Source organism: Urocitellus parryii, chromosome 5 (assembly GCF_045843805.1).
Source record: "Urocitellus parryii isolate mUroPar1 chromosome 5, mUroPar1.hap1, whole genome shotgun sequence".
Classification (NCBI taxonomy): Eukaryota; Metazoa; Chordata; class Mammalia; order Rodentia; family Sciuridae; genus Urocitellus; species Urocitellus parryii.
In genome coordinates, this window is record NC_135535.1 from 202888391 (window position 1) to 202958738 (window position 70348).

Sequence of the window (70348 nt, forward strand, 5' to 3'; positions counted from 1 at the left end):
CGCAGCCGGGAGACCTGCGGGAACTTTTCCAGGCGCCCGCGCGCGAGGCCCCGGGAGGTTCGACAGACTGTCGTTCTGGTTTGGTTTTAAGATCGCGAATCGCGGCGAAAACCCGCGGAAGGAGAACACAGGGACGCGTAGAAGGGGAAACTGAGCCCCGCGGGCGGGAGGACCGCGCGCCGCCCGGACCCGCCCTGTCCCGGCGCGCCCGCCCTTTCCCCGACGTGGGCGGTCCCGGGCCAGCTGCCCGCCCTCCCTGCGGCCAACCCCCCTCCCGGGCGCCGAGCCCGTTCCTAAGGCGGCTCGTCACCGCCGGGAGGCCAATAGGCTGGGCCGAGCGGCCACGCGCACTCGCACCCGCTGCCTCCGAGGCCCTCCCGCGCTCTCTCCGGCGCTCCTCTCCGGCCCTGGTCCAGCCCGCCGCCGTCGGATCCGCCATGCAGTCCCTGCGCGCCGTGCTCCTCCCGCTGCTGCTGCTGCTGCTGCTGGCGGCGCCTGCCTGGGCGCTGCCTCCCCGGGCCGGCCGCTCCGCGCCTGCTGCCACCGGGCCAGCTGCTGGCTGTCCCGAGCGCTGCGAGCCCGCGCGCTGCGCCCCGCCGCCCGACAACTGCGAAGGTGGTCGTGTCCGAGACGCGTGCGGCTGCTGCGAGGTGTGTGGCGCCCCCGAGGGCGCCGCGTGCGGCTTGCAGGAGGGCCCTTGCGGCGAGGGGCTGCAGTGTGTGGTGTCCTTCGGGGTGCCCGCCTCGGCCACCGTGCGCCGGCGGTCGCAGGCCGGGCTCTGTGTGTGTGCCAGCAGCGAGCCGGTGTGCGGCAGCGACGCCAAAACCTACGCCAACCTGTGCCAGCTGCGCGCTGCCAGCCGTCGCTCCGAGAGGCTGCACCAGCCGCCGGTCATCGTCCTACAGCGAGGCGCCTGCGGACAAGGTACCCCTCCCGCCCTGCGCTACCGGGCAGCTCCCCCGTCCCTCCATTCCACCCTGGCCTTCCCCGCGGGATAAATGGGCCAGCTGAGGGGCAACGGAGCGTTGTAGGGTGTTCAGGGCGCCCGCTCGTCAGGAGAGGTGGGTAGGGCTCTGGGATGGCAGCATTCCACGGGCTCCCTCGGAAGCGAGCGCTGCGCCCGGCCCGGGGTTGGTCGGCGCCTGGCGTGTTCTCGGCGCGCTCTGCCCGGCAGCCCCGGGCCAGGGTGACAAGGCATCCCGCCCGGTGGCCTGCCTCTGGATGCCCTGCGCGGAACCACAGCACCCGGGACCCCTGGAAAAAATACAGGAGTGTAAACATAAGGAGGGAAAGTTGAGGACTGAGCGGCTTTGGGACCACAAACTTATTTCGGTTGCTTCCCTCCTTCTATTCTCTGCTCCCCTCCTAGCTTTGAAATTACCCATGCAGCAATTTTTTCATGGCTCCTCTCAGTAAAAAGTTTTAACTTTTTTTTGGAAAGAAACAGCGTTGCCCGTAGTTTCCCCAAATGATCTCCCCGGGAAGGACTGTGTTAGTCCCACTGACGTTTCAGCACTGTCGCTGCCTGTCTCGCTTGTTTTGAGCCAAAAAAAAAAAAAAAAAAAAAGTGAAAGCGGCTTCCTTTGAATAAACTAAACTCCAGCGCTGGATCAGAAATCTGCAGAGCCAGAGGCAGGATGGGCTAGGGATGAGGAGGAAAATGACCGGCTCTCCCTCATTCAGCTTGTCTGTATCCAGACCCCTTCTGACCCAGGAGGTGTGTGTGTGTGGGGGGGCAGGGAGGACAGTGGAGAAATGCCTGTCCTAACTTTAGGGAGAGATGCTGTGTCTCCATGAAGAGATGCCATGTGGAAAAACAATACAGAGTTCAGCCCCAGCCAGTACAGTGGTGTGGGGACTGGCCAGCTGGGCTTGGCAGTGCACTTGGCCACAGCCACCGGGTTGCTGCCCAGACCTGGTGTCACCTTCTCAGTGCATGCATGTGGAGAGAGGGATGGGAGCATGCAGGACTGAGGGTCTAGACTGTTCTTTATAGGAGCATGACCACCTGGCACAGCATGGCTCACATGGAGAGGAGGGTGCCAGAGTGGTACAGGGAGTGGCCAGAGGATGTGCATCCACTGACACGGGAGCACAGAGCCCAACCTCAGCCCTCAGGAAACTCAGCTTCTTTAAGGAGAGGAGAATTATTTCAGAGACAAGTGATCTGAGGGCCAGGGAGGGGTGTGGAGAAGGTACACCTTCGGAGTGCAAGTCCATTGCCAGGTGAGTCGCCCCAGACGCTTTCAGTCTTGATAGCCTCTCCCCAGGAAGCTTCTGCCTCCCCTTCCTGTTTTACACAAGTGAGGCTGAGGTTGAATCACTTCTCCAAGGGCACTCAGCTGAAATGTGAACCCAGATAGCCTTATTCAGAGCCAGCCTTAGGGCCACATCAAAGCCCTGGGAGGGGGCTTTCCAGGAGGAAGGGATCCAGGGGTGCTCCCTATATCTGGGGCGTGGAGCAGCCTGAGTAGAGCCATAGTTTTGTTTGGGAAGTGGGGAATGGATCGGGGTTGTGGACATTTGGGGAGGGCCAGGAATGATCCGGGCTGGGTGATCAGAGTCCCTGGATGGAGGAAGAGGGACTGTGTCATGTACAATGACGTTCTTGGCAGCTCAGAGAAAGCCTGGCGGGGGACTAGCCTAGTGGAGGAGTGAGAATACCAGAGGTTGAGGAGTTTGGGCTCCTGCCAGAACCTGAGTGTGTAGTGACAACGTTAGGAAAGCGTATTTTGGTCAAAACAAGGCAGCTGTGACTGTTTGTAGTCTGGCTGCACGGGGTCCTGAGTTACTTTCACCATGTGAACCGCCTAATTTATGGCCACTGAAGCCGAGTCACTTAAGGAGCTCTGGAGTTGGCAGAGTCCAAATACTTGTTTGGTTGAGTTGCCTCTGGAGAGAAACAGGTCCCTCCTTGGCCCTCTGTCTACCAGCGGTTCTCCAATGCACTAGGGTGGGGACAGACACAGAAGAATGAGCTTGGAGGGAGACAGAAGGGGTGCAACACTGGCCTCATCCATCCCTCCTACTTTTGCAAATATTTATTGAGTTTGTAACATGTCCGACACTGTTTGTGTGTCTGTCTGCCTGGCACATAGAAAGCACCCAATCGATACGTGGGTGGATGAATGAGTGGATGGATGAATGAATGAGTGCGTAAATAGGAGGTGCTGGAGACCCGTCGCCATCCTATTGCTAGTGGAAGGCGTTGCTTTGCTCTGCCCCTTGCTCCCCATCTGACACTCTGCCCTAACTTCCCAGAGTTATTTCCAGGACGGGAGCCTGGGTGCCAATGACCTTTGTTCAGCCCAAGCCCCGCTCCAGCTCTCTGCATCTGGTGCCCAGGGTAGGTCAGTTGACATCGTAGTGAATGAGGAGAGTTGGCCGCCTGTTCTGGTGCAAGGGTGGCCAGAGTGCAGCTCTAGATGGGTGGACACAGAGGCCTTTAGGGAGGTGCTGTTTGGGTAGAAGATGGGGCAGGGTGGGGAGCACTCTGCCATAAGGGTGGTCCAGGATCACAGGAATTCAAAGGAGGGTTTGTCTGGGCAGTGTGTGGGGGAAGAGAGGGGGGATGCTGTCAGAGGAGAGGTCCTTGGGCAGGGGAGCCATCCATGTCCTGGTGGCCCTTTGGGTGGAGGAAGTGTCACCATTCAAAATAAAGCACTTTTGTCTGTGAATTATTTAATAAAGACCTCAGAGAACATCTCTAATTATGGAATTGGAAATGAAGGCAAACCATCAATTTCAGAGCTCATCGCTGCTGGCAGGGTCTCCTTGGAAAACTATAGTTATAGCAGAGAACAGGCATTTGTCATGTGCTATGGTGGTTAGGAAAGTACGGGGAAAAGGTAGAATTGCAATTAAGAATAGGATAATAATAATAAGGGCTCATGTACAGCTCGTGCTTCTTTTGCTCTGGGCATTTTTAATCGACTCTTCATCCTCCTAACAGTGGTTTTGCTATACTCTCCCCTGTCACAGCTGGGTGACAATCACATAGCAGTGCCTTTTCTTGCACTTGGACCCATGCTTCTGGTTCCAGAGCTCTGTTCATAACCCCCACTCTGTGCTGTCGACAGAGCAGCAGCGATTATAAGCCAACTGCAGCTAAGCCACAGCTAAGAGCTGAGATAAACAGTGTTCCAGATGGCTGTGGCCTTAAGCAGGACAGATCCCAGCTCTCCCTCTGCAGGCGCAGGATTTTGAGGACAAGGTTTTCTTCAGTTGCCATTCTTGTAGCCCTGCCAAGGAGAAGCAAACTAGAAGGGGCTGTAGTTAAATCATTTCCAAACTAGAGTCCCAGACCCCAAGCTGCTCTTGAGAGAAAAAGGCCCTTCTGGATCCCTGGAGATTCCAAAAGATGAGCCAGGACTGTGTGGCACAGCATGTCTCTGCTAAGTGGACGAGAAGCCAGGAAGGAGCTCCGAAAAAGACTCCCCAGACCGTAGAAGCCCAGTTCATTTCTCCTCTTAGTACACAGTCCAGACAAGCCCATTATCCCCAATGGTGGCCCCGATGAGCCTAGAGTCTCCAAGCCTCAGGCAGGAGGAGGATGCCCAGGGGACCCCTGCACTGGAGGTTCTCAGGGGTTGCCGGGTCCTGGACTCGCCCCAGAGCCTCTGAAGATGGGGGTCACAGAATAGACAGTTGCTTTATTTCTCCAAGGCTCGCACCATTTGTAGACTCTATTTAAGTGGTTCTTTTATGGGTTCCTTGAACCTTAATCATTGTTATTTGAGGACCAGACACTTTGCTGAACATGGGGGAGACATCGTGGAATAAAACAAAGCCCCTGCCCTGGAGGCTTAGGCTTGACACGGTCGGGGAGGTACCAGCCTCCATCACCACAAGTGCAGCATCTGCTAGAGGGTCATTTCCACCATCTGCACTTCAAACACATCTTTTGCCGTTTAAGAAATAAGCATGCAAGGGCCAAGGTTTCATTTTAGGGCAGGGTTGGTAGAAAGCTTTGAGTTTCCAGGTTTCAGTCATTTGAAACTTGAAAATTTTAATATAAAAGACTTTGCTCACTGTGGATGCTTATCTACTTTTATTGCTCTGATGGTTTTACTAAAGAGTTAAAAACTATTAAGTGTTCATAAAATTAGTAAGCTAACAGGATCAAAAGCCAAGCATTTGATTTACTTCATTCTGTCCAGGAGAGCTGTCAATAGTTGCATTGGAGCTTAAAATAACTGCAGTCTGTAGGTGATTATGGCCGGACCATGAGCTCACGGTGGCCAGACAGCCTCAGCACAGCGGGGCTGGATTCTGAGTAGGGTTGGAGTTTCGTGATCCTGGACAAGTTTTGTGCCTTGGATTCAGAAATCAGACTTTCCATGAGCTTATATTTCTAGTGAATAAATAGCTCTGGTTAAGCTTAATAAGAAGGAGAAATCAAGCTTGGCAGGGGTTGAGGTTCCTTGGAAGACCAGCTGGGATGGCAGGGCCCGAGGGCTGACACCTGGCCCTGGTCTCTGTGGGTGGTTACCTGACCGATGACCAGCTCCTCCTTCTGAGCTCTCAGCAAGGAGAGGACTGGACCAGCTGATCTCTGAGGTCCCTTCTAGCTAGAATGGCCTGTGCTTCTTGTAAGAAAATCAGTCTCAGAGGAGATCCAAGCCCCGGCCTTTTTATTTTGAAGGCTGAGTGCGTTGCCCAAAGAGTTACTCCGTTTTTGAAAATTACAACTGTCAAAGCCAAGGTTGGCACTGAATGGATGTGACCCATCTAGAGCCTGGTTGTCCTGAACTTTGGTTCTGTGCTGGCTGCTGGAAGTCCCTGGGAGACTGTGGGTCACATGTCTACCCCCAAGAACCTGAGGCTCTGGGGCCTGGTGTCCTTCCCTGGGGCCTGGGGCTGGACTGCCTCTGGTCCTCTGGAGTGAGTCTCCTACTGAGCCAGCATGGCTTGTCTTTTTCCACCTTCTCTGCCACTAAAAGAGAAAAGAGAAAATGCCATTCTGAGTACTTTTTCAAAAGACTCCCAGAAGTGGTGGGGAAGTTGGTGTGATTCAGCTCTGCTCAGTGATGTGTGTTTAAAACCACAGGAGGACATTAGCCAGGACAACATACCTCAGGACAGAAAGGAGTGGCAAGGAAGAGGCCTGTCTGTCACTGATGGATGGGTGCAGAGTTCACCTTTCAGGCTCAGTGACGTGAGGTCCATTTCTAAATTCTTTCAGAACATCTGTTGAATAATTACTGTGCCTTGAAATGTACCCAGTAGAGGCAGTGAGGGTAAGACCCGGTGTCCCTGATCTCATGGTGCTCATCACAGGTTGTGTGGTGCCCAGCTTGAGGGCTGGGCTTTGGGAGTCTGGGCACCACTTGGAGGATGTGTGACTTCTTGGATGTCAACTGTAAAGCACTCATCAGCACTAACGAAATCCAGTGAGCCTGTGCGCGCTTCGTGAAGTGCTTTGTGCCTGGTGCTTTTCTAGAGCTCCATCAGCAGCTGTATGAGCTGTAACAGCCACTGTGACCGTCACCCAGGACTGCCAGGGCAGCCAGCCCAGGGCAGAAGTGGGAGAACGGCTCTTCTCCCCGGGGTGAGTGGGTGGGCTGGTGAGGAAGGCTTCATCGAGAAGGGGAGCCGGGGCAGGTGTCCTGGAGGCTGGCCTGGAATTTCCAGTTCCTACCTCGGAAGGTCCCCGGGCAGAGCGAGTCAGATTCCACTGTCTGTCTTACTCTGATGGAGATCCAAGAAGTATGTGGCTTCCCTTGAATCAAGAGCCCAGTGTCTGGGACACCTGGGGTTTTACAGCTGTCATCTTGTTAACCCTTTCTGGAGTTTGTAACTCCCCGGGGATGGCAGTTTGGAGAAGCCCTGGGGTCTTCTGGGACAACAAGTGGCTTGGTTTCCCGTGCTCTGGGAATTCCTTACAGGGAAAAATTCGTCACAACTTAAGGAAAAGTTGGGCCGGGAGCCCACGAGTACCCTGCAATTTTAAATTCCTAGGACAAATTGTCATGTAAGCACATTTCATAAGCACTGCCCTCCACAGCCTGGAAGGGCTGTAGCTGGTGCCTCCACGTGGGAGAACCACGTCTCCCTGCACATGAACGTCTCCGAGGGCCTAGGATTGTGGCTGGAATTTCTGATCATTTCCAAATTTGAATAACCTCGTCTTAATGAGTCAGAGCCTTGTGCAATAGTTGAAGTTTAAGGAGCATCTTCTTCAGTAGTTGTGCAATAGCCAGGGGAGCTGGTGGGCCTGCCTGCACGAGGAGCCGTGTTCTCCTCCCCTGCACACCAGCGGGGCAAGACTTTGCCCACTTGTCCAGCACTCGCGTCATCTCACACCCCGTGATTGAGATGAGCTCTGGTGCCAGCATTGTAAGTGGCAGTCACTGCACTGGGACAGACACAGAGTTCTGCCACTTGGACTTGCCAGGCAGATGGCTGCCCACCGGATGTGGGCCATGGCAGGCTCTGCGGTCACTCTGCTTTTCCCTGGCGTGGAAGGTGCTACGTGGGGAAGGGAGTGTTACATTCCCAGGACAGGCTGGATGGGGGAGGTGCCACCATGCAGGACAGTGACCAAAGAGCTGTCATCTCCATGTGCTTTCTTGAGCTGGACACTGACCGTCAGGTTCCAGATCTTGCCTGGTTCTTCCCTCAGCTGCCCAGGGAGGGAGAGGTGCCATCTGGGCTACCCAGCCCCAGGGTGGATGAAGCTCTGGGAGGTTCACCTAACTCAGCCAGTAGGCGGAGGGAGGCAGACCAGGGTTTGACCCCAAGTCCTCTCACTTGGGAACTGTCCCTGAGACTTCTTTGCCTCAGTGCTGCTTGGAAGTGTTGATTCACCTCTGGATAGTTTTCCATCATCAATTCTGTTATTCATTTCTACTTTAATTCTGCTGTGGTCTGAGAATGTACTTTACATGATTTCTCTTCCTTTAAGCTTGTCGGAGAGCTCAGTCTTGGTGACTGCTCCCTGCTAGATGGAGGACAGGTGTCCACTGGCCATTGTGTAGATGTAGGGGAATGATTGCGCTGTTCAGATGGACCGGATCCTCACTGATTTTTCTGCCTGCCCAAGAGGGACGTTGAGGTCTCCTGAGTAGTGCAAGGGAGAGGGACTTCTAGTTGGCTAGACTCTTCCAGGACTCCAGGTAGAACCAGGACCAAGAATGGAGCTGGAAGGATGGAAAATGATATGCTTCTTAGGTGTCCAGGCATAGGTCTCCTTTGGGCACTGTCGTAGTCAGTTTCCTGTTACTATCATGAAATATCTGAGGTTGAGTACTTTAAAAAGAAAAGATGTTTATTTAGCTCACAGTTCCCAAGGTTCAAGGGCATAGTGCCAGCCAGAGTATGCTTGGCTTTGGTGAAGAACTCATGGTGGGTGGTGGCATAATGGTAGGAGTGCATATAAAAGGAAGAGGTCACATGACCACACAGGAAGCCAGAGACACACACACACACACACACACACACACACACACACACCAGGAGGGGCCAAGGCCTGCTTTTTTATTTTTTTATTTTTTTTGGATTTTTAATATTTATTTTTTAGTTCTCGGCGGACACAACATCTTTGTTGGTATGTGGTGCTGAGGATGAGGATCGAACCCGGGCCGCACGCTTGCCAGGTGAGCGCGCTACCGCTGAGCCACATCCCCAGCCCAAGGCCTGCTTTTTTATAACAAGCCTCTTGCAAGAGCTGACCAGGATCCCAGGGCAGCACCCCATCATCCAGTTGTATCCCACTAGGCCTTGCCACTTAAGGGTTCCACACAACCTCCCAACATCGCCACCCTGTGGCCCAGGTTTACAACACACCAACCCTTGGGGACACGCTCAGAGTGTAGCAGGTGTGTTCTCTTGTCCTACTGAGATGTGGTAGCTCAGGAAGGTCAAAGGCAGGGTTCACTACCATCATCTCCAAGGGCAAAATACTAAAACACTTTGTTCCAAAACACAGCATCCCAGTCACTATACGGAGCACATAACTGTCTTGAGCCAGCGTCACAGAGGGCACGCTCCCCATCAGGAGGCTGTGTCTGCATAGTGTCCTCTCAGGCTGAGTTTCTTCTTTTTCTGTTTTTGTGGTACTGGTATTGAACCCAGCAGTACTCTGCCACTGAGCTACATTCTCAGTCCTTTTTATTTTGAGACAGGGTCTTGCTAAGTTGCCCAGGCTGGCCTTGGATTTGTGATCCTCCTGGGTTCTTGGGATTACAGTTGTGTGCCACCACTCCCAGCTTCAGGCCAAGTTTCTGTTTAACATTTGCTGGTCAGGAAATGGCCTGAGCTGACATGCCTCAGATCCTAGCCGGACATTTCTCCACCAGTCTGAGATTTTTGGCTCTGAAAAGTATAACTCAATATGGTTCAGCTCCCCTTGGCCAAAACTCAGCAGGAAAACCCAGGTAATTGTCCGGGAGATGCGGGAGGAAGGGTGGAGACTTGAGACAACCCCAAGGGCCCTGTGCACTGAGGTTTTGCTCTCCCTAAGCATCTGCAGTCTGTCCCCTTGGAACAGTCATCGTCGGCCACCACAGAACCCCTTCATCCTCTGAAAAAACACCACAGCTCTCACTTTCCACGTCTCCCATATCAACTCCTCGTTTTCCTGCTTTCCTGGACCTTGTGGACGAGGATGCTGCCTTCCCTGCACCGACAGAAGTGGTAGCTAGCCAAAGCCACCACCTGCCTGTAGGGCAGATGTGCCTAAAACTGGAGTGTAGACAGTCTTGCAGGTCCTAGAGCCCAAACTCACTTCAAAGATGGGAAACTGAGGCACCCAATGGGAACGAGAGGCACAGCTCATCCATGGGCGCCTGGGGCACCTGACCCGGGGCCCCTCCCACAGCCCCTCCCAGCTGCCTCTTCCTGCAGGAGCAGTGGGTGTTTGGGAGAGGACGCTCCCCAAGGCGTGATGGACAGCGGGAATCTTCACTTACTCTCCCTTTTCAAGATGGTGCTGAGGATAGCTTTTTTCCCCCCAAAATAACTTTTTGTTCTCTGGGTTGAAAGATGAATGTAAAGCAATTCTATGATTGGCTTCTCCCCTGGGGGGTTGGAAGCACCCGTGTAGGCTGGGATGGTAATTATAGTGCTCTTGCTGCAGGCAAAACAACCTGCAGAAATATCATGGTGGACACAAGGTTAATCCAACGAGGTGAGGCACAGTGCTTTCAGCCTGTGGTTGGTTAGGTTTCTTTTGGGATAAATCTGCCAGGTTTTTCCTCTTAGCCTAAAGGCTCTTTTGTTTTCCCCACACTGTTGAGCCATCCTGGGAAGCGCGTTCCTGCACCTGACAGCATGTTGTACTGTGTCCGTTTTTTAAAAGTCAGAAATATCATCTAAACACATCAAAGATAAAAGAAGGGAAAAGATTTGTGAATTTTCCACCACTAGTGTTCCAGCAGCATCCTCATTTCTGTCCCAAGCTTTGCCACCGTTTGGGTAGTGATCCCTGCTGATGTCCCTTTGGGCCGGGGCAACAGTGCAGAGGCACGCACAGTCATGTTCATGGCTACTTAAGTTTCTTGGGTCGTTCTCTTAGGGTGGACACCGAGAAGTGCAGTAACTGGATGGAAGGACGTTACTTGTGAATTGCCAAATTATTTTCCAGAAGGTTGTGGCAATATTTGTTGCCATCAGTTATAGAATTTCAACCTCTTAAGTCACTGAAGGTCAATAAGAAAAATCCTTGAGGGAAACCCTCTGGGATAGATGGAAAATGATGGTCCAAACCAGGCATTCACTTAGTTACTTTCTTGGTCTTCAAAGTTACCTTTATTCTGAGGTTCATCTTCTGTAAGGGATAAGCGATGTTTGGGCAGAATGAGCACTTTGGACATTCACTTTTACCTGGGTTTAGGGAGAACTGTGATCACAGACTGTCTGACCCGGGAGGGTTCGTGTGGCTGTCAGGTCCAGTGTGCCTGGGCTCAGTAGGGGAGATACAGGCCCCAGGTCATGAGGCAGGACATGTCAGAGCTGGAGTTCCTGGATGCCCAGCTCAGGGACTCTCGCAAGGAATCTCCAGGATGCCATCGCTGTCCAGGATGCAGGAGGAGGCCAGACGGTTTTGTTTATTTTGAAGAATATGTTCATTCAAATGTTTTGCTTGTTTGTTTTGTGGTGCTGGGGACTGAACCCAGGTCCTTGCACATGCAAGGCAGGGACTCTACCAACTGAACTGTATCCCCAGCCCCATTCAAATGTTTTGTACACTTAGAAGTAGAATGGGAGCCACACATAAGAAACTCAATTTTCTAGTAATTACACTAAGAAAGTAAAACAAAACTAACATTAATTTCATAGTAACTTCATTGAGATGTAAGTCACCGGTTGTGATGATGTGCACCTCTAATCCCAGACTCTGGAGGCTGAGGCAGGAGGATCTCAAACTCTTAGCCAGCCTCAGCAACTTAGCGAGACCCTAAGCGTCTTAAAATAAGAAAAAGGGGCTGGGGATGTGGCTCAGTGGTAACCACCTCTGGGTTCAATCCCTGGTGCCACAAACACACTAAATAAAGAAACCAACAAGCAGATAAATAAGACATTCTTCCCCTCTGCCTGGCCCTAGCCAGCCTCCTGTCTCTGAGTTTGTGTTTTCTAGATGTTTCCTGTCATTGGCCTCATTTAGCGGCTGGTCCTCTGGGACTGGCTCCCGTCACTGAGCCTGTTCTCAAGGCTCACTGTGGCTTTAGGAGGGCTGCGTCTCCCTGCTGTGGAGCCTCACACCAGCCCTGGACGCCTAAACTGCCGAGGCAGTGCTGAGGGTCCTGTCAGAAGACAGCGGAGCCCGGCCAGGACGGCCATTGAATATGCCATTGAATATCAGGGCATTCTGTGCGGGGGTGGGGGGGGAACCTTGTATTGGGAGAGCAAAAACATGAGGAAATGCCGTTTTGGGATTCATTAGCTCATATGCTTTTCTTGGCTCTGGAAAGGATGTGGGAAGTGGTCTGGCCTTCCCCCTCATCTGACAGACCAGGTAACTGAGGCCCAGAGCAGGGAACTGGCTTGTCTTGGGTCCCGGGTCCACTCTTCTTGCTTGAGGCGGAATTTCCTTCTGGTGTCTGCTGAGGCTTCTGTGATCCCTCATGGGCCTCCTGGGGCAGCTCATGGGCAAGTGGGCCTGGGGCACTGCTCTGGCCTCTTCCTGGAGGCCGAGGCTTGCTCTCATCTCCTCTCCCCTGGGGCTAGCCTGACCCTCCCTCTGCCCCCAGGCGAGCAGCCTCTACTGGCCCTGCCTCCTAGGCCCGCAGTGCCTGGGCAGCCCCAGACAAAACAACCCGAGGAGTCCTGGCAGGAAGAGAGGCCAGTGGAGAAATCTGTGAAGGTCAGGACCGGAGCCAGATGCTTATCAAGAGGAACTGTTGATGGCGTTGCAGACTGGGCAGTCAGCTGTTTCCCCAAAGATAATAGATGCACCATGTGGGGCCTTCGCACACCGCTCGGGGAACATGATGGGAAACTTTCTTCTACTACATAAAAGAGGCCAGAAAAGTCAGTCAAATGCAAGGATCTGGACCCAAGCCAAGCATTCCACACAGGCTGCAAGCAAGGGTCACTGTCACAATGCTTTTCTCCTTGCCACTGAAACTGAGGAGCAGCTTTTCAATGGCAGGCACCTCTGAGCAGAGACTCGGTCTGGAAAAGGCACCCTTTCCCAGTAAAGCCAAAGCTGCGGAACGGGGCTGAGCTTGTGAGTCACAGCAGAGTGAGGGGCTGGCAGCCAGCTGGCCAGGTGCCCCCAAAGCTGGTTCCTGATGCGCCTATTTGAGGGAGACTGTCCTAGACTTGTTTGGGTGATCCTTCTGCTTCCCTTCACCTGCCGCCATCGACTGCAGCCTTGGCCCAGGCCCTGTAAACAGGCCCTGCTCAGCGCGCCACCCGGGGCAGCGCGGCCTGAGGTCTGCTGTCGGCTGAGCCTTCCCCCTCGGAGCCGGAGCCGCCTGGGAGACTGCCCCGGAAAGAGAGGTGCCGCCAGCTCTTGGAAGTGCCAGTGTGGGCTGGAGACGGAGGCCAGGCTCCCGCTCCACCCCTCTTCCTCCTTTATTCATTAAAAGGAAAGAAAGAGGTCACTTGAGTTCTGTTTCTTTCTATGCAAAGGACAGGGCGGGTCTCTGCCCATTATTCAATTTTTAATCTTAGGGAAAAGGACTGTTACTACCTGGGAATTCACTGTATTTTAGCAAGAGCGGCTCTAAGGGCCACTGGCTGTGGGAAGATTGACAGGACACCAAAGGGACACTGGGGGCCACATCTTTCTGTCATGTTCTTCCTTGGACTTGGGGATGATGATGATGGCGCCTGGGCTTTTCACGTTGATTTTAGACCTCAGCTGGCCACTGTGGCCACAGCTCGGTGATGCCTGTGTCCTTCCTGGGCACAGTCTCCGTAGGGCTCTAGGAGACCGCTCTGCCTGGGCTCCTCTGTGCCCCCGGGGCCCCTCGCCCTGGAATCTACAGCCCCGGCACGGATTAGGATGGGGGTCTGGTTTCCTGGAATGTGCAAGGTGTCACTTCTGCTTCAGCGTCTCCACGCCTCAGACCATCCCTGAGCCCGACTCTGGCTGCTGCTGACGGGTTTCCTTGGAATTTAATGGAGTGGCGTAGACAGAGCCCCGCCACCCAAACCCAACACATGCAGCCAGCGGTCTTGTGGGGCATCTCCGGCACTCGCCGGGTTCTGCTTTTCCTCCCCCAGGCAAACTCTCTCGCAAGCAGGAGGCCCCATCCATCCCTTTGCGCTTCGCGACTGGTTCAGATAGATGTCCCCTGGACCTGCAGGGAGAAGGTGGCCAGCCCCATTGGAGGAGAAGGAGGAGGAGAAGTCCTGCTCTGCTCCCTGCCCATCTCTCCCTCCCTGCTCATCCGGCTCCCCCCCCCCCCCGCCCCTGTCTTCTCAGGCCATTCTCAGATTCAGCAAGAAACCTCACAAAGGGAGCATTTTTTAGGGGAAGACTCATCCCCCTTTCCCTCCCTGGATGCACCCAGCACCCCACCCCAGCTGCAGGCAGCACAGTAGTTAACTGCCTGTCTCCTGGTCCTGTCTCGGCTTGCCACCCATTCCTGGGACAGGTGTGCTGGTTGGCCCTCAGGTGCCTATGCTCAGCCAGAGAGATGAGGCGAATTCCATCTTGACACGAAAAGTCCTGAGGGGAGACCCAGTGTTGAGTAAAGATCTGTGTTCCAGGTCCTGTCTTCCTCACCCCAGTGACTGGCCAGTTTGGGCACTTGGTGTCGGTTACCCTGGCCTGCAGCCTGCTTGTTCCCACCTCTCTGTAGCTCTGTTTCTGCTAGTGCACCCCCCATCCGACGTGCTGGTGGTGGTGGGCTTTGGTGCAGGGGGTGCTGGGAAGCAGGAGGAGTGGTGGGGGTCGGCTGACCTGTGGATCCCCCAGCTGCTCTCTTGTGTCCCGGCCCTTGTAAAGGTGCTGGACTATGAGTAGAGCAGGTGGGTGAGGACTTGTCCGTGGGTCCCAGGAGTGTCATTTCCTCCTGGGGGTCCCCTGTGGATTGGGGCCTGAATTTGCTTAGTAGCGTCTTTGTGGTCTCCTCTGGCAATGCTAGGGATTGATGGGAGGACCAAAGGAATGTGAGAGTGTCCCTCAGACTGCGCAGGAATGAGAGGACGCCTCGGGCAACAGATTCTGGGTGTCACTGCAGGAGGCTGGACCTCTGGGGCGGGGCTGCAGGAAGGTGCCCCTGACAGTGTGGAATGGGCCCCACCCCTTCATACACTGCACTGGTCCCACAGATCTTTCCCAGTTTGCTCAACATCCTGCTGGGGGCTGCTGTGTTTGCCTTCTTTGTTTACAGTTTCCTTTCCAGGGAGACCCAGAGCAGTGACTACAGGAGGCCAGGGAGACTTTCCTGGGCAGCTGGGCGGAGCTTTGAGCCCACAGCAGTGGAGGCCGCAGCACAGGCTCTCCTGGTCCCCAGATGGTCAGAGTGGCTTCCTGGCCCTCCCAGTGTGCAAACGCCTCCTGTTGCCCTCATTTCCAACCTCTGCACGATGGATTCGAAAAAACTTGCATGCTTCTGTCTCTGGCCAGGTCCAAGTGGCAGAAGAAAGGAGACGTCCAGCCGTCCTCACCCACCTGGTGCTTAGCTTGTCCCTCGTCCTAAAGAGCAGTCCCCGTGCCCATTCTGCTGTATTTTTGACTGGCCGTTTTCTTCACATCTTTCCTGTCCCCGGAATCCGGGCGGTTGTTGGAACTGGGCTGTGCCCTTGCTTGTGGTCTGGAAAGCCTGTGCTGGTGTTCAAAGTCGAAGAAATTAGGTCAAAAATCACAAGTGATTTAAAAACAGGAAGGGACCTGAGAGGTCACCAAGTTAAGTCTCCTCATTTAAAAGTTGAGGAGTCCCCCACCTGGTGGGCCTGCCTGAACTCCTGCGGCTGTCCTTGGCTGGGCATGGGCTGTCCAGCATTGCAGGTCCCTGAGGTTGGCCGCCTCATCTCCTGTTTTTAGCAGCGGGGTGCTGTGTCAGCCCCTGCAGAGGGCCACAGGCACCTGGGCTCCACAGACTGAGGCCACAGTTCCCGTAGCTCCTGATCTGCGTGTGGCACCTTTTGCTACTTTATCTGGATTTTGGATTTAAATGAAATGAACTTGCAGTGCAGGCCAGGCAGGCTTCCTGGACATGGGCCTGCGCAGTCACACGGGCCCCATGTTCAGCAGGGTCCCACCTGTCTTAATGCTCTGGGGTTGCTGTTTTGAGATCCCTAATAGTTTTTGAACAAAAATTTCATTTTCATTTTGCCCTGGGCTCTGCAAATTATGTAGCCCGTCCTGAATGTAGGACAGTGCATTAAAATGCCAGGGATTTGATCAATCTGTTCTTGCAACTGATTTGAATTTTGGGAACATGCTGTTCCCTGTGAATAAAGGGGGATTCATTTCTTTTCCCTCGAATACACTGTGTTCTGTTTTCCAAATTAGCTCTACTTATCAACTCTGCTGAGAAATTGGATGGTGGGATTGTTCTCCCTGGAAAGGAAGGTTATGCATCCTGGCCCTTATTTCTTGGGCTGGAAGTGCAAAGCACATCCCACAGTGATGGAGCACGGGAATCTCCAGCTCAGGAGCTCCAGATGGATGGGGCTGGCCTCCGGCCTCTGCTACTTGCCAGGGCTGAGGCTCTGAGCATGGTGCTTTCCTTCCTTGACACTCTGATTTTTCCATCTTTCTGTAGACTGGACATAAGTTCCACCTCTGAGGCTTGCAGGAAAAATTAGAGAGCACATCTGTGTCTAGCATTGTGCTTGACATCTAGTAAGTGCTTAATAAATAACTAATGTTACTCTTACTGGTGTATTATTTTGTTGCCAATATGGAAGGTTGGGTGGGATTTGACTAGCTGTAGAGGGGCAGAATGAAGTGTCCCAGGCAGGAAGGAGAATAAGTGTGAATGCCGGGGATTAGGACGGAGCACAGCATCTGGGGAGGCTCAGGGAGAAATGAGATGCTTAGAAGTTTTGGAAGTATGAGTTCTTGGAGGTGTTGAAATGCATTGACGTGGTGCTGGGCTAAGAGCTAGGACATGGTAACCCCGAGACCATGACCTTGAGTGTGGGCCATGAGATGAGTGTTTTATATGCATTCTGTCACTTAGGCCCCCCCACCTGCCCTACATGTCACAGGGTTCCATGTTCCAGGAAGGGAGATGGAGGTGTGGACAAAGACAGCTGCTGCCTGGAGTGTCCCAGCTGCAAGGGGCAGAGGAGGAGTTTGATGCTAGTTCTGCCTCCGAAGCCAAAGTGGCTTTCACTGGGGGCTTGTGAGTTTTCATAGCCTCGCTAACCTTGCTGGGACTGTGGGGGGCTGGAGTTCAGCTCGGCCTTCCTGCCCACCCTGGACGCTCCTGAGTTTGTGAGCCACAGTTGCCATGCCAGGTTGGGAGAGGGCAGGCAGCTTGCAGGGAGAAGGACAAGGGACAAAGGACTGCACTGAGAACAGAGCTGAGCTAGTTCTAGTGCTGGACTGGCCAGGGGCCAGGGCTGGGAGAGTTGCTGGCTGTCGTAGTGCAAGGGTTGGCCTGGGGTTCCAGAGCTTTTTATATTTTATTTAGAGATAGTTTTACTAAGTTGGTAAGGCTGGCATTTGAACTGGTAGTCCTCTTCCCAAGTTGCTGGATTATAGGTGTGTGCCACATGCCCGATTACCCCTGCACTTTTTTTGGTACCAGGAATTGAACTCAGGGGCACTTGACCACTGAGCCACATCCCCAGCCTTATTTTGTATTTTGTTTAGAGACAGGGTCTCACTGAGTTGCTCAGTGCTTCACTTTTGCTGAGGCTGGCTTTGAACTCGTGATCCCCCTGCCTCAGCCTCCCAAGCCTCTGGGATTACAGGCATGGGCCACCGTGCCCAGTTTACACCTGCACTTGTCTTCTTTTTTTTTTTAATATTTATTTTTCAGGTGTAGTTGGACACAATGCCTTTATTTTATTCATTTACTTTTATGTGGTGCTGAGGATCGAACCCAGGGTCTCCCATGTGCTAGGCCAGTGCTCTACTGCTGAGCCACAACCCCAGCCCCTACACCTGCACTTTTCAGGTAGCCCCTTCCCCTTTATTTATGGCTCGTTGATCACCTTTCCAAGTGACCGTGATTTCATAAATTTCCTACAGAGAAGAAGCAGTTATTTTTATATGCATTATTACTTATGTTGCTAGGAGTAATTCGGTCTATCCTCTGACGTATTTCCCTACTACCCACATACAGTCCTCTGGACCCCCGCATCACTTCTGGTCTGCTACATGGGGCTGGCCGCATCTGTACCAGGACAGCCAGGATCATCTAAGTAGACCCAGAAGTGACTGCAGCATATGCAAACACATCTCACTTAACCCGAATAAAATGATTCTCCAGTTTTACTTTCCCTGATAGGGAATTGCTCTGTGATGGAGGAAGGGACTTGTGGCCTCTGCCACCTGCAGCTTAACTATTCCCCTCCAAGATGCATGATGACTCTGCTTTCCCAGGGCAAGGGGGTGCGCTAAGCTGGAGCTCTCTTGACCTTCACTATCCAGTCACCTCTGCTCTGAAACACTGAGCCCAGAGACACCAGGCAGAGGTTCCTAAATGTGCACAATTTATATCACCTTTAGCGTCCCAGTAATTTTTTCATGACTTTCAGGCCCAATGGACTACTCAAGGGTTCTGCTGATCTAGTAGTTAGGTCCCAAAGAACCTACCAAGTATTTGTGTCCTTACAACATGGTAGACATTTGAAAAAGAATAAAGTAATACTTCACTTTATTTTTCAAGAACTATAAGTCCCCGTGAATAGAATTTATGCACCTGTTAGGTGCCACATGACCTTTCACATCTCAAATTCGGACTGCCCTGCCAGCCCTGTCTCCAGTTCAACATTGAGTTTCATGTGCTTTGTTTCTTTTATCACAGCAACCACCAGAAACTCAACTTTGCAAAGGTGTGAATCACAAAGAGGAAGGTAGTGCCATCTGATTTGAAACTGAACTGCTGGAGCTAGTTCCCAAGGTGTCCAGGGTATATCCAGCCTCGTGTTTCCCCGGAGAACGTGCAATATCTTTTGAGCTTGCTGTGATGTTCTGGGAACCTTGGGGCAGACATTGAGGAACGTGGCATTAGGACCATAAGCATGTACTTCTTTTCCTCCTGCCTCAGCTCTAATCTTTATCTGATGTGTTGGCTTTAAAGATGAAACACATATTGATGTATTTAAAACACATCCAATGCATGCCCATTCTCCTGAGAGAAGCAAAGAGAAAAGTCTGTTCTTGGGCTAGGGAACAGTTGGTAGAGTGCTTACCTTGCATGCACAAGGCCCTGGGTTCATCCCCAGCACCACACACACAAAAGGTCTGTTCTCGGGTTCACACTTCCTGTGTGTGACTTCCATTTTCACTGCAACAAATGTTCTTAAATGTGATAATGGATGTCAAATACAGTCAGCCTTCTGTATCTGCAGGATCCTCTGGCATGGATTCAACAAACTGCAGGTAAAAAAAAAAAAAAGAAATATACATCAACAAAAGCAAACTGCATCTGTCTGCACACGTACAGATGTTCTCCTTCCACTCTTCCCTAAACGATTCAGTACAACTATTTAGACAGCATTTACATTGTATTAAGCCACTTAGTGTACATGGGAGGCCGTGAATAGCTTGTGTCAAGTACTCTGCCCCATTTTTCTGTAAGGGACTTGAACACGCAGGGATTTGGGTGTCTGAGGAGGGTCCTGGATCTAATTCCCGTGGACACTGAGGGTTGCTGTACTTACCCCCTGGCACTCTTAAGGAAACACTCTTCAAGGGAATGTGATTTTTGGAACTTCTCCACACTGAGCAGTCTCTTCCTAGCAGTTGTTGATGGTCGTTAAGATGTGTTTGTATTTGTAAACCACCGAGGAGGGTGGGCCCCAAGGAAGCCACATTTATGAAGTTGTGTTTTTGACTAGTAGTTTTTAAGGAGGAGAGAGGAATCTGTTATTATCTTGGGATAAAATCCTGGCAACGTGAAACTCATAAAGTTAGAGGAAATGCCAGCCACTCTGAATGGGTCCTTCATTGTGTTAAATATCCAGCACAGTGAGCCACGGTGGTGGCTTGCGCTTCCAATCCCAGCACTTGGGAAGCTAAGGTAGGAGGATTGCAAATTCAAAGCCAGCCTCAGTAATTTAGTGAGGCCCCGAGCAACATAGTGAGAATCTGTCTCAACACAAAAAATAAAAAGAGGTAGGGATGTGGCTCAGTGATTAAGTGCCCCATAGTACCCCCAAAAAAAGAACAAAAAGAAAAGAAGTATTGGTAGTGATAAACATGTATTAGGTAAGTGGAAAGATCTGTCTCTGTAAAGTACTGTGACTCATCCTTCTGCTAATCCTAGTTATTTACCATTTTTTTTTTCTGTTTAAAAACGAAGTCCTATAGTATAAATCATTCAGTTTTTGTTTTTGAGAATGTTTTGCATACTTGAGATTCTTTGCTTTCCACATAAATTTGAGAAATTGGTTTCAAATTTCAAAAAAAAATATCTGCTGAGATTATTCATGGGGAGTGTGTTTAATCTGCAGATCTCTTTAGGGAGAACTGATAGCTTAAAGATAATGAATCTTCAAGCCACAAGTATGGTATCTGATTTATTTTGACAGTGTTTGGGAACTTTCTTTTTTTTTTTTTTTTGAGGATTTTTTTAATATTTATTTTTTTTTTTTTAGTTTTTGGTGGACACAACATCTTTGTTTGTATGTGGTGCTGAGGATCGAACCCAGGCCGCACGCATGCCAGGCGAGCGCGCTACCGCTTGAGCCACATCCCCAGCCCATGATTGGGAACTTTTGGTGCACAGTTTCTCATGTATTTCATGAAACATTTCCCTGAGTATTTAATGTTTTTGATGCTCATCATTGATGTTCTTAAAAATTTTGATGCCAACTTTTTATAGACAAATACCTAGAAGTACAACTGGTTACAGTCTGTACTTCTGGGACATTGGTCAGCACACCGACTCGAGCAGTCTGTAGAGCTGAAGCATTTTCCAGAAAGACTCTCACTGGCAGTTTCCTCTCTCCTTTCCAATCTCCGTGCCTTTCCCCTTCCTTGCCTGTTACACACCAATCACTGTATGGCAGCCAGAGCCAGGTTCCCTTCAGGACAGTGACCCAGCAGTTAGAAGGGCCAGGCCTTGACTTTGCAGGGTCTCCTGTCCTCGCCACTGGCTGTGGCCTCAGTTCTAGCCTAAGGGGATGAAGCAGGGGGAGGCACGATCTGTCTTCCCCGGGGGCCAGAGTGGCCTTCCTCTGGGTTGTGCCCATCTGGGTGCCTGGATTTCCTGCTGACTCAGCCCCTGCCCCTTCCACAGTGGCTGTGGGGTGAGTTACAGCCTCCCCTGGATCAGGCCTCCACAGGGGTGGCCATGAAGACACTGCTGGGAGGAGCCTGGGGACCCATGTGCGTTGCCAGGGTGGCACCTACACCTCTCCCTCTCCTTCTCTGCTGTCCTGCTGACCACCCTGTGCCAGTTCCTTTCTTTCTTTCTTGAACTTGATGCATGGCTTGGTCAAGGGCTTCCTGTGCATTGCTCAGGAAGGAGCACAGCAGGCACTGAGGTGCGTGCTGCTCTGGTGGCCTGCAGGACAAGGGGTGGGTTTGAGAGTTTGTGATACAGCGGGACCACACGGCTAGTGGGCACCATGCCCAGGGCCATATTCTGCTCCACCTAAGGCCAGAGCCAGGCCCAGCATGCCCCCCTTGCCAAGTGGCTGGGATGCCCCAGCCTCCCCAGCCCCCCCAGCCTCCCCAGCCTCCGACTCTCATCATCCCTTGCACCGCAGCTCATGGCAGAGCTGCCTGGCCTGGCCTCACCCATGAGCTGTCCCCACCTGGACTGACCCTGCTGCAAGGAGGACAGTTGACTGGCAGCTGAGGTCAGAGCCAGCCAGGGTGTGGCAAGGCAGCAGCGGCTCCGGTTCCAAGTGGATCAGGAATTAACACCCAGCCAGTGCTCCTTTAATCCTTCAGTCCTCGTTCTGGTTGGAGAAGCCAAACATTTCTTCTCGGGTTGGCTTTTTGGCCATCTTTGAACAATTCATTGATGTTCCTTGGGTTCAGTTGTTTCTGTTTAGTTTCCTGTGGATGCTGTCCACCAAAAGATGGTCTCGAAAGGTCAGAGGTCATCTGACCCACACAATTCAGACCTCTCAAGGGCTTTTTGTCACCATCTGTCTTCCTGCTGCCCCTCCCTCTGCTGCCCCTCCCTCCATTTATTCATCTGCCAAGTTGAAGAGCCCTGCGCTCACTCTGAGTCTAGGGCAGCTCATTCTAGAGACAGTGGCCCTATTTTGCAGATGGGGACATGGAGGCGGAGGTCATTCTGTGGAATGAAGATGGACCTCAGGCCTTCTAGTGTCCAGGTCAGATTCCTGGTCACTTTTTCTAGACTAGTGAGAAAACACCGGCTTCTCCTCTGAGCCGGGAACCCCTGTGTTCATCTTGCCCTGCTGCAGGCAGGTTCTCCCAGGCCTGCCCAATGTGGGACCTCAGAAAGAGGAAGTGAGTCAATGATCCACAGCGGGCAGATCTAGTAGTTGTGCTTCTGGAGAGATCCTCAAGAATGCGTTAGCTCTTTGGAGTTGCCGGCTTTGCCTGAGTCACACTCTGCCCTCTGCCCAGCCTTTGCTCAGGAAGCCTGTCCCAGGAAGCCCAGATGCTTTATTTACAGCCACCTCTGGGTGATGTTCACCAGGCTTCGTGTTTGAAAGGAGCATTTCCATCCCCTCATTTCTATCTTGCACACCTAGGAGGGCAGCAGATATGTCTGGGGAGAGTTCCGAAGTGGGGAAGTTGTGGATTTGGAGAAACCGTGAAGTCAAGGGGCCTTGCTCAGATTTTCCTGTCATATATGCATGCTATTGATCTATGGAGAAGTCCCTCAAAAACCTGTAAGCCTCAGTTTCTCCAAATATACTATGGGAGCAGTATCTGATTTTTTCTTCTTCCAGAAGAAGGTAGAAAAAACTAAACTGAGGTAGCACACGATAAAGCAAATATAATAAAAGCAGCAATAATAAAATGATGCTATTGTGAATTTATCAGATTAGTTGATTTCCCCTAGTAGTAGCAGGGCTTTTTCTGATCCTTCTATGTAAAAGGATCAGATTTCAACCCTGAAAAGCTTGTTAGAACCAGGAAGCCAGGCAGACAGGGCCTTTGTCTATAGATGCTCCCTCACTTCCAATAGGAGACGCTCCAGAGAGGCAGGCTGGCCCTGGAGTGTCCCTCTGTGCAGTGGTATGGAGTTGGGTTGCTGTGGTCCCTGGTGGCACAGCTGGGGAGGAACTGAGACACCATCTTCAGATGCTCAGGTGCTGCTGGGGGAGGCTACAGAAGGGGAACTGTGACCAGTCACAAGAGGGCCTGGAAGTGTCCCAGTTTTCACTCAATCTAGAGCCTGGGGAATGGCTGCTTTCCTCGAGTCAAGGGAGACATGCATATGTGTGTGCAAGCATTCATGTGAGACTAGGTGTGCATGTATGTAAGCACCTGTGTGTGCATGCATGTGAGCATGTGAGCGTCTGCATGTATATGCATGCATGTGTACGAATATATGTGTGTGTGCACGTGCATGTGTGAGTGTGTATGCGTTTGAGTGTGTATGTGCGTGACTGTGAGTGTGCAGGCTTGTGTGTGTGTGTGTGCTTGTGAGTGTGCACGGTGGTGCTGTGATGCACTTGGGCTCCCTCTAACCCATCTCCCTCCAGGCCCCGAGGCACAAAGCACAGTATGGTTAAGTGCCTGGTCTTTTCTTTGTTCTCAGGGCAGGAAGATCCGAACAGTTTGCGCCATAAATATAACTTCATCGCTGATGTGGTGGAGAAGATCGCTCCTGCGGTGGTTCACATCGAGTTATTTCGCAAGTAAAGAGGCCTCCTTGTTTGCTCTAACCTCTGAAGCTTTCGATGACAAATGCTGCCTTTAGCAAAACACCAGTGCTATTTCTGAGACGCATTCAAGTGTCAGAGTGTCACTGAGTAGATTCTTGCCTTATGATAAATGCTTCTCCCTTAGGACATTTTTCCATTTGACTATTTAAATCTACATTCTTGACCCTTCAGATGCTTTAAGAACGTCTGGCTCTGCAGAGATTCCCCAAGAATATTTTCTAAGTGGAATTTTTCGATGTGTTGCAAAAACTGGCACGACATTTCATCTTGGGCTGTTAAACCTGGTGTGTGAAGCAGGGATCCCCTCCTGCGAGCCACACAGAGCCAGTCCCCCAGAGCCTCGGTGGGCAAGGTGCACAGATCTGGGATTGGGGGCTTACCTTCTGTCCTTTGGTTCCAGGCTCCCTTTCTCCAAGAGGGAGGTGCCAGTGGCCAGCGGGTCTGGGTTCATTGTGTCAGAAGACGGACTGATCGTGACCAATGCCCACGTGGTGACCAACAAGCACCGGGTCAAAGTCGAGCTGAAAAGTGGAGCCACCTATGAAGCCAAAATCAAGGACGTAGACGAAAAGGCGGACATTGCTCTTATCAAGATTGACCACCAGGTGAGCGGCTTCTGTGTCCCTGACAGTGCTCTACCTGCGGAGCCCAGATCTCAGACGTCCCAGCCAAGATCTTGGCCAAACCCAGACCTGGTAAAGGCACCTGGGATCTGACTTCCTGGGATCCCAGGGAGAGGCCTTGGGGAGTATAGCCTAGGGGAAGGGGGTCAGAAAAGCTGTGGGAAAAAGCGGTCTCCTTCCAGGTCAGAGAGTTTCACAACAGATATTTAAACTGTTTATAAAATAAAGCAATAGGTTGGTAAAGAAATAAGTAGGTGGAGCTGGGTATGGTGGCGCATGCCTGTAATCCCAGCTGCTTGGGAGGCCGAGGCAGGAATATCACAAGTTCAAGGCCAGCCAAAGCAACTTAGCCAGACCCTGTCTTCAGACCCTGGAGAGAGATATAACTCAGTGGTAGAACATCCTTGGGTTCCACCCAGAGTACCAAGGGGAAAAAAAAAAAAAAAGAAATTAGTAGATAAACAGTGGTAATTGAGTCTCCTTCCCATTTCTGATCCTGAGGCATCTGTTAAAAGTTTTTTGTCTGTCTCCACGGGTATCTTATACGTTCACCATGTAGCATGGAATGTACCCGGTTTTAGGATGAGCCATCTTTGACACCAAACAACTACTTTGAGAACAAAACAGGTCTCCCCAGTTGGGGACTTTGCAGGGTAACTAGATAGGCTTCAATCCATCTTCACACTCAAACAGTTTGGGGGGGTGGTATACAGCTCAGGGATAAAGCACTTGCCTGGCTTGTGCTAGGCCCTGGGCTTCACTCTCAGTACCTCAAAAGGAAAAGGGCCAAGGGGCCTTGGAAACCAATTAGAATTAGAACAAAGCCAATGGATTTCTTCTTTACAGAACTTCTCAGAGCCTTTAATATGCTAATGTACACCTGCCAACCCGGGGTGGGGGTGGGGGACAGGGACTGCAATGTTTGCTCAAATTAGAATTCTCTGAGTGTTCAGGTTTTTTTTTGGCAGGGATAGGAAGTGGGATTCAAAGCTGAGACAGAGTGAGCTCAAGTTGGGGAATGTTGTATTTGAAAATGTGTTTGGTGTTGGGAACACGGCTTAGTGGTAGGGTTTCCCTGGCATTCATGCAGCCCTGGGTTTGGTCCCCAGCACCACAAACAAAACAAAAACAAAAAAAGAAGATGTTTTCTGTTTGGCTAGTCTCCTTGCAGTCATTTTTGCTTTGCAGATTTCTTAGCAAAGTCTTCATGCCTGGAACGAAATCCAGTTCTTGTTGGATCATCAAAAATTCCCACTCATCGTCATGTTGATTACAGAGCATTAGTTTGCCAGGTGCCAAGTGCAGTGAAATTGCGTTTTCTGGTTTTTCACATCCTTACAGTTTTCTAGACTTCAGATGGAAGGAGGAAGAGGGGTCAGCTGGACTCCTGTGGCTGGTCTAGGAAGAGACCCTAGACTGGGGGGGGGGCAGTCGTGTAACTTCCCCTGGGTGTTGCCTGTGAGGTCAGACAGGTGTGGCTGCTTGGTGGAGCTAGTTCTGTGCTCAGTTTGGGCACAGGATTCTGGATCTTTCATTTTATTTATTTATTTTTTAACAGCACCAGGCTGCTGTTCCTTCCCAGGCTCCTTCCCAGACAGCTTTTCAGAAAACACAAGCTTTCAGACATCTATGCATGTTCCCTCACTCGCTCGGTTGTGCACCTCGGCCCAGGCCAGAGAAGCTCAGGGTAGATCCAGGCTCTGTGCTCATGCACAGAGCAAGTGGCCTTCAGTGAGACCACGACTGTGTGTTATTCTGGTAGGTTACTGTGGAATTTCTAGCAACAGCTCATCTTTGAAAATTGTTTCTTCGTCACAAGATAATTGGGCCAGGCCTCACCTTCATTTACTTGTATGCGAGATAACTGTATCATCCCTATTTTATAGAGGGAGAAACAGGGCTCAGAGAGTGTAAGTGATCGATCTGAAGCCACACAGCTGCACCTAGTTACCCCAGCCTCCTGGTCAGTCAGGCTGCTGCTCTCCAAGTGCCCAAGCCCATGGCCAGGAGCTCAGGGATGGAGCCTGTCCTCTTTGTGATGGGACAGCTCACTCTAAATAGCCTGTAGGAAGGCTGGCACATCCCCATTTAGAACTCTGCTAGAAAGGTGTGCAGGACGTGGTTTTCTCACCGGAAGGAGGGCAGCCAGAATAGCACGGGCTGTGGCCACATCTGTGACTTTCAGCTCCTCCGAGCCCTTGGAGGGTGGCCAGCGTGGGGCCGAGCTGTCTACAGGCGGGTGCTGGCCTTCACCGTGCCTGCACTGTCCCCGCAGAGTAATTCTGTGTTTGGAATGTGTGGTGCATTCCGTGCGATTGCTCCTGGCCCAGGGATCTTCTCAGATTTTGAGCCAAAGTGGAGCCTGGAGCCTCATGTCATCGCTGGCTCTCCAGGCAAGACGTGGGCGCTCCAGCAGGCGAGCCGTGCAGAGTGCTTCGGACGCGGCTGTGCTGTCCCTGGGAGTCCAGCTGTGTAGCCAGCAGCCTGTTGCGTGACATGTGTTGCCAGCCCCCAAAAAAGGGTGTTGGAAAATTTAAAATTGAACTGATGTGGCTTTTCAGAATGGAATCGGAAATGAAAGGATATTAAATTGCAGACACCCACACAAAAGCCGCTTTCCACTGACTAACTGCTGTTTTTTTTTTCTTTCTTCTTTTTTGCTGATTAGCTGGAAGTAGGGGGAGAAAAGACACCTCTTCCAGGCTTTTCCCTTTTGTCCCTTGTTTTGATGAGAGCTAGGTGGGGGTGGGGCAGCAGTCTGGCTGGTCATGAGGCTCGGTTTGGAAGGAGCCCCCCACTGGGTGAGTGAATCCCTGCACAGCTTCACCCATCTGCACGTGATGTGTTAGGTGGGAGGTGGGCAGCAGATGGGGCTTGAGCTTGCCTGGTATTGTGCCATCTCAGGGACAGTGACAACACAATAACAGACCAGGGGAACTCGGGGAAGGCAGGCAGAGCCGCAGAATCGGGCCCTAGGAAGGAACTTGGTTACGGTGGCAGCTGGTCGTGAAAGACTATGGCCCAGTCTCCCCAGGGCCATCTATGAAGAGCCCCATGAAGAGAGTGTGGCCACCTGCCACATCCATGGGCCCAGTGACTTGGTGGCTCACGGTTGGGGTTCCTCTGCAGCGTCATGAGTTACTCAGAGGGTTCTCGACCACTCACACTGCTGCTGCTGCCCTTGGAAGGTGGCATTCCCGACATCTGTCCTGTGCCCCAACCCCCACGGCCCAGGGATGGACATGTGACCCAGTTAGGCCAGCAGACGTTCCCTTGGAATTGCCGACCCCATGGGGTGCTGCCCACAAGGAGGGTGGAGGAGCCACTGTGGCCCCGCCCCACGGGGAGCCCAGCTCTGGGCTTCTGCACCTCCTCCCGCCCTTGGCCGCCCCTCCCATCTCCAGGGGCTTGCAGTTGCCAGAGCTGTTTCTGGGATCGCGACCAAAGAATTCTTTTTTGCCTCTCTGCTGAGAAGACATTGTGCACCCACCATGCCGGGTGTGTTGAGACCCTGCAGAACTTTGGGGAACAGCCCACCGAGCAGCCCTCTCGCCCTGCATGCTGGAGGAGAGGGGGTGTCCCCTGGAGGCCCAGCCCTCCAACTTGACCAGACCGCCCTTTCTACAGTGTTGTCCGAGGGTTGAAAGTCCCCTTTCCTTAGGACCCTCCATGGGGCCAGCGGGAGCCTGGAGGAGGACAGTCCCAGGAAGTAGGGACAGTGTGTCTGTAAACACTTTAATGGAAAGCAGCTTCCAGGGCAAACCAGTTCAGCTTGGGATACAAACTGTTTCCAAATGTGCTTGACATGAGCCACTGGCGTGTGCGCAGAGTATTTTTAACCTCATCCAGCGGCAGCGTTTTGTCTGCGGGGTTCCTTTTCTCCTGAGCAGTTTAGAGAGAGAGACAGATGTGGGGGTGGGTGGAGAGAAGGGGGAAAGGGGGCTATTGGGTTTCTTTAAGCCAGGAGCATAGGGTAGAAATACCGGGAGGTATGGAGGGAGGCGGGGGGAGTTACTTTGTTACAGCTGTTTTTCCAGCTGTGCTGGTTCTCTCAGAGGGTGCTCTGCCTGTCCTGTGTAAAAGCTTTATGGACTTCCCACTGTTGCTACAAAGAGGTCACAATGTCTTACCTGGGCTGTTCCTACTGATCTGAAGCCCTCTGTAAGTTCCCTCCTCACTTCTGCCCAGCCACCCCCGGCCTTGGGCATCTCCTTTCCCTGAGGCCTCCCCATCCTTCAGGTCTGTGATCACATCCTTCCTCAGACCCCAGGGACATCCCTTCCTGACCCCCTGTGTGGCATAGCTCCCCATCCCTCAACCTCGACCCCTCATGTGGGAACAAAGTCTAGACATGATCCCGATCTCATGCCTCCTCACCTCTTTATCACAACTTATGATCAGCTTGCTTGTTAATTTATTTAGAGATGGGAGTCCTACTCTGTGGCCCAGATGGCCTTGAGTGATGTCCCTGGGTCAGCCTTCCCAGTAGCTGGGACTGCAGGTGCGGGCTGCATCGGCTGGCTTCATTTATTTCCTGTGTGTATTTGGTGCTGCGGTTTGAACGCAGGGCCTTGCACACGCGAAGACCATGCTCGACCACTGAGCTCCGCCCCGAGTCCTGGCCTCACTGATTTTTGATTCGACTTCACGTCTGCTGAAGGAGTGGGACACATTCATCTCGTCCACCCATCAGAGTGTGGGTGTTGCACGACAGCGTCTTGAGTGCACGTGGAGCCCTCTGTCCGGGGAGAAGCTGGGCCTGCTGCTACACAGGGGACCCCTGCCTCCGCCGGCTGCCCAGGACTTTGTGGTGCTGGGGGAGGTCTGTGGTCTCAGGTAACTCAAAGTACCGAGGCAGTCAGATTTCCTGTGGCCGCTTTTCCCTGACGCTGGCCACCGGGTAAATATTTGCCAGCAGCTGTGGCGACTCTTGTGAGCTGGTCTTCTTTTCCCCCTCAGACCTGTGCCACCCTCAGGCTGGTGACTCCCACAGACCTGTTTAGAGTGGCCAGAGCACAGCGTGAGGGCTGGGGGGCTCTGTTTGCAGAGGGTCTTTTTCCCTGGAGCTTGCTGACGGGGCAGGATGGCTGTCACTTGATCATCAGGTTCAGAACAGGGTCACTTTGGGGTGGGGGGTGGTGAGGACACTGGGCCTTTCACATCCAGGACTCTCCAGGCCCAGCTATCAGAACTTGGCCTGGCGTGGGGTGACTCTGCCCTGAGTTATCTGAGTGAGGAGGGTCCAGGCAGACTCTGGGGACAAGGCAGTGGCCAAGGTGGGGGTGGCGTGCCTCAGTCTGACTCATGCTGGCTCTCTCCAGGCAAACTGATTGTCAGAGGGCGCTGACTAAGACGCCCCAAGCGAGTCGGAGAGCAGGGCCTGCGTGTCCTCCGGAGCCCGTGGCGGGTGTCCCTGGAGCAGCTGGCCGGGAATGCACACTCTGCAGTTGCCCTGGGATTTGTCTCTGTGTTTTTCCATTCTGGATTCTCCCCCACTCCCTCTGCACCACTGTCTTGTGGTGTTCTTTTCCTTCCAGAACTCCGAGGGCTCCCGTCCCGTTTGCTGCAGTCGCCAGGGACCTGCTGACGTCATGGGGCTTCCGTTACCAAATTGATCTTGACCGTCTTTGGGGAGGTGGGGATGAATATTTCATGAGGGATGGAAACCCAGACAGCGAGTGGGAGCTGGCTTTCGTCCCCTGAGCCGGCCTTCGTCCAGAGGTGAATGGGGACGGGGTTCCTTCATTCCCTCCTGCTCTCTTTGGCATGGGAAGACATTTCAGCTCCCCAACCTCTGAACTGGGGCCCTGTGTGTTTTCTGGCCCTGTTTCAGGAACTTCTTTGATTGTTGAGGAAATTCTTTGGCTCTTGTTTTTCTCTTAATATGGCAGTGACTTTGTCCTGCTGGCACGCTTTTCAGGGAATGAGATGAAGACTGTTCCTCAGGGTCCTGACGGAGCAGGTCCCAGGTCCCAGGTTATGGGGACTGAGTCTGCAGGTGCCCCCATGGGAATGTCTCCTGCTCTCTTCACTTTGAGGAGACAAAATTGGTTCCATTTGGCAGTTCAGTGAGTTTGGCAGTGTGATGACAGTGTATTAGAGTCCAGGGTCCCAATAGAGCCTGCAGTCCAGATCCGGCCCTCCACCTGATTTTGTAAGTAAAGTTTTATTGGAACAGTGGTGCTCCTTCATTCATGAAGAGCCTATGACTGCTCTTGTCCTGTACCAGCAGGGTTGGACAGTTGGAATGGAGACCATACGACCTGTGAAGCCAAACATATTTGCTTTTTCTGGCACTACATAAAAAAGGCTTGCCAACCCCACTAGTAGATGGTGACCTTATCCTGGAGTTGCTGACAGTGGCTGAGAAGTAATGCCCCTAAGAACCAAGTGAGGAGAAATGCTAAATGGCCAGGGGAAGGAGGCAGAGAAGCCGGTTTGTTTGCTCTTCCTCTTGGGAGGAATCGTGCTTCTTTGCTGAAGATGACACTTTGGTCTTGCCAGATACAGTAGAAGCCTGGTATTTGCCCATTGCTTTGTGATTTTGGTAGGAAGGAGTTTGCTCCAATCCCACAGTTTTTTACGGATCATTATCTGACTTTAAGATCCTACCGGATCTTTTAAAGTCAGTTGTTCCTAATTCATTTGCTGATTTCATAAATGCCCGGTGAGCGTCTGTCTTGGGCAAGTTCTCTCTGTGGAGCAGAGGCTGTGGCAAGATGGGGAAAGCCGTGGAGAGGCGGGTCTGCTGTGGGAACAGGTGAAGTGCGAGGAAGGAGACAGGAAGGTAGGGCGTCGGGCCTGGGAAGGCCTCCAAAGGTGGTGTGGACAGGGGAGCTTCTGTGAGAAAGGGATAGCCCACTGAGAGGAGGGACAGAGGGAGCCGGTCCAGGGCCAGTGGAGGGCATGAGCGCTGCGGAGGGGGTTACTCAATTCTCCTTTCATGCCAAGCCTGGAGGACCTAGGTCTTGGACCATGTGCAAACGGTTATTTTCCAGTGAGTTTATTAGAACCTTCCAGAATGAAAGCCAGTGTTTCTGGTTAGTTGGTTTTTCTGTCTATGGTCTATTTCTTATTGGCCTTGGTTCTTTGGGATTCCTGCTCATACTCTAGAAAGCTCCAAGGCCATAAGGAGTCAATTTCCTAAGAGTTTGAAAATACAAAGGATTCCTCCTGACCCGGCCACCTTTCACTCAGAGCAGGAGATTGGGGTCTCCTGTGACTGTTTTCCTAAAACATCCAGACCTCTCTCTGTCCAAGGGAGAAATGAGACCTCTTGGTGAATCGAGGACTGATTATGCTAATAAACGTGCTAATTAATCGGTCACTTTTTAAAGCAGGGCACTGGAGTCTGGTAACTGGAGCATGTGACTCACAGTGTTTCCTTCCTTGCTTTGTCCCCCAGGCAGCTCTCAGAGTACACTGGCCTCCCTGTGTCCCATGTCATGGTTTGAACAGATATTTAATTAATTTGTGCCCTTTGTCATTGAACGTCTCAAATTGCTTTTATCTAGAGGAGATTATACATCTTTAAAAACATTTTAAAATACAGTAAAAGACAACGCAGCATCCCCAGGAACCTCCCCTTGGGAGCACTTGGGTGTTGGGGTCACGAGGTGCCGGAGCGCCCTCACTTCAGTCAGCAGTCACTGAGAAGCTGCACCAGGCCTCCTGAGTCAGGCTGCCCTGAGCGAGGCGCCAGCCCCAGCCAACCAGGTGTCGTCTGCTCTTTGGATCCCGATGGACTTTTGAGATCTGGCAGTTCGTTTTCTCGTTTATTCACTGACTTCATAAATATTTACCGAGCGTCCGCCATGGCCTAGCCCTGCCGTCGCCCTGCTGAGGTCCCAGAAGAGCAGCGGGTGGAGCAAAGGCACTGAGTGTGGAGAGGGCGGATGGTGGACTTGGCCTAGGCGACGTCTGGGTGCTCAGAATGTATACAGTCACTGGCTGCTGGGCGCCCATACAGAGCTGTTGACATTTTGTGGTTTGAGCGAGGGTAGGAGGATATTTGGAATGGCAGGCGTTTCTTGATACCTTACAGGAGACTAAATATGTCGTAAACAGCGAGGAGGAAGGTGGTGTCCTTTCCTTTGCGCTCTATCCCCCCGAGTCTGCACAGCCACCCTCTGCTCTCCGGCTCCTCACTCCCCTTACTCTCCCTCCCTCCATCATCCTGTTTCTTTCTGCTCCATCCCTGACAGCAGGAACAGTCGGCTGGGAGGAGGATGATGGTGACTGGTGGACAGTTTCTTCTGAGCCTGACGTGCTGTGGTCTCAGTGCCCCTGGCAGGGCCTTCCTGCCCTGGCCTCTCACCTCCTTGGTCTCACCCTCCACTCACCGCAGCCACCTTGACCTCGTCAGCCTCAGACTCCTGACTTGGTCCTCACTGACAACCCTCATCCTCTCTAACCGGAATCCCAAGGATCTCCCTCTTGGCCCACCACCTCCTCGTCCCCTGGCTGGGCACCTTCATGGCGTGTGGCCTGTGTACACAACAGGCTCTGGGCCAGAAGGGCCCCATACTCCAAGGTCACCATCCTAATTCTGTGTTTGATTTGTGCCGTCTATTAATCATCCAGTGAGATGGGAGTGCACATAGGGGGCTTGGAGCCTTGCCTCCGCTGGACAGGTCCTTGGCCTTCCCACTCTCTGTCTCCTAGGACCCCAACCCTGCCTGACCTTCCCTCCCATCTCTGCAGTGGTCACTTCACCCCACATTGCTGAAAGAGATGTGGGCAAAGGCGGTGGGGGGCTGCACATCACACCCCTTAGCATCCCGTGGCAGCTTGGTGCAGGGCTCAGGCTGATGGTGCTCCGGTGTATCCTGCAGGCCACTGGGCAGGAGCAAGCTGCTTCTACCCTGATCCAGGTACCTAACGTGTCCTGGCACAGGGGTGGCAGTTCTGCTTATTGTCCATTGTCCGTGGTCTGGGACAGTGGGCCTTTGGAAAAGGGAGATGCCTGGCTCAATTCCCCACCCCCAACAGCAGCACCGTGTGTGGGGCGCGTCACTGGCTGGTGGAGCACTGAGTTGTGAGGCCCCCTTGGTGTCTTGCTGCCCTGTGAGTATCTTTGTTCTTAAAGGACCATGACGATAACTAGAAAATAGAAACCATCAAGATCAGTGGAGAGAGAAAATGGAAGAAAGGAAAAAGTTTTGTATTTTAGTGCCTTTAATGTCACTTTTAACCCACTTTATGAGCAAGGGGCGTGTGTGCTGGGCCCTAAATACCATGACCCGTCGCAGCAGGTCTCTATCTCGTGTGGCCGTATTTCTTCCTCCCCTTGTATGCTCCTGTCCCTTCTCACCCAGGTGGAGCACTCGGGCCTCTCTCTTGAGTGTGTCCTTACACCTAGCATCCTCCCGGCAGTTCTCCCCCGCAAGATTTTCCTTAGGAGGCACATGAGCTCTTTGCTGGGTCCGGGGGACATGCTATTTCCTCTGTGGCATGTTTCTTAAAGAAAATGAAACGTTAGCATAACCGTTTCCAGAAGGCACATTGAATCACTCACTTGAGTGGCAGCCAGTTGCTGCAACATTAGCCTTTGGAACAGACTTCAACCAACGCAGGGACAGTCTGGAAGCGCCGGCCTCTGAAAACGAGCGTGCTGGGCGGCTGGCGGATGGGGTGGATTCTGCAGACTCAGCAACAAAAACATTTCTGTAACCGAGGAGCACTTTGTAGTTTTCAAAGGAGAGAAAGAAGGGATTGACTTGGCTCATTAAGTTAGGGACAGATTGCCAGCTTCTCCTTTAATTTGGTTTTATTGGTTGTTTTACTGCTCTCCTCTCCAAGCTTCAGGGAATGAGGTTGCAGTGCAGAGCAGCCGCGGGTGGTGAGGCAGAACCCAGAGCAGAAGCCGAACTAATGGGGGCTCCTGGCTGTTTGTGCTCCTCCCAGGGGGATGGCTTAGCAGGCCACCACCTGAGGATCCCAGGACTCCCCTTTCCTCTCCTGCTGTGGAAGGGATTGTCTGACCCCATTGGAACTTGTATGCAAAGAGGTTTACTAAGGCTTCTAGTGCCGTCTCAGTCTTAATCCGTTTAACTCTTTTCCACTAATAGAATTTTTGGAAACGTGACGTCTTCTGGAAAGAACTCTAGTTGTCAGGGCTCAGATGACCACTGGCTCTCAGCAGGCTCAGCTCCCTTATTTTAGAGGAAGGAAAACCCAGACTCAGATAAGCCAACCAAGTGGCCCAAGGTCACAGAGTGATGCAGGACCCACACCAAACCCAGATGCCCCGTTGCCTGGGACAGTGGAGCCCAAGGTGCTCACGTGCACGTGTGCACACACCTGCGGTGTCGTCTAGGTCTTCACTTCTGTGCTCCTGCTGATGTTGGACCGTGAGCCCAAGGTGAGCTGTGAGCCCACCACTCAGCACAGGCCTGCTCTCCTGCCCTGGAGAAGTTTGGCATTTGTGGCTCATCCAAGGTCCAGTGGTGGAAACCATGCCTCAAGGCCCAGGCCATGGCACAGGCCTGCCTCTACTCCCACCCCCGCCAGGTCTGGGCTGCAGGGCAGGGGCTCCCGAGAGGATACCATGGGACATAGCAAGGCCAGTCCTCCACTGCGAGGACGTGCTGAGCCAGCGCCGTTTGCTGGTCTCTGTTCTTAATGCTCACGTGGCCCTGTGGGCCACCTCTGTTCTGTTACGCCCACCTGGTCACCTGCCTCTGTGGAGTGACTGAGGGACAGAGCAGCTCCTTCCTTGGTGTTGGGCTGGTGAGAAGAGCTGGAGTGAAGGTCTGGGGGAGGTTTGAACTTGGGTCCCCCATGGGCAGCCTGCCCCCATCTGTCCTGCAGAGCAGTTGTGGTACAGGCCGCGTGTGTGAGAGCAGGCAAAAGTGAGGGGCGAGCTCAGGGCAGGTGCAGGAGTGGGCCTGCCCGCAGTGACCCGGCTCTGCTCCGATCACCTCCTCTTGACCCAGTGGAGGCACAAGGCACGTGGACATTTGGGACCACGGTTTCCTTTTAAGATTACTCCCTCCATCCCCACCCCTGAAAAAAACAAACAAATAACAACAACAAAAAACAACCCATGCATGGAAGAGGAGAACTTATTAGAGACCTTTCTGACACCCCTGGATGCTGTGCAGGGTCACCCCCACAGGGGAACCTCTCCCCATGTCAGGGTCAGCTCTGCTGGCTGCTCCCCACCTTCAGCCTTTGTCCTCCTCAGCAGAGCCCTGAGTACCTTTTAGGCTCACATCCTTTGCCGTAGGGAGGGGGCCTTTTGCCTGGGTGCTGTGACGCCCTGTGAGGAGCAAGCTGAGGCACCTTTGGAATGTCCTTGCTCTTTGGAGGAGTCATGTTTCCACCGGGCTAATGTGGTGGCAGCCATCTTGTGACCATGAGGACAGCCTGGAGTGGAGATGGAAGGGAAGGAGCCTTGCTCTTGATGTTGTCCTCAAGGCTTTGAAGTTACCAGCCTTGTCCCTTCTGCCCTTGGATAGGTGACTGGTCCATCTTGAGCTGAGTTTTCTTTTATTCATGGCTGAAAACACCCTAATTAACAAGCACAGATCATTTCCAGTATTGATACATGCTTGGACCTTGTGGGAGATTCTGGGCTGAGCTGCCTTTGGCACGGAAGATGGACCCTGTCCATTTTTACTCTGTGGGCCCTGGTGGCTTGTCTGTGCCTCCGTCCATCAGTTGGGAAGCCTGGAGGGTGAATGTCTCCAGGATCCCTGGGCTGTTCGTGGAGGAGTGTCAATGAGGGGTCCTTCCAGGTGGGCAGGTTTCCCATCAGCGAAGCTTCAGGCTTGTGGTGGGTGGTTGTGATCTAAGCAGATGGCCAGAGCCTTCTTTAATCATGCTTGGAGCAAGTCCTTCCAGACACTGGCGTTAGTTTCCTGCCTGTGGCTGTATTTGGTGATTCTGTGGACACGGCACAGCTGGACCCCACGTCCAGGCCTCTGCCACCGTCCCCGGAGTGGGTCTCCACCTGGCTGGCTGGCAGTATGCTGACCACGCAGGTGCTAGGGGTTGATGCTCTCTTCAGGTCGATCTCAGCTCTGAGGACACCACTGAGTATCGGGGAGTCCCCTGGAGCTGTGGGCGGCCCACCCTCCTCCTAGATGCCCCTTCTCTACTGCGGCTCCCAGGCTCCCGATCTCTAGGACTGTGTGAGGCCGTGAGAACTGGTGGTGCGAGGGACTTGCTATGGAGTGTTCCGTATCCTAGAAGGACTTGGGCCCATGTGAGCTGCTGGCCCTCCTGTTAGGGCCTGAGGTCACCTTCTTACCTCTGCAGGGACACGCAGCACCTCAGAGTGTGAGACTCGGACGTGTGCAGTGGGACCCACAGGCCACCTTCTTCTCTTTCCCTGGCCTCCGCCGACACGAGGGGGCGGATGCTCACCCTGGTGGCTCTGCAGTGTGCTGGAGGCTCAGGGAGATGGGGTGTGAAGAGGCTGTTGGGAGAGTGGCTGGCATCGTGGAGACGGCCTGCGGCCGGTGCTGCTTCAAAGGGAGCGGTAGACAGAGTGTCTGCCGCCAGGAACCTTGGGGCAGCTTTGATGTGGGGAGTGCAGGAAGCAGCTGGGGCCCCAGAGCGGGGCGGACAGGACCCCAGGTGCTGTGCAGCCTCAGCAGGTCAAGACGGAGCCTGGCCGTGCCTTTCAGCCATCTGTGCACTTCTCCCCATCCCTCCGTGGAGAAATGTCTAGACGGTGATGGAGTAAAAAGCTCAGTTACTGAGCAGGAATTTGGCCAGCAGAGAGCTGCGAGCAGACAGCCCCGGGCGAGGACTGCGGCTGAGGATGAACCCCACTTGGATTTGAAGGACGCTGAAAGGCCAGGGGCTTGCAACCAGCCAGCACCTGTGCGGAGCAGGGCCACACAGCCCCTAGAGGCAGCTCGGCCTGCGGAGAGCGCGAAGCTGGCCTAGCCTGTGTCTCAGCGCCAATCCGTCCCTTGCAGGGATTTCTGCCTATAATTAGAAGCCTGGGAATTAGAGCCGTGTGCTGGAGCGTGAGTCCAGAGCTGGGGAGCTGTTCTGTTTAGCTTGGCTCTTCCTTGGCCATGGAAGTCCCTCCTCTCAGCCTCAGTTTTCTCACCTGTAAAACGGGGAGAGTCAGGTTCCAAGTCCTAAGTGTCCTGGAAGGGCTTTGTTTGGCAGGTTCATTCCTTTCACGTGAATTCAGGGTTATGTGACAAGGCCCCTTCCCCGGCCATCCTGTCGCCTGTTCTGTCTTAAGGTCACTCTTCATGATCTCTGACGTTGTCAAGTGAGTAAGAACCTAGACCGAGGTGACAGTTCGGGTGGTCTACCAGTGCAGTGCGCCCCTCCTCTGTGTCTGAGGGGGGATTGGCCCCTGCAGGGACCTCTGGACTCTCCTCGCCGGTGTCCACCTTCCCCAGGCCTGTGTGGCTGTGCCAGTGTGGACCACTCTGTTGCTCTCAGGCCAGGCTTGTCCGTGGGGTGCTCTGGGCCCATTGTGGCAGCAGGCAGTGTCCCTGGAGGCCTGACTCCCAGGGAGTGTGGATGGACAGCAGGCAGGACTGGACCCACTCCTTGTGGATGGCTCCCCCGCCCCATGGCTTCTCCCAAAGCATTTGCCCCCTTCCCAGCATCCTCTAGGCTTGAGATCGGACCTTGGTACAGAAGACACGGGCAGAGCTGTCTTTCGGTCTCTGTGTCTAATGCCCCGAGACATGGAGCTGCTCCTGGCTGCCTTCCCAGGAGATGGAGGGGTGGCCATGCGCAGTGAACCCTGCCTGGAACCGTCTGGCCTGGTTCCCAGTTTGTGCCTGAGCCCCTGTTAGGGTCCCACCTTGGCCTCCTGTCTGCAGCCCTCTTTCTTTGGGTGGAAGGCTGACCTGCCCCAGCAGCCTCTGCCACCCCTGCCTGTCCTTCAAGGCCATCCCTTGGGGAGAGGCCAAGTGCACGTCAGCAGCCCCCAGCCCTGCCCCTCTCTGCAGTGGTTGCTGAAGTCATTCCTGGCACAGGCTGCTGGCACCGGCCCAGAGAGACACATGAGGCCGAGTTCCCTGCCTGCCTTGGATGCTAAGGACGATAAGGAGCGTGGGGAATGCTGCAGGCTCTGGCCACAGGGACTCCAGGGGGAAGGGTCACAGTCAGGGTGGAGCTGTGTCTTGCTAGGTGACGGCACACTGGCCTGTGGCAGTGTAGGTGGAGTTTCCCCACGGGAGTTTGCAGGGACCCTGTTAACAATGGTCAGCACCTGGCTTGGCGGATGCTATGCCAGCCCCGACTCTCTGTCCCTTGGTTCTCACAATAGGCAGTGAAGCAGGTGGACCACATGATTTCCACGGTCCAGATGAGGAAATTGCAGGCCCCAGTGGTTGAAGCTCAGGCCTGGCCCCGTCTGTGCTCTTGACCTGGGATGGTGCTCTCCTGGGCCTGTGTCTGTGAGCTGAGGGGCGTCCTCCTCCTCACAGTCTGCTAGTCACTCTAGGTTCGTACCCCCGTCTACATTCCTTTCTTCCTCCTTGAGTTTTCTCAGCCAGCATCTCCTTATTGGGTGTGTTGGGGCAGGAGGGCGCTGTAGAGCAGGCAGGGGGGGGGGGTCCCAGGGTTGAATCCCTCTCTCTAGAGTGACTCATGTCCTCCTTTGTTAAATGGGCATAATGACAGCCCCAGTTCATCTGCAGGTGCTGCCCTGTCCATGGCAGAGGAGATGCTAGAGCAGCCCACCTCTGTCGCACCTGGCCCCTTGGCCTCTTTGTTTCAGGTGGGCACATTCGGGGACAGGCCTCGACTCTGCTCTCTGGCCTCATCCATGCCAGACTCCGTGAAGTTGAAGGAGCTCAGAACTTGGGAGGTTGCTTGGCTGTGCCAGAGGCAGGAAGAGAGCGGGGCCTGAAGGTGTCCCTGATGGAACAGGGAGGCCCCGGGCCCTTCCTCCAGCCCCTCAATCCTGGGACTCTTGGAGGGGCTTGATTGGGCCCTGTCTTGTTCTAAAGAGCTGTTCGGGGCTTCCAACTTCACGCCGCCTTGATAGGGTGTTGGGGATGGACTCCCGCCCAGGCTGGGGAGCAGAGATGGTGCTGGGGACCTTCTCAGGACAGGAGAGGTGGCCCACCACTCAGGTCTTGGATGCTGCTGGCCCCTGGCCATCCCTGTGCCTACCCAACAAGTCAGCAAGTCCCTGGTGGCAGGACCCAATCCTTGGGCCTTGGGAGGAGCGAGCATGTGCCAAGTGGGCAGGTTCCCTGCTTACCCAGAGGCCTGTGTGGGCTCAGGCTCCTGCCTGGGCCTCAGCCCCCCAACAGAAATGCCAAACCCGGTTTTTCTCCCCCTGTTGTTGGCCTTGAAGGTTCAGAGCAGGTGTCTGCTGGGAGCTTTGAGCTGTGGTGAGACCCTGGGTGGTCTCCGTGGGGTTTGGCCTCAGTGTTTACTTGCGACATGTGGGTTAAGCGGGTTCCCTTGCCCCCAGAAAGGCGTGTGGGTCCTGAGCCCAGCCCTCCATGGGCTTGGTGCCTCCGTGCCCGTCACCGCTCGGGGCTCCGCCGTGTCTGTGCGTTTATCCGTCTTGTCACGTGAGACAAACAGCCACGCCAGCCCTGTGGTTGCAGGGGAAGCTGCCCGTCCTGCTGCTCGGCCGCTCCTCGGAGCTGCGGCCAGGAGAGTTCGTGGTCGCCATCGGGAGCCCGTTTTCCCTCCAAAACACCGTCACCACGGGGATCGTCAGCACCACCCAGCGCGGCGGCAAGGAGCTCGGGCTCCGGAACTCGGACATGGACTACATCCAGACGGACGCCATCATCAACGTGAGCCGGGCCCCCCTCCACCCGCTGGGGACTGGGGCAGGCTTTGGCCGGAGGAAAGTCAGGCTTAGAAGCCAGGTGTTGAGTCAGGATCCTTGTAGCACGGGGGTTCCCTCTGAACCTCTGAAGTCGGGGGACGCCGACGGTTGGCAGCACCCAGAGCGATCCCTGCCTCTCCTACCACAGGGGCCTTCGACCTGCCCGAGGGCTGCATGGCAAGGGGCTCCTCATCCCGCCCGGGGAAGGTTGCTGGCTGCCCTGCCCCACAGGCCCCTTGGGCACATGGAGGATGTGCAGAGCCTCCCTTTCTGGCAAGAGGGCCACTCACTTCGCAGGGCCCTGTAGCCTTGAGGTGGCCTGAGCTCTGCCCTCTGCCCTTGCCCTAGGCCACAGCCTGAGTGCCGGGCCTGTGCCCCCACGCCCTCTCCTGAGACTGGAGCTCTCGGTGCTGCTTCGGAATTGGACTCCCTCGAGCACCACGTTTCTCTTCTTTGTTTCTGAGAGCAACTCCCCCCACCTCTGTCTGAGAAGTCAGAAATGGTGTGTTGGTCCAGCCTCTGCCCCTCGTAGGTTTTATTCTCAAACTTCCTTCCAATCTGCACGAGGTTCTGGAACCAGGACAGACCATATGGATTCCAGCCCCAGCCGCAGACAGGGGACCTACCAAGGGGGCTGTGCAGATTTGGACCCCATGATCCAGGAGCAAGTGGGCAGTGGGCCTCACCCCAGGCCAAGAGAGTGGGATTAGAGGCGGTAGGGCCTCTGAGTCTAAGAGCCCCCAATTCCCCTCTATGGCAAACCCTTAAGTTTCTGAATCATTACAAATCTCAGGGAAGAACCGGACCCCATACTCCAGGCCCGGTGCTCAGAAAGCCTCCAGGCAAGGACAGATTGAAGCATGTTACGACACAAGTATAACCTTCCTTTTTCTGTTTATTTCAGTACGGAAACTCGGGAGGCCCCCTGGTAAACCTGGTAAGGCCTGTCATTACCCATGTTGTGGTTTGTTTTTATCTGTGTGCGTGCTGTTTTGTTTTAATTTCTTTCTGAACATGAACTTGCAAAAACGTGTTATCCAGTTCTTGTAAAGTGAGCTCTGAGTGGACTGTATGTCTGCATATCACCCTATACACCTTTTCTGGAAGGAGTAGGGCCTGCCAGAGTTGAGGCTGGGGAGGGAAGGCCCTGGGACATGCTGGTGTTCACAGTCTCAGGCCAACGCAGTGGAGTCCGGGGCCAGTCCAGGCCAGAGAGGGAGCAGCTTTGTGCTGAAGGTCGCAGCAGAGCTGTCGTTTGTAGGGAGCACCTCCTCCAGATCCAGTCCCCAGGGCAGGGAAGCAGGGAGGAGCTTCCCCAGGCCAGGAGCCCTCCCTTAAGACCTGCAGGAATGAGGAGGAGCAGGCTGCTCACAGCATCTCCCTCCCTCTGAACTTACATCCTTGAGCGTGAGAAGCAAAACCTGGAATCACAAACTGTCAGAGCCAGAGCGAGGCTCAAGGGCCACTTGAGATGCTGGAATCAAGGTCATCTTGGGCAAGGCCTGGACAGCGGTGCCTCCTGCAGGGTCCCTCCGTCCCTTGGTATTGGGCCTGAAATCTGAGCACTTGCAGGAAGTGTGAGAGGTGATTGCTATTGTCTTGGCAGTCTTCCCTGCCCTGCAGAGGAAACTAAGAGGTGCAACTCTGACACTGCCCTGCCCTCTGTCTCCCGGTCAGTCACAGCAGCATCTGCGGAGACACTTTCCTGCAGGGGGCGGGGGGGGGGGGGCGTCAGCTCCCAGGCTCTAAGGTCATTTCTGACATCAGTGAGGCAACTATTGCCTCAAAGTCACTGGAAATGGGAGAGGCAGGAAGGCCACCTCAAGATTCAGAGATTGGGGAAATGCATTCGCTTTGAGAGGAGCCAGCATGTGTCTTGAAACTGCACACAGCTGTGGCCTGTGCTCCGGCCTGGGGTGTGTGCGGCTTCTGAAGCTGACTGCCTGTGTCCAGGCCTCTTTCATACAGACTCTCTGCTCCCCGGGGTCCCAGCTGCCAAGCCCCAGGCGACACAGTAAGCCATTTCTCCTTGTTTCAGGACGGTGAGGTGATTGGCATCAACACTCTGAAGGTGACCGCCGGAATCTCCTTTGCAATTCCATCTGACAAGATCAAGAAGTTTCTAACCGAGTCCCATGACCGGCAGGCCAAAGGTAAACAAGGTCCAGAGGGCCTGGGACTTTGGAGATCAGTTCTAAAGCTTTACTGCCCCTGATGATATGGGGCGGGGCACAATGGCAGTCCCTAAAACCAGTTGAGTAGGCTCCTATGAGGAATTGAAAGGGGGTGCCCAGGACTATGCCGCAGCCCGGCTGGCTGGGCCAACTAACCGGAGGGTGACGAGCAACTTGTGTAGATTGATACAGCAGGAGTGGGAGCCGTTTATCGTAGGACAGGAGGGGTATATATACATTCCACACAGCTTATCCTAATTAACATAAACTAGATACAGCAGTCAACCAATCAGGAATCTCCACACTTAATGGCTCGCTGGCGTTACTTCACAAACCACTCCCTCTGCAAAATGCCAGGCGCCATCTTGACTTGTTTGCAGACTCTAACAGGACTAGCAGGCCCCTGGTACCGGGTCACAGGTATTGGAGCATTTTTGTCCTGTGATCATGGATATTTCATTTGGTTCTCATTCTAGTCTGTCTCAGACGTGGGCCCAGGTGACTTCTGTGCACTATATCAGTTATCATTACATCACTTGACTCCTGTGACCCATTAGGTAGGAATGAACAGTCCCATTTCATGGCAAGAAAACTGAGATTCAGGGAGCACATTCGTCCTGCAGATGTCTGCATCCACCTGCTCTGAGGAGGCTGGGGGCTGGGTATGGGCAGCCCACAGGGCCCCTTGCAGGTGTGATGTTTAGTTATGCTGGGGAGGGCGGAGCTGGCAGCAGTCAGACAGATAAGATAACATCACACAGCAACAAGTGCCCCAAGAAAATGAGGCAGGCGGATGGCCAGGGAGGGACAGGCAGGACTGACCATGGAGCCAGCGAGGCTGGAGACGCCTCCCAATCCAGACTGGGTGAGTGGGAGCCAGCGTGTGTGTGGGTGGGGGGCAGTGCAGACAGAGGCCAGTGGAGTGGGCACAGACAGCAGGCACTTGTCCCCTCGAGTGGCCATGAGCAATCACCCAGGGCAGGTGCAGGAAGCCAGCCAGGGCCAGGAGCGAGGCTCACGCCACCAAGGTGTGGGGCCTGGGCTGTGTTTTAACCGCACGGGAACAGGGAATCTTATGACAGATTGCTGTCACTGGAAAGAAAGGCCACTCTGGCAGCCAGCTGGGAGGGGACTGCAGGGTGAGGTGGGAGCTGGAGGCCTGTTAAGAGGCTCTGGCAGTGCTCCAGCCGAGAGAGGCCTGCGCAGCCCAGGGCAGCGTGGAGGGGGAGGGGGCAGAGAGCCAGCCTGGGGGAGGGCCAGAGGTCAGTGACAGTGAGGATTAAGGACCCCTCGTAGGGTTTTGTCTACTAACCGAGAGGGAGGGACTTTTCCAAGGTCCCATAGCAGGCAGGAGTCCAGACCAGCATGTACCCCGGCCCCAGCCGATGCTGCCCTGGCCCTGACCCTGCGCTGCAAACTATAGCATCAGACCCCTGGCTCCTGTGTCCCCGCCACCCCTGCCAACTGGGCTGACCTGTTGTCCCTTTTGTTACACCAGGGAAAGCCATCACCAAGAAGAAGTACATAGGGATCCGAATGATGTCACTCACGTCCAGGTGGGTAAGCAGGAGCGTGTCTGCCAGCATTGAGGTTGCCCCGAATCCCACCAGGCTGGCACCCCGAGAGAGAAGCCATCTCAGCTCCTGCTCAAACTTAAATCACACTGGGAGGAGCAGGGCTGTTGCCTGGCCCTCTGTTTTGTTCCCCCTGTTTCTGTCCTCTGGAAGACTCTGCCTGCTCTCGGACGCAGCCTGAACGGGGCTGGCCCCCGCGCTCTCAGGCCGCCCTTCACCACTTGTTCTGTTGAAACCCACATTCCAGGAGTTCCCCACGCCCGCCCAGCCCCAGAGCACCTGCCTCTCCTTGGCCTTGAGGCCGTGGGCTGAGGCGGGAGGAATGCCAGGGCGGCCCGCCAGGGAGCCAGGGACATGGTGACTGATGGGCGTGTTGTCCTGCCTGTTGCCAGGCGCATGCGAGCTGTGGGGGGAACCTGGATGGGAAAGGGGTATCTGTCCCCGCCCCAGCGCAGCAGGAGCCGAGTGGCAGGAAGCAGGACGCATTCACAGACATGTGGCTCTATTACTAGCTCATCCTCACTGTTAGCACATTGTGATGCGTGTTTTGGATGATAGCACCTTCCTTAGCGGTCCAGAAGATGGGACGGTTTTCTAAGATTAAAGTCACCCAGTTAGTTATCTCTGGAACCGAAGAGGCCGGGGTGCAGGGACGGAGCGCAGGCTGAGTGGTCTGGCTTCCCAGCTCTGACGCTTCCCAGCTGTGACCCCGACTGCTCAGGCCTCTTCTAGGATGAGGATAGCAATGCAGGTGTTCCTGCTCTGCAGCCAGGTTTGGCTCCGTGAGCGGTGGCAACTGTCACCAGCCACAGTGACTATCATATGCTTACTCTGTGCCAGGAACTGGGTTGGGCACCTTACCTCGATGGCCTCATCTGAGCCTCATCACAACCCATGCCCTAGAGTATACCATTACTAGTCCCATGTTGTAACCGAGGAACCAAAGACACAGAGAGGTTAAGCAATTGCCCAGGGTAACACAGATAGCAAATAGCAGAGCTAGGGCTGTAGACCAGGCCAACTATTAGACTGCCTGCTCCTTCAGGGTAACTGCTATTAACTGACTGATCAATAACAGGAATAATAATAATCAAGTGCTTCCTTACTATCACATAATAAACCTTTGACTCTAGTAGTAGAATTTAAAGTAGAATTGGAACTCTCGAAGGAATTTTACTTAGGACTTGGGGCAAAAGGTGAGTGTCAGCAGAGGACAGTCTGTTGGTACTTAATGTTAACACGAGTCTTTCTCTCCCGGCAGCAAAGCCAAAGAGTTGAAGGATCGCCACCGAGACTTCCCTGACGTGCTCTCGGGAGCCTACATCATTGAAGTGATTCCTGATACCCCCGCAGAAGCGTGAGTGCCACGTGCTTTCCTGATCTCCTCATGGAGCAGTGCTGTCTTTTTACTGGCTCAGTGATTGTGTCCTCTCTTGATAAATGTGGTCACGGTCAGCCAGGTCATCTGATCTGGTCCGGAGCAGGACTCATTCATGGAAGGGCATTTCCTGCCTTCCAAGGTCCTCGCTTCCCTCGGGGTCATCAGGTGGGAAGAGCCAGAGCAGGCTCTGCAGGAGTCTGGGAAGGCTGGCTGGGGAGAGAGGGTTCATGCCGCTGGGTCCCCACGACCTCAGGACCTGTCAAAACCTTTAGAAGAGTGACCCCAGTGACATCAAAGCAATATGAAAGAAGTATCTACGTCAGTGGTCAGGGTGTGTGACCTGCACTGAGGGAGGGTAGGAGCGCAGAGCAGGCCCGGAGATCACCTGGCCCACTGCCTGCTTTCCTATGATCCATGGGCTGAGAAGACTTTTGCATCTTCACTTAGCTGTAGATATTCCAAGGCAATGATAGTATTGTGTGGCATGTGAAAATGATACGAAATGCAAATATCAGTGTCTACAAGTGTTTTCCTGGAATTCAGTTCATTAGGTTACAGACCGTCTGTGGTGGTTTTTGTGTTGCTGCGGCAGAGTCGTAGCAAGACAGACGGAATGGCCTGCGAAGCCCAGATCATTTCCTATCTGGCCTTCTATGAGAAAAGTTTGCACCAGACCATGAAGGGCCACGATGGCATATGGACACTGTCATAAGGAGCTAGAGTTGCAGCTTCAGCCTGTGGAGGAAGTGCCTCCTAAGAGAAGCATCTGCCCATCCTGAAGGAATTGTTCTCTGGGCTGCAAGGCTCATTATAAGCATTTGGCCACGGTCACAGTGAGTGGCAGATGGGACCTAATGCACCCTTGCTCCCTTTGGTATGTCATAAGATTTCAGGAATGCCGTAGGGACATAGGAATTTCTGCCATGATTGATGGTTTGGCCTGTAAATCTCAGAAGGAGATACAGGGCACAGGTGATTTAAAGTCATCCTTTCCTGAATTCACCCTGGGCCTTTTGGTTCTGTGCTGGGCCTCTGTTGATGTAGAGTTAAACTGTGAGGAACGGCAACTTGACCCTTGTGTTTCCTGTGCGTTGCAGCGGTGGTCTCAAGGAGAACGACGTCATCATCAGCATCAACGGACAGTCGGTGGTCTCTGCCAATGACGTCAGTGACGTCATTAAGAAAGAAAATATCCTGAACATGGTTGTTCGCAGGGGCAACGAAGACATTATGATCACAGTGATTCCCGAAGAAATCGACCCCTAGGCGGAGGCATGAGCTGGGCTTCACTTTTCCCTCAGAGACTGCGGTGGACCATGCGTGAAGACTCTGGGCTGGTGGCACGGCGTACCGGGGACTTTGGACCGCCATTTTGCTTGTTCAGTGGAAATGCCCCAGCCAACAGATTCCTTCCTGATAGTGTTCAGGCAAAACAAATGTAATGTTGCAGATTCTCAGGCAGAAGCTCCGCCCTTCTGTACCCCATGTATGCAGCGTGCTTTATCTTGCCAGCTTGGGCTCTTCCTGCTTAGACAGTCAACACCTGTCTCCTCCTTTAACCGAGTCATCGTCTTAGTCCAACTAATGCAGTTGACGCATTGTGTAGATAAGAGGAAGGCCTCGCAGGAGCCAGAACAGTCCTGGGCATGTTCGTGCTTTCCTCTGAGTCAGCACCCAGAGGAGGAGGATGCTCAGAGACCATGGATGGGTGGATGCTGGCTTCCGAGACGGCCAAGTCCCTCTTTTAGGAATCTTCAGAACTGGGAGTGCGATGACTCTGAGTTTGAGCTATTAAAATACTTCTTCATACATTGCTCTCTGGTGTGCTTCTTTTAACAGCTGGTTGCAGTCTTTTGGAAACAATCATAATGTCAGTGGCTCCTCATTAAACCACAATGTCCAGGCAGGGTTGGGCTCTCAGTCCTACCAGTTGATTTCAAAACTATCCTTTCGGATTTACCCGAGTTATACAATCCTGCTTGGCCACCGGCTTTGTGATTGAGGGCCGCAGGACAGCTCTGCACACATCTGGAGCTCTTCTAACTAGACAGAGGCTGTTGACCTCATATATCATGCAATCAGTCAACAAAGATTTTCTAGGCCTCTGCTCTGTGCCAGGCCCTGGGCCAAGTGTGGAGGGCTGGCCAGAGCAGGACAGAGGTAGGACAGTCAGCTTCGACTGAGAAGCCAGTTCTCTTCCTGGAAGGCAGTTTGGGAGAGCAGGACAATCCCAGGACTGACCCCTTCTAAGTCCCCAGAATGTACAGGGCTGCGGCCCACCCCATTTGTCCTGGGTCTGCAATAAGAACTAGACCTCAAGCCGCAGAGTTTGGGGCAGTGTTTCTCGGTAGGTGTGACTGCAACAGGTGCAGCCTTGAGCAGCCGGAGGGCACCTTTCCTTCCAGGGAGGATTTCTGAGAGTGTGGGAAGCTGGACCCAGGAAGGCTGTTGCAAGGCTCGGGCTGGGATGTGTGCACAGGCCTGGGTCCCTGTGGGGAGCACACACCAGGGGGAAGGCTTCTTACACCAACCACTGCCAGGCAAAGGTGGTATAGTCCTTGGCCGTCAAGAGCCTTGGCTGGGGTTGTGGCTCAGTGGTAGAGCACTCGCCCAGCATGTGTGAGGCACTGGGTTCAATCCATAAATAAATAAAGGTGTTGTGTCCATCTACAACTAAAAAATATTTTTTAAAAAAGGGGGGGGCCTTGCACTAGAGGGAGGTCCAGGTCCCAGGCCCAAAGCTTAGTTCTTCCTCCGCCAAGAGTTGCGTAAGGCCCAGGTACCTGGAGAGGGTGTGGGAGCCAGGAGGCTGAGTCAGTGCGGGGCAAGCCTGTTCAGCACAGCCCAGGTCAGCGCGGGTGCTGAGCCGCTGGGGCCTGGCAGCCCGGGCTGTTTCACTCTCTGCTCTCTCCGAGTTGCTCTGCATTCTCTTCTCCCTTAAAGGTGACGCCCAGAGTGCCCTGTGGCTTCTGGGTTTGTCCTCAGGTGCGTTGCATGTGGCTGACCCTCTGGGGGTCCCTGGGCTGTGCTGCTGCCCTGTGGGGATGGTGCACCGGGTGGTGTTGAGGCCAGGGCCAGCCCTGGCCGGAGCCCCTCGTCTCCAGCCTGTTTGGAACTTGGGAGAGCACAGAGGGTTCTGCTGGGGGACCCACCTGTGACCTGCCGAGTCCTGAACACCCAGCCATGTCCATCTCCCTGGGGCCCACAGGGCACTGGGTGAGGTCAGAGCCCCGCCTGTTCGGTGGTCACATGCAGGGCCACAGAAGGGGCCGCTTAGAGCATGATGAGCACTTCCAAATTTGGATTCATGGCTGGACTGACTTGGGGACCCTGTGTCCTGTGGGGCTTGCTCATCCTGACACCCCCACACGTGTGCTTAGAGACTATCATGGGACCTCTCAGGACAGTTGCTTCTGCTTACTTGGGCTGTGATAGGCTTTTGGCAACCTGAGTTAGCCTTAAAACCTGGGAAGCAGAGCACTGAGTTGGAAGAATGCAGCTTTCGAAGCCAGATGGACTTGGGTTTAAATCCAGTGTCTGCATATTCGTGGCTGCGTGACCTTGAGCAAGTTGCTGAATGTCTCTGGGCTAATTTCCCATCTGTAAAATGCAGATATAATTATACTTATTTCCTTCAGTTCCTGGGGTGATTAAATAAATAAACATATGGTGCCCATAGTATGTACTCGATAAGTGTTAGGGACCTGTTAATTAATGCTGTTGAGCCTTAGTCTCCCCCTGTGTAAAATAAGGACTGAGAGTAATACTAGTAATAATGAGGAACGGTAGTAATAGTGGTAATTATTATTCTGGTGCTGCTGTGGCACCGGAGCCTGAGCTAGACACAGCCACGCTCATTTTATCTTTGTTGGCCTGCCGCGGTTCTGGTCGGCAGTGACACATCAGCTCACATCTGTCGAGAGCTTCTGGTGTTGACGCCGTCCTGAGCACTGAACGCTTCTTGGCTGGCCTCTCCGTGGTTTGAGGTAGGTGCCATGTCTATTCCAATTGTTCATCCGGTGAAGAATGGACAGAACCAAGGCACCTTGTCCCAGCCACGCAGCTTGGGACAGCCATGACTGGAGCCCATGAACTCTGAGCCCGTGGCCTCTGCGTGGTGCCACTGGCCATTGTCCCCTAAAACCACAGCTCCCGGTCTCAAGTAAACCCTGAGGACCCCTGGTCCCAAGTGAACCCCCCCTGGGTGCCCTCTGCTTCTGTGGAGGTGATCAAGGGGCTGCAGACTCACAGCCCCTGCTCATTTGGGGTCTTTCTGAGCCCTCTGATGGGGGCCAGCAGCTGCCCCCTCTGTGGAGCCGTGCCTTGTCCAAGGGCACCCTCACCTGTACTCGCCCAGTCTCAGCCCCGTTGGTTCCAGTCCTCTGCTCTCAAGCTTTTGCCAAACTGCAGATGATGCCAGTTACCCGGTGACGGTGGCCGGGCTCCGGGAGCACCGTGCATTTGCTGGCCCCTCCCCTTCCAGGCCTGCCCGGTGCTTCCCTAGGTACACTGCAGGACAGGGCCCCAGCGAGCATCTCCCCACGGCCTTGAGGCCCAGCTGAGTGGGGTTGAGGCCTGTGGCTCTGTATGGGGCCCTCCATGTCCCCACCTGGACACTCGTGTCTGGTGGTGTATTTATCAGAACTTGTGCAGGGCTTGTCCCCCCCCACCGGGCTGCCGTGTTAGGCCAGAGACCTGTGGCTGCATTGTTCTCTGACATGCAGCAGGGGTCCTGTCTGGTGGGTGGACCCTCCAGGTTCAAGGCTACGGTGAAAGCTGCCTTCCCTGAGGGTGGTGGCCCGTGAGGTCAGAGTCCAGGTGGATTCTGCTCTGGTCCTCCCGCCACCACTGATGCTGCCTGGGCTGAGGAATGTCAGGACTCGGTTAAAGAAGCTTTAAAGACGAAGGGTGTCAAGTCCCTTAGTTCCATTCTGTCATTATTCTGGATGTGGCCTGGCCTTGGGCTCCCTGGGCGAGTCCAGAAAGCAGGCCAGGCTGAAGAGCAGGCTCGCCTCGGCAGCCATCCCCCACCAGCCGCCCCCCACAGGTGGGAATCGGCTCCTGTGACCCTGGGCTGCCTGCACCTGGGAGAACCGCCTGCCGTCAGGGGGGAGCTGGCTGCTCTCTCCCTGCACGCCCCCGGGGCTCTCGGGAACACGGTGCTGTTGGTGTGGATGCACATCCTGGGGCCCCTGTCAGGCAGCTGCCTTGTGCAATGAGGAGAGAGGTGGTGAGAGTGGGCTTCGTGTCCGGGGCTGATGGGGCGTGAGTGGTGTTAACAAAAGGGATGTGGTGACGTAACACTGGGAGAGGAGTAGCACCCCGAACTCCACGTCCAAATACTGTGTGGGCCGAGCACAGTACAGGCATCTGACACAGCCCTTGTTCAAGCCCCTCATAACTCTGGGGAGTGGTGTTATTATGATTCCACCCTGCAGATAAGAGAACTGAGGCTCAGAGAGTTTAAGCACCTTGGTGGTAGGGAGCATGTGGGGGTAGTAGGGACCCAGGCCTCTCTGGGCCAGGATCAGGAGCACACTGCCGAGCCCTGCCTGGCCCCCAGACCTTCAGGAGCAAGTCTAAACACCTCCCAGGGACCCGCCTTCCCCTTCCTGCCGTGGTCCCTGCCTTCCCTTCCCGTCTCATCTCAGTGGATGCTGAAGGAGGCTGTGGTAATAGGAATTCATTTCCCTCCTTCCCCGGCTGCTCTGTCCCCGCTCCCTGTCCCCCACACGGCAGCCCCGTCTCTCGCCATCCCCACTCCAGGACGGGGAATCTCTGTCCAGTTGGCTCCCCTGCCAGGAGCCCAGCTTCTCCACCTCTCAAAGGGTCAAATGCTCGAAGCTCTAAAGCCCTCTGTTAGGGAGAGGGACATGGAGGTGGGGCTGTAGGAAGCTTTAGAGGTAGTTAATGATTTTGAGGAGGGAGGAAGGGTCCCAAGGAGCAGGCAGTGGTTCAGTCCCTCTGGGTTCTAGAGTCCCTGACAAGTGATGGGAAGGTGAGGGGGTGGAGCTGTCTCCCAGGTGATCCCTGGAGCTGCCCCAGAGAGGAGAGAAGAAGTCATGAGGTGTGGTGCCCACTGTGACCCTTGTCTCTTCTTTCCCCCATGGTTAATCTTTCCTGGTTATTTGATTAGGTTCCACAGCAACTGCCCTCTTCCTGGGAAGGGAACGCCCCTTAGTTAGACAAGGGCAAACTTTAGAGAAATTCAGAGAGAATCTTCACCTTCCTTAAGAGAAAGTAGTTCAAAGATGAGGGAGAAATGGGGACGCTTTGGGTCAGGAAGGTTAGAGAGACCTTGGTCTGTGTGTTCGATGGAGCACAAGGGGACACAGAGCTGGCCAGAGGCAAAGCCACCAAGGACAGCTGTACTGCCCCCGCAATTATCTAGCTCCATAAAACAGTGAAGGTCATGGACATTTGGGGTTTAAAAACTGCATTTGCAAATGCGCACAGGAGGCTTGAGGGTTCCCATACCACACTGCCTCCCTCCTTCCCTCCCTGCTCCGGCTTCGCAGGCCCTGTCTGCTCTGCAGGACAACCTGCCCATCACAGATGTCCCTAGAAAGCCCCATGTGGTCCTCCCTGGGCACCCCACTCTCAGCCCTGCAGAGGGGTCCCTGGTGGCAGGTTCCTCTCCCGTTTCCAGGCCTGCCAGAGGGGGTGACATCACCCACAGAAAGGGGTCTGACCGCCAGGCGAGATGCTGTTCTTGGAATCGAATGTGTCTGCCATGGAAACACACAGTGGAAGGGCCCCGTCCTTTCCAGAAGGGCCTGGGTCCGGGGAGCCCAGCTGGGGCCCAGCTGCCCTGCTCCTGTGTCTGTGGCTCAGCTGGGCTGACTCACGTGGCCTCTGGTGCTTCCATCAGATGTGGGTGGGGCACACACAGAGGAGGGGCCTTCCAGAAACAGTTGTTTTATTTAGAACCTTTAAAAGTGATTGCTTCAGGGTGGACCTCGGCCAGGAACCAGCAGAGATCAAATGAAATACACTCACCAAGGCATTTCTAATTTAAAACAAAATGAAAACTGTCTCAAGCTCTTGGAGGGGACAGGTTCCCGTCCTGGTGTCAGGGAAGCTTGGTAGCGTACCAACAGCTGGCCCTGCCTCGTCACCCTGGCTCCTCTTCCCCACCCCTCCCTGTTGTCCTCACCACCCCCCCTGGCGACAGCATGCTGTAGGCGTGTTTTAATTAACTCTCACTGCTGTGACCAAGACATCTGACAGGCACAGCTTAGAGGAGGCTCACAGTTCAGAGGTCTCCGTCCACCGATGGCTGACTCCAGTGCTCTGGGCCCAGGATGAGGCAGCACATCACGGGGAAAGGGCCCAGCAGAGGGGAGTTGCTCAGCTCACAGCAGAGTCAGAAAGCAGAGGGTCGGGGGAGAAGGGGCCACAGGGAGACATACCCTTCCAGGATACGGCTCCAGGGACCCACCTCCTCTAGCCAGGCCCACTTGCCTACGGTTACCACGCAGTCAGTCCACTCTAACAAGTACGAACTGATCAGGTCACAGCTCTCATAACCCAATCATTTTCCTCTGGATATTCCCCCATCAACAGGATACATCGTATCCAAACCATAACATTCCACCCCCCGCCCCCTAAAGCTCATGTCCATCTCTTGATGAAAAATGCATTCTGTTCAACTGTAGGAGACCCAGAGTCTTAGGATTTTTAGCCTTGCCCAAGTCCACTGTCTCCTCTGAGACTCGAGGCAAACTCTTGGCTGTGAGCCCCTATAAGAATGAAGAAGCAAGTTACATGCACCCAACATACAGTGGCACAAAGTAAACTCGCCCATGGCCAAGGGGAGGAACAGGGGCCAGAGAAAGAAGGGACGGGACCAAAACACGACTGAAAGCCAGCTAGGCACACGGGTCCTGTAACTCCGCACACACGTCCGGGACACTTGGCTGTGAGACGTGATTTTCAAAGGGCTTCAGCAGCCCTGCCCCTTTGGCCTGGCCCGTCCCAGCCCACACGGCCTCTCTTTTCGCCTGGCTCACTCCGCGGACAGCAGCTTTTCTTGGCCGACTGTGCAAGTTACTGGCATTTCTTAATTCCTGGGATCACCTTTCAGCTTTACATCCACAGCTTCCTGCATGGCCCACTAGGGGGCAACCCTCAGGGACTCGGACCAAAACACCTGACAAAAACAACTTAGAAAAGGAAAAGTTTATCTGGGGCTGAAGTCTTAGTCCATAGACAGCTGACTCTATTGCTCTGGGTGAGATGGTACATCATGGCGGAAGGGCCCAGCAGAAGATAGCTGCTCAATTCATAGCAAAGTCAGGAAGCAGAGAGGAGGGAAGGGTCTACAGTGAAGGTGCACCCTTCTAGTTCGTACCCCGATTGACCCACTTCCTCTAGCCATATTCCACCTGCCTACATGTACCATGCATGCAATCCATTAAACTAGGATGGACCGATGAGCTTACAGCACTCGTACTCCAATTATTTCACTCTGAATATTTCTGAATTGACAGGAGTCAATCACACAATGCACATTATTTTAGAGCTCTCTAACTAGGCACATATCATTGGAATCTCCATTTGACAGATGGGGACAGTGAGGCACAGGGCAGTTAAGTGTTCAGCCTGAAATTGTTCAGCCAGGAGGAGGGGCAGCTGATGTACTGGAACCAATAGCATCTGGTTCCAAAGCCATTCCTCTCACCCCAAGGCCATGATACACTTTGTCTTGTGCCCTGTGACATTTGCAGCTAAAGATCTACATTCCACCATGGTGTAATTTTCCACTAACCCACCTCTGAAGCAGCGAAGACAAGCAGGTCCTACTCAGGCTCAGGGGTTTCTGTGGAGTGATTTTGCAAGACCAATAAGTTCACTTGGTGTTTCAAAGGCATCACTTCCTGCAAAAGATCATGAGTGTTCTGGGAGGTAAGAGAGAGCCAGGGGGGGGACACTTTTCCTGTCCAGGTGTTTGGCCTTGGGGACTACAGGTGTTCTGTCTGTTTCTGTGACTTTTCCATTTTCAGTCGATCCCTGAACCTGGGACAGGAGATCTGAAGCAATACTCAGGGTGCAGAACAGCTATCAGTGATGCTGAGCATAGAGAGCATACTGAGAGTTCTTCAAAGAGGAGGCTAAGAGGTCATTTACGGAGGGCTCAAACTTCCTCTGAAATTCCCCTCACTTTCCAGCTATTTTCTGGCTTGTTATACTTGCCCTTTCCCATGTGACTTAATTGCACTGATGGCGTAATGACAGAAATTGAGAAACGTGCTCACTATGGAAGAAAATGGGTGGCTCTCTTGGACTAACAAAAGTAGGGCAAAGTGGATGGAGGTTTCTAGAAATGTTCTCTCAGGTATGGTGAGTTAGGAACTGCTGAGACCAGCTGCTACTTTTAACTTAGGTCATGCTCCCAATCCTGTGAACTTTTATCGAGTGTGACTTTTGTGCCTGGAGTTGTGCCAAATCTATATAGTCACCATCCTATTGAATTAATGATGGCATTTTCGTCAATGTTGCTGCCCCTCTTTTTAGGGTAGGAAGCAAAAGTTCAGAGAGATGGCTTGCCGGGCTCAAAAATAAACAGCTAATGAAGTCGGAGCAGAGGGTAGGAGCCAGCCTGTGTGCCTCCGAGAAGACCCATAAGCTGGTTCTCAGCCTGGTGGCCACCATGCATGCATCAGATTGCTTATGCAGAGGTGTCCCGGTTGGCTAAGCAGTCTGGAGTTACAGAGCCCTGCCCCATCCTGCATTTGGGTGGAGAAAGGGGTTAACAATCATCAATTATAGTTTTCTTATCAGTAAATATTCCTTACAGTGTGTTAAGATGAAAACCCACAAAGAAGAAAAATATTTACAAGTGTTTCTGGACAGATAACTCATGCCCACACAAAAACCTGCACACAGATGTTTACAGACAAAACTGGAAGCAACTGAGATGTAGCTTAGTAGCTAATGGATAAACTACAGTATGTTCGTACAATGGAATATCATTCAGTGTCAAGAAGAAATGAGCTGTGAGCCCACGAAATGAGTTGGAGTAAACAAGCCAATGTGAAAAAGTCAAAAAGGCTACACTCTGCATGAGTCCAACTACATGACATCTGGAAAAGGCAAAATTATGGAGAGGGCTGCGGCTGCGGCTCAGTGGCAGAGCACTCGCCTGGCATGTGTGAGGCACTGGGTTCGATCCTCAGCACCACATAAAAATAAAATAAAGGTGTTGTGTCCATCTACTATAAAAATATCTTAAAAAGTTATGGAGGGAATAAAAAGGTCAGTGGGTGTTAGGGGTTGAGAGCTGGGAAGGTGAACAGGTGGAGCACAGGAGTTTCAGGGCAGCATGTCCATGTTGCATGATATTGTCCTGATGGCCACATTGCGGAGGATGCATTTATCAAGACCCACAGAGGGGGGGAAATTCAAGATGACAGGGAGAGCAAGGCTGTTTCCAGTGGCTGCGTCACTTGGGATTCCATCAGTGGGAGAGCTGCTGCTCAGAGAGGAGGGTGAGAGAGGGAGGTCACTGAAACCCAATGTCAGACACAGACATCGAGAGACCCAGAAACTTGGGAACATTGAACAAAAGACAGGAAACAATACCTTGGAGCCAAGCCAGTGACAATGGTGACAGAAGTGAAGGTTCACACAGCGCAGAGAGAAACATGATGGGCAAAGTGGACACATAAAATCCCGTGCAATGAAACCAGGGTCCTCACAGTGAAACAGTGTCTAAAGAGTCTTCTGTCTGTCAGCTGGCCCAGAGCCCAGGCGGGAGCCATCTTGAGGAGCCAGGAGATCGTAGCAAACGTTGGCACACCGTCCTGCAGGTGCCTGCCGCGTGGCCTAAGATGGCCCTAAGGTGGCCTAAGGTGAATGAAACAGGCACAGATTGTACCCAGGGGGTACACGTCAGAGCTGTGGAGGTGAGTGCCACTGCTTTCCCTTGAGTCTGGTGGCTTACGTGACAGGCTGAAGAGGGCCTAGAGACTGAATGGGCAGCTGTGATTGGACTAGATGGCACCTGGGAACTGAGCCTGGGAAAGCCATATTCATGGGTGGTGGAGGGACCTGTGCAGGGTTGGCTCCCCACCCTGTGCGTGGCGTCCTTGGGAGACCCCTGAGGTCCAGCCAGCCAGCCGAGATCAGCATTTGCCCAGCCCTAGGGAAGGGTCAATCCAATCTCTCTGGAGCAGATGCCATCCAACAAAGTCCTAAAGGTCTACTTAGAGCTCAAAGCCTCAGCCACCAGAACTTCCCACCTAGAATTGTACAGCAGCCCACCCCGGAATACAATGATCTGGTCTGTCCAGACGAAACTCCAATAACTCCCATTCAGTCCTGCCTTATGCTGGTGAGAAGGGAAACGGGGAAAGCCCAGCTTCAGTTCCAGCTGGCAGCCCAGTGAGCGACACAGAAAGAGGAAGCCCTTGCTCTCTCTAAGCAGGACACAAGAATATAGGCAACAATAAATGTTGGTGAGGATGTGGGAAAAAACGTTACATTCATACATTGCAGGTGTGACTGAAATTGGTGCAAACACTATGGAAAGCAGTATGGAGATTCCTCAGAAATCTGAGAAATGGAACACCATTTGATCCAGCTATTCACTCCTTGGTTTATACCTAAATGACTTAAAATCAGCATACTATAGTGATGCAGCCACATCAATGTTTATAGCAGCTCAGTTCACAACAGCTAAACTATGGAACCAATCTAGGTGTTCCTCAGTAGATGAATGGATAAAGAAAATGTGGTATACATATGCAATGGAATATTACTCAGTTTAAAGAAGAGTGAAATTATGGCATTTGCCTCTAAATTGCCGCAGTCTGGCTGGGCATAATTCACGAGCCACTTATCAAGCAGAAACGAACTTTATTTTTAGATCACACATGCCACACCACACGAGCTCTTCAGGAATTCCCTCAGAGTCCAACTGCCACCACCAGCTTCCCACAAGCCTCTCAACCCCCCAACTCCTCCTGCTCTTGAGGCCGATTGGCTGGGTCGTGTGGGTGGAGCCAAAAAAGTCCCCCAATGAGCAGCTCCATGGTCTGAAAGGGCAGGGAAATAGTCCAATGAGCATCACCACAGAGGAGCCAATCAGCTGGAGCTGGAAGTTTGCTGGCAGCTGGAAGTTTGCTGGGGCCCCTTCAGCTGTGGCTCTCAACATAAATGGATGGAGTTGGAGAATAACATGCTAATCAAAATAAGTCAATCCCAAAAAACCAAAGGCTGAATGTTTTCTCTAATATGCGGATGCTAATTCGCAATAAGGTGGGCGGCACTAGAGATGAAGAGCATTACCTTAGATTAGGTAGAGGGAAGTGGGGGGAAGGGAGGGGAGGGTATGTGGGGATAGGAAAGATAGTAGAAGGAAACAGACAGGGCTGGGGATGTGGCTGAAGCGGTAGCGCGCTTGCCTGGCATGTGCGGGGCATTGAGTTTGATCCTCAGCACCACATAAAAGATGTTGTGTCCACCAAAAACTAATAAATAAATATTAAAAAAATTAAAAAAGAAACAGATATTATTACTTTATGTACATATGTGACTGCATGACCAATATGATTCTACAACATGCACATTCAGAAAAATGAGAAATTATGGCCCATCTATGTATAATATATCAGAGTACATAAATGCATTGCACTGTTAGGTATAACTAATTAAAACAAATAAAAAATTAATTAAAAAAAAGAAATGGGTAGGGAACATTAAGGTCTCACTCATGGACATACATTTCTACCATAAAAACAGAGTGAAATAACACAAAGACTGTGGACTTCACTCTAGTGAGGGCATATTAATCTAGGTCACTCCATTCCCCATTAGAATATACAGAGTTGTTAAATCTAAGAGAGTATCTAGTGGATGAAATACTAGAAAAAGATTTCAAAAGAATGATTATAAAATTGACCAGTAAATTCTAAGAGAACACAGAATAACACTGAACAAATTAACGAAGTCAACACAGGATATGAATGAGAAATACAGTAAAGAGATGGAGACATTAAAAAAGAACCAAACAGAAATCTTGGAAATGAAAGGCACAGTAAATCAAATAAAAATTTCAGTTAAAGTCTAAAAGAGCCAAGCGTGATGGCGCATGCCTGTAATTCCAGAAGCTCAGGAGCTGAGGCAGGAGGATTGTGAGTTCAAAGCCAGCCTCAGCAAAAGCAAATGCTAAGCAAATAAGTCTCTGAATAAAATACAAAATAGGGCTACGGATGTGGCTCAGTGGTTGAGTGCCCCTGAGTTCAATCTCTGGTACCCCCACACCAAAAAAAAAAAAAAAAAAAAAAAAAAGAAAGAAAGAAAGAAAAAGAAAAGAAAAAAAAGTCTAATAGTGTAGATCATGCTGAAGACAGAATCTGATATGGAAGACAAAGTGACTGGTCTTAAATATTTAGAAAGTATTAAGGAAAAGAAAATAAGTGACCATTACCAGTATAATCAACAACTAAGGAAAAACATTAAGAGACCATTTAAGAATCATTGGAATTGAAGAGAGTTGTAAGATGCAGGCTAATGGCATGAATAACCTTTTCAAGGAAATAATAATAGAAAAATTTCTAAGCCTTGAAAATGAGGTGGATATTCAGAATTCCAAATAGATATGATCAATAAAGAAACTCTCCACAACACATTATAATTAAAATGCTTAAAATGCCTAACATACAGAAAAAGGATTGAATTTTGAAAGCCTTAAGAGAAAAACATCAGGTCACATTTAGAAGAAAGTCAATCAGAATTACTTCTGATTTCTCAACACAGACTCTTAAATCCAGGAGGGTTTGGAACAAATTGTTCCAAGAAAGTAACTCTCAACCAAGATTGCTATATCCAGAAAAACTATCCTTTAGAATTGGAAAGGAAATAAAAAACCTTCCAAGATAAACAGAAACTAAAAGAATTTGTGACTATTAAGCTGGCATTACAGAAAGTACTTAAAGAAAAGGAAAAAAAAAAAAAGAAAGTACTTAAAAAAGTACTACATATAGAAGAAATAAAAAAAACACCCTCCAGAGCTCATATCATTTGAAGATTAGCTAAGCAAATTAGAAACAGGACCAAATTAAACCTTAAAAAACAAATGAAAAATGCAGAACGTATTATACATCTCTCTTTAATAACAGTAAATATCAACAGTCTTAACTCTCCAACTAAAAGACAGGCTGTCAGAATGGATTAAAAATCAAGACCCAATTATATGTTATTTGCAAGATACTCATCTTACAAAGACAGTTGCAGGCTGAAAGTAAAAGGATAAAATTTGATATGCCACTCAAATGGAGCCCCCAAACAAGCAGGAGTAGCTAGCTACTCTCATATCTGACAAAGCAGACCTCAAGTCAAAATTAATCAGAAGAGAGAAGGGTCCTTTTATACTGATAAAGGGAACAATCCAACAAGAAGATATAATGATAGTAAATATTTATGCCCCAAACATCTGTGCACCTAATCTCATAAAACAGTCATTACTCAACTTGAAGATTCAGACCCATTGTAAAAGTACTGGGGGATCTCCATACACCTATCTCATTAATAGATAGTCATCCAGTCATCAGTAAAGATTCTTCAGACCTAAAAAAATTTAAAAATGGACTCTTTAGACCTAAAAAAATGGACTTGACAGATATCTATAGAATATTTCATCCAATAATAGAAAAATTTACTTTCTTTTCAGCTGTTCATGGAAAAATTTCCCAAAATAGATCATATTTTAGGTAACAAACTCTTAGAAAATATGAAAAAAGGTATATGATCTTATTGATCATAATGGAATGAAATTAGAAACCAGCATCAAAAACCAAAAACCAAACCAAAACAAAAAACCCTTCAGAAACTCTTTAAACAAATAAAGATTGAATAATACACTTTTTAATGACAGATGGGTGAGAGAAGAAGTCAGGAGAGAAATTTAAAAATTTTCAGGCTCAAATGAGAATAGTAATACAACATATCAGAACCTCTGGGACACTATGAGGCAGTTCTAAGGGAGAGTCTATGAGTGCCTACATAAGAAGATTAGAAAGTCTCAAGTAAACAACCTAATGATGCATCCAAAGGTCCTAGAGAAAGAAGAAGAAATCAATTCCAAAACCAGTGAAAGGAAGGAGATAATTAAGATCAGAGCTGACATCAATGGAATAGAGAATAAAAAATTACAAAGAATCAGTGAAACAAAGAGTTGGTTCTTGGGCTGGGGTTGTGGCTCAACGGTAGAGTGCTTGCCTAGCACTTGCGAGGCCCTGGGTTTGATCCTCAGCACCACAAAAAAACAAATTAAAGGTTTTGTGTCCAACTACAACTAAATAAGTAAATATTTTTTTAAAAAAGAGTTGGTTCTTTGAAAACATAAACAAAATTGATAAACCTTTAGCTAAACTAACTAAAAGGAAATTAAGACCCAGATTAATAAAATTAGAGATGAAAAAGCAGAAATCATCACAGACATCATAGAAATCCAGAGGATGATTAGGGGATATTTTGAAAACTTATATTCCAATAAATTGTTCAGTTCATTTGCCTATTTACTAATTGAGTTATTTGGGGGGTGAGTTTGATGACTCTTTAGTTCTTTATATATTCTGGATATTAATCTAGAATTAAACCTGGAAAAAATGGATGCATTTATAGACATATGACCTGTCAAAATTTAATTAAGAGGACATAGAAAACCTAAATAGACCAATAATCAGCAACGAGATAGAAGCAGTCATAAAAAGAAAACTCCAGGACCAGGTGGGTTCTCAGCTGAATTCTGCCAGACCTTAAAGAATAACTAATGCATATACTCTTCAAATTGTTCTAGGAAATAGAGAGGAGTGGAAGACTTTCAAATTCATTCTATGAAGTCAGTATGGACCTGATGCCAAAAAAAAAAAATAGGGACACATCAAGGAAAGAAAACTATGGATCAATATCCCTGATAAACTTAGATGTAAAAATTCTTAATAAAATTTTAGCAAATCATATTCAATATTATTATTATTATTATTATTATTATTATTTTGGTACCAGGGATTGAACTCAGGGGCACTTGACCTCTAAGCCACATCCCCAGCCCTATTTTGAACTTTATTAGAGACAGGGTCTCACTGAGTTGCTTAGAGCCTTGCCATTGCTGAGGCTGGCTTTGAACCCTTGATCTTCCTGCTTCAGCTTCCCGAGCCCTAGGATTACAGGCATGTGTCATTGCGCATGTGTCAATGCGCCTGGGTCAACAACATATTAAGAAGATTGTACTTTATCACCAAGTCAGTTTCATTCCAGGGTTGCAAGGATGGTTTAACATATGCATAGCAATAAATGTGATTCACTACATAGATAGAATTAAGGACAAAAATTACATAGTTATCTCAATAGTTGCTGAGAAAGACTTCAACAAATTTAGCACCCATCCATGGTAAAAACACTGAAGAAACTAGGGATAGGAGAAAATGACCTCAATAACATTAAGACTATATATGACAAACCCAAAGCCAACATCATGATGAATGGGGGAAAAACCGAGAGCATTTCCTTTAAAGTTTGGAAAAAGATAAGGATGTCCATTTTCTCCACTCCTACTTAATAAAGTATAGAAATTCTAGCTAGAGCAATTGGGCAAAGAGGAGATAAAAGAAATGAAAAAGGATCACTGATTACAGATTATATGATCCTATACTTAGAAGATCCAGAAACGCCACCAGAAGATCTCTGGAACTAGTCGACAATTCAGCGAAGTATCAGGTTACAAAATCAATACCCAGAAATCAATAGCTTTTCTATATGCCAATAATGAATCTGCTGAAAAAGAAATCAGGAAAGCAATACCATTCACCAAACAGACAAAAAATTAGAAATAAGTCCAACCAAGCAGGTGAATGACCTCTACAATATAAACTACAGAACACTGACAGAAATGAAGAAGACACGAGGAGATGGAAGGACGTCCTAGGCTCATGGATAGGCAGAATATTGTTACAATGGCCGTCCTACCAAAAGCAATGCACAGATTCAGTGCAATCCCCATCAAAATACCCAAGATGTTCCTCACAGAACTAGAAAAATCAATCCTAAAATTCATCTGGAAAAATAAAAGACCCGGAATAGCCAATGGAATTCTAAGCCAAAATAGCAATGCTAGAGGCATCACAACACCTGACTTTAAATTATAATTACAGAGCTGTGGCAACAAAATTACTAAAAACAGACATGAATCAAGGAAACAGAATGAAAGACAGAGACAAACCCACACAGATACAGTCATTCTGATCCTTGACAAAGTCACCAAAATAATATACTAGAGAAAATGTAGCTTTTAAAACAAATGGTGCTGGAAAAATGGGTTATCCATATGTAGAAGAGTGAGACCAGATCTCTATTCTCTACCGTGAACAAATACCAATTCAAAAATGGATCAAAGACCCAGGAACCAGACAAGAGACTTTGCAACTCCTAGACGAAAATGAAGGGTCGGCCCTCCAACATATAGGCACAAGAAACAGCTCAGGAAATAATGCCCAGAGTTAATAAATGGGGTGGCATTGAATTAAAAAGCTCCTACGGAGCAAAGGAAACAATTAAGAATGTGAATAGAGAACTTAGAGAAAGGAAGAAAATCTTTGCGAGCTGCTCATCACAGAGGATTAATATCCAGAATATATAGAGAACTCAAAGAGCCACCCAAACCCTCCCAAATAGCCCGATTAGTAAATGGGCAAATGAACTAAACAGGCACTTCTCAGAAGAAGAAGTACGAGTGGCTGACAAATATACAAAACATGTTTAACATCTTAAGCAATTAGGGAAATGCAAATCAAAGCTACACGGAGATTTCATCTCACTCCACTTAGCATGGCTGCCATCAAAATACAAACAATAATAAATACCGGAGAAGATGTTTTACAATGTTGGTGAGTTTATAACTCAACATGGATCAAAGACAGACTCAATTGTGACTAGTCTGTCACTCTGGTGGGGGTTGCTGATGGTGGGAGGTTTGGGAGAGTATGGACATTTTCTAGATTCTGCGTTCAATTTAGCTGCAGACTGCTCTAAAAAATAAAATTAGAATTAGAATTTTAAACAAACAGAACAATATGACATACACAATCACCTCCTAGTGCCAGAGGAAAAGGCCTGTCTGACCCCAAAGACTCTCATGATGCCCATCAGTGGCGAGCATTGGGCCAGTTGTCCTGGGCACAGGTGACCACAGAGTGCTCTTAGGGAAGAACTTCCCCAAGAAGGAGACTCTCCCCACAGGCTCAAGCCTGCAGACCTAACCTGAAATAAAGAAAAATCCCGTCGCAGTCGCCAGAAGCGAGGCCGATGGCTCCCGTGTGGCTCCAAGCTGCGTCCCCAACCTGCCCTGTGAGCATTTCTGGCCCCATTCTGGCCCTTGACACAAACACATGTTCCCATGAAAGAAAACCTGTTCTGGGCCACTGTGGCCCTGAAGGGTGTGACGGGATCCACATGTGCTGTGCCTTGGGCCCACGTGACCCTGCAGTCTTCTGTGCATTGGCACCCTGAGGACACAGACCCCTCTCCTGTGGTGGGTGTGACAAAGACCAGAGCTGCCTTCTCCATGCAGCACCTCGCCTCTCTCCTGAGCTCTTGGGTGGCCTCTTGCCTTTGTCCACCCACCAGGGGCACCCGCCTGGCCAACGTGCTTGTCTCCCTCCCTCTCTTCACCCACCAAGTCCTTTAGCAGGAAGTGGGTTAGGGATCTGGTGAAATCTGGCTCCTGCTCACACGGGGCCCATCCTCCTGGTGGTTCAGTTTAGAAGCCCACTACTGCCCTGTAACCCAGGGTGTGGTGGCTGCTAGTGGACGCCCGACAGCTGGCAAAGCATCGTTTCTGAGCATATGCGGGAGATATTTCTGCATGAGGTTAGCGTTTGATTCTGTAGCCTCACACCGCAGCTCAGCACCATCCAATTTGCCCAGAACCCTGATAGGACAGAAGGCAGAGGGAGGGCACATTTGCTCTGTGTGAGCAGGGACATCTGCCTCCCACCCTCACACATCAGTGTTCATGTTTCTGGGGTCTTCAGGTTGGGGCCAGAACGACACCACCTGCTTTCCTACACCTGCAGCTTGCAGACAGCAGTCATGGGACAGCTCAGTCTCCACCCTCATGGGAGCCCTTCTTGATGGTGAATCCCATTGTGTGCACCTCTGTGTACCCCACTGGTTCCGCTTCTCAGCAGAACCCTGTCTTACACTAAGTCAGGAACATTGCATCTGTGGTCCAGAGATTAATAACGTCATATATTAAATATTGGGCTATAAGAAAAGGAAGGACCCATGAAAATTTGTGCCTGTGGCCAGGTGTGGAAATACATGCCTGTGATCCCAGCAACTCAGGAGGCTGAGGTAGGAGGCCACAAGTTTGAGGCCAGCCTGAAAGAGACCCTGTCTGAAAATTTAAAACGAAAGAAAAAGAAAGAAAGAAAGAAAGAAAGAAAAAGAAAGAAAGAAAGAAAGAAAGAAAGAAAGAAAGAAAGAAAGAAAGGAAGGAAGGAAGGAAGGAAGAAAGAAAAAAAAAACAAACGAACTGGGGTACAACTCAGTGGTCATTCCTGGGTTTAACACCCAGTGCTGAAGAAACCAAACAAGAACCCTGTGGCTGTGATGATGGTGTATCCACTAGGGGGTGAACTGATGTCGTGTAACTGCAGGGAGGTGTTGGCCACCTGGGCCTGTGCCTGGAGGAAGTAATGGACGGAGGACACCGTCCAGCTCCAGTGTGCCCAGCACTGCCGGGCCTGGGCAAGGGGCTCAGAACCCAGCTGCCACCCTCGGCCCCTGCTCTACTGCAGCTATGACACTCCCTTCCGCATGTGTCAGCCAGGTGACTTGCCTGTTTACTGCTGGCTTCTTGCTAGTGTGAGCCCTGTGAGAGGCAGGACCCCACGCACGGGCTCTCCGGCCCCTGCAAGGCGGGGCATGAAGCAGGACCTGAATGGCTGAGGAGTGAATGAACCCCAGTGGCCATGGACACAGGTCCACAGATGTCCTGCAGACTCATTCCCTGGGAAGCCTCGCTGCACCTGGCTCCAGGTGATTTGCATGTGGACTGTTAGGACCTAGGGGGCTGGAGCAGCGCTGAGGACTAGGAGCGCCTCCCCGCTCCTCCTCTGTGGGTCTGGCGTCTTCTCCCTCAGCGCTCTTCTTCTCTGCCCCCGCTAAGCATTTATTTCTTCTATTTTGGGAAATTGGCAGGACTTCATTTCCGCCGGGGCACAGGGCTGTGATCTGGTTTGAACCTGTTTGTTCGTGGGGACACACTGATCTGGGGGTCCTCTCCACATGGATCTTGGTGGGGGGCACAGCCTGGGAACTGACAGGAGACCGAGGCACTGAGGCTGAACCCTGCCCGAGGGCTTCAACCTGTTTCCACCTTGTGCTGGGCCCTCCTCCTCCCAGGAGGACAGCTGGGCTGGAGTGGCAGTGTGCTTCTCCAGGGTGACAAGAATGATCACTTACAGCCCCTCTGCCTTCCTCTGCTCCTGCCCCAGGAGGCCCCGGGACTCCTGTCACCAGCTGCTTCCTGGCCTCAGTGTCGACTTTGACGTGTGGCCCTTCTTGCAGGGAGACCGAGCAAGCCGGTCACCTTCATTGGACACCTGGAGCCTTCTGTACTTGAGGTCCAAGGGGAAGATGAGTGGTCAGGAAGCAGGGATGGCATCAGGTGGGACGGCTCAAGTCCAGCGTGGGGCAGAGGCGGCTGCTGAGCAGACCTGGGTCAGAGCCCAGGGCGGCTGGGTGCCCAGCTAGGAATGTGCCCCTTAACTTGCATCTGTCAATATCTCAAAAACTGTTCTCCTGGGGCCTCAGTTTGTTTCTCAATGTAGCCATCATTGTGTTCTCCCTAACCAAATTTAACATTCATGCTTTGTTTTATTTGCTTTTTTTTTTTTTTTTTTGTACAGGATTTTGAACCCAGGGGTGCTTAACCACTGAGCCACATCCCCAACCTGTTTTATATTTTATTTAGAGACAGGGTCTCACTAAGTTGCTGAGGCTGGCTTTGAACTTGGGATCCTCCTGCCTCAACCTTTCAGGCCTCTGGGATTGCAGGGCGATCACTCAGTGCACCGCTGTGTTTGGCTTTATGCTTTTTGGTACAAAGTTGACCTCCTCAGGTCACCCCCACCCAAGCCCAGCCTTCCTGCCTCCCGCCAGGCATCCACTGCCATTCCCTTGGTGTTGTTTTCCTCATACACGGGTAGCGGCACACATCCACGGGCAATGTGTGTTGCTTCACTAAGAACTTCTTAAATGACACTGTAGTGTCACTTGTCTGTCAGCTTTGACTTGTTTTAGCTCAATGGTGCTGACCTACGTTTGCACGTGTGTGTACATGTGTATGTGTCTACGTGTGTGTAGAGGCCTGTGTCATATTTACATTTCTCTCCATTTGCCTCTGCACCATATTCTATCACGTGAATAGGTAGCGATTCATTCTTCTATTTTCTGAGTGACGGGTCTCGTGCTGATGGGGTTCGTGTGCTGATGACAATGAGCATCCCTTTGTGAGAACAGGCGAATGCTCTGAGTGGAGGGTGGCCATGGGCCCTTCTCAGGACCTACCACACCCCAGCCCCCAGGGTGCCGGTGGGGCAGGACCCACTCTGCCCAGTGTCTTCCCCAGGTCCAGCGAGGGCGGCCATCTGGCTGGCCCTGGAAAGAAGGCCTGTGACTCCATGGGTGGACCTGCACTGGGGCTCTCAGACGGGAAGGAAGGTGGGGGCCATAGGGCTCAGTCTCCCTCCCAAGTTCCCTCTGTGTGCTGCCCGTCACAGAGGGCCGCCTCTGGGAATGGGGCTCCCTGTCCCCCAAGGCAACTCCGTCTTACATGGGCCAACAATCTGTACCGGGGGAAGTTGCCCTTAGGTGCAGTGCCACCTGCTGGGGACAGGGAGCTGTCCTCCTGCCTTGGCCAACAGCCCTTCCCTCTGTAAGGTGGCCCTGGAGCGCCACCCTCCTCCTGTCTCCCTTCTTTTCGGGAAACAGCCGTTTAGAAAGGAATGCAGCCTTCCTGGGAGGGGGCTCTCTGTCCCCCTCGTGCTCCTGTTTCCGGTATTAGGTGGCAAATTCCTGTGAGGGGTGAGCTCCAGCTGAAATGCCCGGGACAGCGGTGACGTAGCATGACTTCACGGAAGCTTCCCCTCAAGCACGGGCCACTTTGTGCTGAGCGCCTGCTGGTTTTTCTGCCCCTTTAGGACCCATCTTGGAGCTGTCCTCTGGCCCACTTCCCACGGAAGGTGCCCGGGGTGCCCAGGCAGCCATTTCTAGGGTGGTGCTGCCACCAGCTGCAGCTCCAGAAGTGGCTGGAACCTCCACCCTCCCATGCCCCCACCCCCCGGCCTCCAGCCTGACTCTAGGTGGAAACAACGGAGGGTCTCTCCGCCCTGGGTGGATTGCCATTTAAATGCAGTGTCCAGCTCTGCTTTCCAGTTTGTTGGCCTTTAGACTGGAACTAAAAGACTCTAGGGTCAAGGCTGTTGGTCTCTTAAAAGGGGCAGATACAAACCTGAGAGCGGCTGGCAGTCTGAGGTTCCCTGAGAGGCAGAGAACACCCGGCAGGGAGTGGGGGGGGGGGTGAGCGTGTGAGCAGGAGGAGAGTTCCAGAAACCTGGAATGGGGGGGGCAGGGGAGAGTCCTGAGGGGCTGGTTTTAGGGAGGAGCTCCTGGTTCCCCACCACCCCTGGGGCTGGCCGCATCCTGCCTCAGGGATCATGAGACACCCTTTTTGCCTGAGCGGTTCCTGTTAAGTTGCTATTTCTTGCAACCATGAGAGAGTCTTGATTCATACAAACCAGGAGCCTCGCCAACTCTGATGCTAAAAATAGCCATCTGACCGGTGCCAGAGTTACATCTGCTCCCTCGAGCCCCCATCCCCCTGGCCTCTATTCTGGTGTCCTTAAATGCCCATTTTTGTTACTGTTTATCCGAAGCCACTTCTGCTGACGTGGAGGGCAGTCGGACCGTAGAATCAATGAAATGCAGGAGCCAAGGGGAACCTCAATCAGAAGTTCCAAAAGGGCCAAGTCACCATCCTGCTAAAAGAACCAGTCTGGATGTGGTTAGGTGCCCCATTCCGCCCCTTCATCTGTCCCAGAGAGAAGGAGATTTGCTCTCAGATGGGAGACACCTGTGCTTGTAATCGATCTTGCAGATCATGCAACCAGAACCGTCTAGCTCCAGCCTTCAGGAAATGCACCGGCCATCGTTCACATCCAGTTGCTAGAAAAATCACATCACCTGAGCAGGAAATCTACTCCATTCCGCTCCCTGCCCCACCTCCAGCTGCCTGGTGCACCCAAGGTCAAGGTACTGGCAGAAGCAGTGTCTGGTGAGGGCCCCTTTCCTGGTTCATAGAGGACCCTCATTTCTCTCTGTCCTTAGGTGGACATGAGATCTCTTTCAGTTCCCTTCAAGAAAGCTAAGGCCCCCAGAGCCCTCATGACCTAATCTGACCTAATCAGCTCCCCAAACTCCAACCCCAAATACCGTCATGCTGAGGATCAGCCTTAGCACGTGAACCGGCTGTGTGCATGCTGGAGGCAGTCACCAGGCCGAAGGGTCAGGTCAGCTGTCCACCACTGGGCTCTAACCAACAGTCTGTCAGGCTTATTTTTCTCACAAAACCAACCCAAAGTTTCAAAGGAAACCCAGTTTGGCGCTGGGTTGCTACGGAAGAGGCTTCATGGAAGCTTCACCGGAGGCCACGCAGACCCAGACCAGAGGAACATTTCCTCTGCCACCGAGAAAACATGTCTACATTTTGTATCTCTTGAGGTTTTTGCACAAAGCAAGGTGAGAAGTAATTCGCTAGTGACAGAAAGAAAAAGATGGTAACATAAAACAAAATTCAAACAAATTTAATAAGCTTTTATAAATGAAACTAGACATAGAGGTCCTTTGATTTTTTTTATATTTATTTTTTAGTTGTAGGTGGACACAATATCTTTATCTTATTTTTATGTGGAGCTGAGGATCCAACCCAGCGCCTCTCATGCATGCTGGGCGAGCGCTCTACCTCTGAGCCCCAGCCCCAGTCCTCCTCTGGTGCTTCAGTGAACAGCAGCCATGACAAAACGCTCTTCAAACTCAATTTAACTTCAAATGATGGAGAACAGGGAAAGGGGGCGGCAGCCCGAGCAGGGGGAAGTGAGAAGGAGAGTTGGTGAGAGGCTGGGGGACTCGATGAAGGCCACCGAGGTCAGGAGGCCAGCAGTTCTGCGGTTTAAGAAAGTGCTCGGTGAACCGCTCTAACTACCCTGGCCTCTGTGAGTTACGATCGCTTAACCTGACTTTGAACTGATAAGTAAATAAATTAGCTGTTTTCCCAAAGGCTAAAAGGACATTATCATTTTACCTTAGCCCTCAACCTGGGAAAGGAAATCAGGAGGCTAGAGCCAGAAAGATTAGGATTACTGTTTCCGTCATCAGGGTGTGGGTGGCCCGGGCACCACTGATGGGCAGCTGGCCAGAAGGGATGGCCCAGTCCCTAGACAGGCCAGCTGCCTCCCTTCAATGTGCAGTTCTCAGCGCTCACCTTATCCCAGTTAGTGGATTCTTACATCCCCTTGGTTCTGATGTTGCCCAAGATCTGAGAACAGGATGACTTTTCTCTTGATTGGACAAAAGTTCTTTCAAAATTAACAATCTTAGCATTTTCTTTTTTCTTTTGGTACTGGGGATTGAACCCAGGGGCACTTTGCCACTGAGTGCATCCCAGACCTTTTTACTTTTTATTATGAGAAAGGGTCTTACAAAGTTGCTGCTGCTGGCCTTGAACTTGTGATTCTTCTGCCTCAGCTTCCTAAATTACTGGGATTATAGGCGTGCACCACCACGCTTGGCCAATCTTAGCTATTTTATGAGCTTCAGTAATTAAGCATGAAATTTGGGGGCTTAGAAATCCCTGACTGATCTTTTTTCTTTATTTGTTCTGATTAGTTAGACATGATAATAGAACACATTTTGACATATCCTACGTAAATGGAGTACAACTTCTCATTCTTTTGGTTGTACGTGATTTAGAATCACACCAGTCTTGTAACCATACATGCACATAGGGCAACAATGTCCTATTCATTCTGCTATCTTTCCTACCCTCATACCCCTCCCTTCCCTTCACACTCCTCTGTCCAATCCAAAGTACCTCTATTCTTCCTTACTCCTTCACCCTTATTGTGGATTAGCATCTGCATATCAGAGAAAACATTTGGCCTCTGGTTCTTTGAGATTGGCTTATTTCACTTAGCATGATATTATCCAGCTCCCTCCATTTACCAGCAAATACCATAATTTCATTCTCTTTAAGACTGAGTAATATTCCACTGTGTATATATGAGACCTTTTCTTTATTCCAACCACTAGCTTGGTTCCATCATTTAGCTATTATGAGTTGAGCTGCT

At 51.8% G+C, this 70348-nt stretch overlaps 1 protein-coding gene across 1 annotated transcript; it reads left to right on the top strand.

Moving 5' to 3' along the window:
• The first annotated feature begins 340 nt into the window (after nucleotides 1–340).
• Htra1 (HtrA serine peptidase 1) lies at nucleotides 341–46718 on the top strand. Its single transcript, XM_026384237.2, has 9 exons — nucleotides 341–924; nucleotides 23277–23376; nucleotides 23804–24008; nucleotides 39578–39772; nucleotides 40712–40744; nucleotides 41846–41960; nucleotides 43480–43537; nucleotides 44817–44912; nucleotides 46034–46718. Exons 1-9 carry the CDS (start codon nucleotides 438–440, stop codon nucleotides 46200–46202), a joined length of 1458 nt encoding a protein of 485 aa, XP_026240022.2. The 5' UTR covers nucleotides 341–437; the 3' UTR covers nucleotides 46203–46718.
• The last annotated feature ends 23630 nt before the right edge of the window (nucleotides 46719–70348 follow it).

Bases quoted from the DNA above. Each gene is read 5' to 3' on its own strand.
- Htra1 (XM_026384237.2), top strand. From the start codon at position 438: ATGCAGTCCCTGCGCGCCGTGCTCCTCCCGCTGCTGCTGCTGCTGCTG. The intron at 925-23,276 runs GTACCCCTCCCG...CTTTGTTCTCAG, and splicing joins GCGAGGCGCCTGCGGACAAG to GGCAGGAAGATCCGAACAGT. The intron at 43,538-44,816 runs GTGGGTAAGCAG...CTCTCCCGGCAG, and splicing joins ATGATGTCACTCACGTCCAG to CAAAGCCAAAGAGTTGAAGG.